This window comes from Phaenicophaeus curvirostris, chromosome 3, assembly GCF_032191515.1.
Source record: "Phaenicophaeus curvirostris isolate KB17595 chromosome 3, BPBGC_Pcur_1.0, whole genome shotgun sequence".
Lineage (NCBI taxonomy): Eukaryota > Metazoa > Chordata > Aves > Cuculiformes > Cuculidae > Phaenicophaeus > Phaenicophaeus curvirostris.
The window spans coordinates 17,409,960-17,477,535 of NC_091394.1; the positions used below are offsets into that span (position 1 = coordinate 17,409,960).

Here is a 67,576-nt window from a genome sequence, read left to right on the forward strand (position 1 = left end):
CATTGCCTTGGCCCAAGGACATCCTGGCAGGCAAGTCTCCTGCCTCCGTCTGTGGGGAACAGCTGAGACCGGGCGTGGAGCTGCAGGATCCCTCTGCTGTCCGCAGAGTTCCCCTCCTGGCACCACTGGGCTCTGCTGGCATGGGGGATGCTCCCAGACAGGGACGGGGCCACGGGCTGTTGAGAGGTGCTCGCGGAAGCAGGGGCTGGACACGTACCTCAAGGCAGCGTCGCAAAGCATGGCTAGCTGCCGCATTGCTGTGTTCAGGTAGTTCTTTCACCAGCAGGTGAAAGAGGGCTCCTCTTTCACCAGCATCTGCAGAGCACAACCACAACGGTTCCTGGCAGCCGCCAGCAGACCCAGCACCAGGCGGTGGAGCAGGAGGAGACCCTCTGCCTCTGCCCCCAGGGAACCCTCCGCCCCCGCCAGTGCCAGGCTCTCTGCTTGCAGGGCTTCACAGCGGCACCCGAGTCCCCTCGTAGCAGCTCAGTGTCCACGCACGCTTGTCCCTGCCCTCCTCACAGTGTGCCGGTGCCCGGAACATTGACCCCATCCCCAGACCTGCTGCCTGTCACTCACCTCTATATTCTCTCCCAGCTCCAATCTGCGGCAGTAGGCGTTCAGGTCCTGGGGCAAGTCCTGGCACTGGGCAGGTTTGCACAGGGTGCAGAGGGACTGTGGAGAATGCATCGTCTGGGCCTCCTCCTGGCAGCCAGGGACAGAGAGGCAAACGGGGAGCGTGAGAAGGTTGGCACACGGCCAGCAGGACTGGGGTGCTGGGGCTGCAGTGCTGCCCAGGAGAGCCAGGGGAGACGCTCTGTCCGGCCAGCAGCCCCGGCAGCAGAGCCGGCGGCCCCGTCGGGAGACACGGGCACAGCTCCCATGCAAAGGGATGCGAGTACCTTCACTGAGAAGGTTAGAGACCCGAGGATGAGCTGCACGGGTTCTTCTTGCCCTCTGTCCTGAGTCACCAACCTGGACGCAGCAGAGGAGTCACCTAGCAAAGGAGGAAAGTAGGGAGGGCTGTAGAGAGGGGCTGCAGGTAAACGTGAGGAGAAGAAGGAGCTCTGCCCTCTGTCCAGACCTGTCCCCGCTCCCCTGGCCCAGTTTTCCCGTGGGTGTCTCATCTGGAGGGTGCCTGGCAGATGGGTTGCAATGCTGGAGCACAGCGTGGAAAGCCACCTCCCGCCCTGGGGGAGGCTGTGCTGGGTTCGGCAGGGCACGAAAGGTAAAGGTAAAGCTGCTCCTGGCTCTTTACGATGCACAGCCAACCAGCTGCTCTGGTACGCTGGGGAAATCCTTCAGCAATGAATGTCAGAAGGCTCAGATTTCTGCCAAAGCTTCCTGGCAGCTCGGCACAGCCTTTTCTGCAAACAACTCCTTGGCTTCCACAGAACTGAACGCTGGGATGGGACGTGCCCAAAGGGAACAGTAGGAGGATAGCAATCCAAGGCCCCCAGGAAATGAGCCCTCTGCAGAAGTCCCTGTCCCATCACCAGCACCACCCAGCTCCTCTTTCCTAAACCTGGTGCCGATAACATGGTCACAAAACCACACTGTGATGTGGAAATGAGGAGCTGAGCATGAGTGAGTGTCAGGTGGCTGCAAGGGCAGCAGAACAGCCCCCTTCGATGTTGCGGGAAGGAGACTGATCACATCTACATTCCACCAAGGCCAGCAGCATCCCAGTGATGCTCCTCTGATAAGGTTTCTCCTTCCCATTTCCAGGGGCATTTGCTGAAATGCCCTCGCGTGCCCCTTCAAGCTTGACTAAAATTGAAGACCCACAGCTCCAGGAAAGAGGAAGATTGTGAAGTGGAAGAAGTCTCTGGTCAGGTGAGGCAGGAGATTTGGGGCTGGTGTCTGCATAGGGTCACTTGTGGACCAGACAAGAGCCCGCTCCCAGCCCCAAACACGCACTGCTCATCACCGTCCATCAGCTGTGGGTCTTCAGTTTTAGTCAAGTTTTGACTAGTCGAAAATAACAGCCTGGGTTGTTCACTATTGGATCCACCGTTTTTCGATGTTATGGATATTTAAACAATATATGATACCAGGCACATACAACACTTAAAATATGCACATGCATTATCTAATAAGGCTTGCATCAATTGTCTAACAAGCATTTCAAGTCCGGTAAAATATTGTTCTCCATTGCTTTGCCTCATCACAAAGAATCTCTTCCTCATGTCTACTCTAAGTCCTCCCCTTTCAAACCTGAACTCACTCCCACTCGCCCTGTCACCACGTGCCATCCCCAGCTTTATTGTAGCCCCTTCAGGTGCCACAAGGCCACTACGAGGTCTCCCGAGAGCCTTCTCTTCTCCAGGCTGAACAACCCAAACTCTCTCAGGCTGTCCTCGTAGCAGAGGTGCCTCAGCCCCAGTCCGTGCTCCAGCTACAGCCACGGCAGGAGGAGCTGCGTGACAGGAGCTGCTCACATCAGCCGCGTTTGCACCTGGCAGGAGACACGGCTGTGCCCCATCCCCACGCCAGTGCTGAGCCCAGCACCAAGGGCCTTCCTCAGCCTTGCCTTCCTGGGTGGTGAGATGTCCTGTCCTGACACCCAGGACATCCTCCTGTGGCCAGAAGGAAGGACGGAGCCCATCACTTGTCCCACAGGGGCTGCACGTGTTTTTCTCGCCTCGCTATTCCCCGCTGTGGGCACAATAAATCTGGACAAGTCTGGTGTCCCACAGGCTCCCAGATCCCATCTGAGGGTGCGGGGGAAGGCTCCTTCAACTCTCACCAAGTGCTGGCACAGCCCTTGCGCTGGCAGACCCCTCAGGGTAGGACACCCACCCCCTGCCCCACGACGCTTCCCCACAGCTGGGACAGACCCCCACCACAACCCCACTAAAACCCCACCCTTTTCAGCAGCAACCACAAGCCATCAGAGATGTCCAACCAACAAGGCTGGGGACATCGAGGACAGTGCCTCTGCTCCCAGCCCCCATCAGCCCTGCCTGCACCCTGCCTCAGCCTCCTCCCTCTCAGGGCAGATGTTCCTGACCGGCACCTCCGGCATCTCCTGCCGGGTACAGCCCAGATCAGGAGGGGCAGTCAGCAAGAAGGCCAAGCACCATGCTCCAGCCAACACCACCAAGAAGCAGGAGGCCTCCCTGCAGGATAACATCCCACTGAAGAAAAAAAAGACAAAGCCGGTGCGCCGGCTGGCCAAACACTAGAGGAGCCTCTGAGAGGTGAATCTGGACAAGGACGGAGCGGCGGTGGGCAGTGCTGGGACACAGAGAGATCCAAAGGCCGGTGCCTGCACTCACCCTCTCCAGCCCCAGCCCTCTCCCAGATCCCTGTTCCTTGTTTAATTCAGTAACAGGACTGTGTGTTCACTTGCCAGCACCTCTCTGCTTGCAGAGCTATTTGCAGTGGGAGAGGGGGATGAGGGTGTTAACGCAGCCCCTGCCCAGCCCATGGTGACTGAGCTGGGCTTGGGACTGACACTGAGAGGTTGGGGAGACGGGGCATCACTCCAGGTGCTGAATACCCCTGGGAGCCCAGTTTTTACCACAGATTGCCTTTTTTTTTTTGTGTGTGTGTGTGAGTGTGTGTGTGTTCTAAGTCCTCCTCTTGCAAAGCTCGTGTCCTGCAAAGACAGCTGTGCCAAGGTCCTGACCTTGCCTCCCAAACGGACCAGAGAGTGGAGAAACTCCAGAAGCTGTGGAGTTGGACAGCCAGGGGCCTCCCAAAAGGTTCTCCTGGAGCTCTGCAGAGAAGCAGCAGCTGTCCCACCAGCGTGCGCAGCCTAAGGGCTCCCTTCCACACGCATGTTCCTTGGCTTTCCCCAAGCTTGCTGCCCCCTGCTAGCAGAGGAGATTCCAGGGAAACAAGGGCTGTCTTTGCTCAGCACTTGGAGCTGCTTCTCTCCACTCAGCTGAGGCACAAAGGCTGCAGCCCTCCTCCATCATGCAAACCTTGTGTGCCTGTCCCACAGGTCCCCCAGACATCGTGTGCAGGGAATTCCTTGGGAAGGACCAAAGGCTGGGGAAAGGAATGGATCTAGGTGGATGGGGGTGGGAAGCAGGGTGGAAAAGAGGAGCACGGAAATCATACGGTCACCAGTTCATGCAAGTTGGGAAGGACGGGGTGGGTAGTCCTTTAGACCTCAAGCTCCAGCAGTGCCAGTGAGGATGTCAGGCCAAGATGCTGGGGGGGTTCATCCAGTGGGGTCTAAAAAGCCTCAAAGGATTGAGGCCTGACATCGCACAGCTTCACATCTTCGCGTTGTCCACTCTAGGAATGATGGTGGCCGTAGCGAAGTGTCTCTCTCCCAGCCACCTTCTCTTTAAATCACTATAAAGAGCTTCCACATAGCAGAAAACGGCAGTTGGCTGCAGTTGTGAGACACGGTGACATCAGGAAAGCAGCTCAATCAGCAGCTGGCGTGAAGAAATCCTTGTGGAAGAAGAGGAGGAGAGCATGGCAGAGGGAGAGGTGTCTCAGCCGGCTTCGTTGTGGGGAATGCAGACCTTGAAAGACATCATATCAGACAATAAAAGCTGATCTCCTATGGCAACTGTTATTTTCAAGTTGGGGGATGTCACTCGGACGGGTTCAGGGGCGGCAGCGGTGGCAGAAAGCCGCGGGGAGCGTTGGACTCTCTGGGGAGGGAGATGGGACGAGCCCATGGGATAGCAGTGCTGAGGGCTGAGCCGTGTGGCTGGAGCGAAGCCGGCTGTCAGGAGCAGTGAGTTTGCACAGGGGATGGTTATTGTTATCGCTCTTTTTCTTCTTTGAATTCCCCCGTGCCCCATCCAGACCACGGCAGCGAGGGCTTCTGGGATCTCCCTTACTGTGGGCACAGGAGCTGGCAGGGGCCGGGTGGTGACCGGCTTAGACCCTGAGGGCTTAGACCCTAAAAACGCAGCCTTGGATCCTAAAATGAGGATTTGGAACCTAAAATCACGTCTTGGGAATTGAGAATGCAGTGAACGTTTCTGCCCTAAAAATGAAGCTCTGCGCCTAAAAGTGAGCTTTGCAAACTAGAAATTAGGCTACATAAATTAGATTTTGACCCGCAGGAAGAGGGTGTTTGACCCAATTACTGACTGTTTGGACCCCCTAAAATTCAACCTCAGACCCATTAAACCCAGCTTCTGACGCATTTCTGAGTAAGAGGCTTGGAATCTGTGGTGTGCTGGAAGCCAGAATGTCTTCCTAGCAGCTCCAATCCCTGTGAACTGCCACCCTCCGGCAGTTCAAGTTTATGGCAGCCAAGTAATGCACAGTCAGACCCAAACCCCTCTGCTTTGTTAAAAAACACCTCCCACAACAGCCTCAACCCTGCGGCTCTAAAATGAAGCTCTGCAGAACAGCTAACCCTTTGTGCCCTTAAGTGATGCTTTGAACCCTCAAACACAGGCTTTTGAACCTCATATTACACTTTGGGCACTGAAATGAGGGTTTCAAAACTAATTATGCTCCTCTGGGGCACAAAACAGAAGACCTGAACCTTAAGGAAAGTGTTTTGGAACCCCATCATTCCCCCCCATGCAACCTAAAAACAAAGCTTTGGCTTCTAAACACAGGATTTCGGGGGCTCAAAAAATGGGGTTGAGGGACTGAAAATGGATCTCTAGAAACAAAAACTTAAGCTGCGGGGCCTAAAACTGGGCTTCAGAGGAGATATCAGAGGCAAGTCCTATGGAAAGTCCTTGGAACAATGCACACACCCACGAGCTGGTACCAGTCACTGGGGCTACACAACACTACTGCACAAATAACCAGAATCTCTAAGGGCTTTAGGAGGTGGGGGAGGATCCTACAGCACATGTACTCACCTGGTGAAGAGGTGACACCAAACCGCAAGGAGAAGACCAGCCGACGTACTCCTAGCACAGGGACAACCTCCCCCCACACTCCTACTGCTCGAGGAGGCCTCAAAATGGCCTCTGGCAGGGCTGCCTTTATGCTCAAAGCAGAATGGGATCATGGTCATATATGGTCATGTTGGCAGCTGGAGGGTCCCCAGGCAGCACCAGGGTGGGGTCTGTAAGCTGAGCCCCAGCTCCCCTGCACCCTGCCTCAGCCTCCTCCCTCTCAGGGCAGATGTTCCTGCTACAGGAAGCTTTCCAGAAAGTTCTCCTGGAAGTATGCTGGATACTTTAAAGACAGACCCCTGGAAACTGCCTTCTCAGATGTTTTGAAGCGTCCTGCAGAGCGTTTGCCGGCTGTCAGGAGCAGTGGGTTTGCACAGGGGATGGTTATTGTTATCGCTCTTTTTCTTCTTTGAATTCCCCTGTGCCCCCATCCAGACCACGGCAGCGAGTGCTTCTGGGATCTCCCTTAGTGTGGGCACAGGAGCTGGCAGGGGCTGGGTGGTGACACTGGGCACCAAGCTTCGGAACAAGGTGTGGCTGCCCTGAAGCTTCTTTTGGGGAGAAAAGCCTGTTCTGTGGGAGCGGGGCAGGTGGTTCTGCTGGCCCCGCCCCCCGCTGACTGTTGGGCGCAGCGTCATTCGAAAGGAGGAACCTCCAGCCCCAGCCGCCCCGCGCAGCCCGTGCAGAGCTCCTCGTCCCCGGCCGGCCTCGGCGGGCTCGCTCCTTGCCCAAAGACACGGGATCGCAGGTTCGTAGCAAAGCAGGGAAGGCAGACACTGCATCCCCAGCCTGGGAGTAACGGAGGGCTGAACGGGCAGCTGGCTCTGCGTGAGGGTGTGCCTGGGGTGGGTCTGCGCGGTCCCCCACCGCGTTGTGTTGGGGTGCCAGGAGCAGGGAGGAGCAGGAATAACGTGGAAGAGAGGGAAGCTGAAGACGTTTTGTCCAGGTCTTTCATCTTGACATTTTGTCCTGCTTAGCAACGTGTGGGAGAAACGCCCACTCTGTTTGGGACGGCAGGGCTGGATGTTGGTTACGTAAGGGGTGGTTTTAGTCGTTGTTTTATTGATTACTTTCTGAATCCAAGACTTGCTGGGCCCACGAGGGTTGGGTGATACTGGGATGTAGGGGTTTGAGTGAATTTTCGCAAGGTTCCGGGCTGGTAGATCATCCAGGGGAGGTGTCACGGCTCTGGTGCGCAGCAGCCCAGGGATGGATCTCACTCAGCGGCACTGGGAGCACCCAGTCCCAGCCTTGCTCACAGGCCAGAGAGCAGCTGCTCCTCAGAGAGCCTCATCCCTTCCCTGTTGTCATTGCAGGATCTGCTCCATCCCCTCCCTCCGCTTCAGACGCACCCCGTGAATGCCAGAGCTGCCGATGAGGCATGGCTGAGGGGTGGCTGAGCCACGAGGAGACAGGGAAGGACAGAGGGCAGGAGGGCAGCAGGAGAGACTCGGACGATGTGGACGACAGCCTGCCCAACCTGACGTGGCTGCTGGACTTCTCCATCATCAGCGCTAGCATGGGCAACTCCTCCTGCTGCCCCAGCAGCCCGGACCCCCACAGCTGTCAGGACATCCCCAGCTTTGCCGCACCGTGCTCACCCCTGGGCACTGACCAACTGTGCATGGAAATGCCCCAAACTCCACGCATGCCCATCTCCTCCTCCAGCTGGATGATGGAGCACCACGTTGTGTCCACGCACCCTCAGCTGACGGCGGGTATTGACTACCAGACCAACCCCTACATCAAACCACCCTATTCTTATGCCACCCTCATCTGCATGGCGATGGAAGCCAGCAAGGAGCCCCACGTCACCCTCTCCGACATCTACAAGTGGATTACCGACAACTTCTGCTACTTCCGTCAAGCTGATCCCGTGTGGCAGGTAGGACATTTGAGAACTCTTGCCCTGCCCCATCTCCCCTTATGGCTGGGAAGGACCTTTCACAGCTTCCATCGTGTAAGAGAGAGCTCAGGGTCATTCATGGAGTGGAAAGGTCCCCATTGCGCTGTTGGTCCCTGCATCTCCTCTTGACTCTGGAGTGAAGGTGTCTCTGTCTCCCACTTCAGCTTCCTGTAGCTTGCTGCCCTGCTCCATCTCAGAGGACACTCTCCAGCACGGGTGGCTTTCTAGAATGTGGTGGGGCAGGAGGCACCTGGGTTGCTCCTCCCTCTGCTCTAGTTATTCCCAGCCCAAATCCAGAGCGTGCCAGCTATCCTGCACCACTGCTCCCCCAGGCAGGGCTGAGCTAAACCTTTCTTAGCCCCCCGCCCAGGAACTGTCCACCACCTCGCTGGGCAAGTGGGTGTCTGGAGGCTATTGAAGCCCACCAGAGAGAAAGGTAGGGAAGCCCTTGGTCCCTCTCCAGGGCCACAGGTGTTCCCCAGACTCCCCGTGCTGGGAAACTTACGGCAGGGACTCTATGGGAGAAGCTGAGTACCAGAATCTTGACTTTCTCTTGCAAACTCATGGCTGGATATTCACCACACTTTTAATTCAAAGTGTTCATTGACAGAAGGAAGAGATGCAGGAGGTACACAAGGTTCTTGCAGGGAGGAAGGATTAATATATTAACCCACCAGGAAATATGGCTGGAAAAGCAGAAAATCCTCTTTTTCTTTCTTTCTCTTCCCCATAGTCTTCCCCCCACCTCCTTTAAGCAGTGGCTGATGAGGATGCAGTGATTTTACCCGGAGCTCCTCTGGGCCAGAAGGCACCTCTGGGGACACACAGGGCTGGGGTGGGACAGCCCCCGTGGCTCTCCAGTTTTGCCCGTCCGGTTTGTGTCAGCCTGGCAGCAGGCAGACATGTGCCTGTATTTTAGCAAACCGCTTTCCCCGCAACACTAACAGGAGGTGTGGGTCAAGCTGGGGATGCGAGGAGGGCCCTGATGGTGCTGTCCACCATGGTGATGCCACATGTTGCCGCTGGTCATGGGGCCACATGGATGTAAAGACCCTCCTCTTCCTCCTGGCTGCAAAGATGCTTCTCCACCAGCCTCCCCACGCAGATAGTTGCGGCACCAGCCGATGATTGTTCCACCTTGTTTTTTTTCTCTTTTTTCCCAGAACTCCATCCGGCACAACCTCTCCTCAAACAAGCACTTCATCAAGGTGCCTCGAGAGAAGGACAAGCCAGGGAGAGGTGGCTTTTGGAAGCTTGACCCGCAATACGTTGAGCAGCTCAAGAGCGGTGCCTTCAAAAAGCAGAGGATGCGCCCAGTGCAGATCCACCCAGCCTCCACTGCGAAAGCCCAGCAAGAAGCACAGCGTGGTGCCTCCCTGGCCGCTTCAGCTTGTGCCTCCAATAAAGTCCTCTCTGTCAACCTGGAGTCACAGCTGCTGCTGAAAGAGTTTGAAGAAGGTCTTGGCAACCAGAACTGGAATCCAGTGGATGGCAAAAGAGGGCTCAAGCGCAAGCAGCCCTTGCCCAAGCAAACAGCCAAAGCGTGTCGGCTTTCCAATTCCGCCTTGCTGAGCCAGGAGGAGCAGACCCAGCTGGGATCCCTGAAAGGGGACTCTGACCCCAGCCTGAACAGAGAGGTCTCCACTTCTGGGGATCTGGAGCTCTTATCTCCAGTCAGCCTCAAAACGCTCAACCTGGAGTTGATGGCACAAGGGCACCACTTTGAATGTCCCCAGGGGCCGGAGCAGGTCCTCACTGAGTCCTCCCAGAACAGCCTGAGCCTGGACGAAAGCTTCGTGGCCACTTCTTTCCTGCAGCATCTCTGTGATGAAGGGACAAGCGATCTCCTCTCAAATTCTGCCAATGCGGAGCAGTTGTTTGAAGTCAACGATGCCTCTGTAATAGCGGATGTCAGCAACTGGATCAATCTGGATTCCCTCTTGTAAGAGGCCAGTCACCGATCAAAGCCCACGTGTGCTTTAGCAGGATGCTCCCCGCACGCTACTGGGACTTCCAAGAACTGGATTCTTCACCTCTCCTTCGCTGTAGGTTATTAGAGATAGAGTAGGCATCAGGTAGGAGTGAGCAGAAGCTGTAGTGTCAGTGGTTTGCCTTAGACTTGTTGAGAAGTCAAAGATTGTAGAGAATTTCTGTTTAGTAACAACAGCATTTAGGACCTTTAATGTTAGCCGCAATATTTATTGAGAGAGGTTGTAGCTTATGAATTAATAAAGAAGCCTTTAAAAAATCCCATTATCCTTGTTGCAATTTGTACTCAAATTTGGGGAGGGGGTGGGAGTGTGGAGGTGGGAGAATCATAGAATCATAGAACCACAGAATCGTAGAATACTTTGGGTTAAAGGGACCTTAGAGATCATCTAGTTCCAACTCCCCTGCCATGGGCAGGGACACCTCCCACAAGATCAGGCTGCCCAGGGCCCTGTCCAACCTGGCCTTGAGCACCTCCAGGGATGATGCAGCCACAACTTCCCTGGAAAAGTTCTGCATTTCTTCCCGAGTAAAGCACGAGGCAAGCTGAGAATTGAATATCTTCAGGTCACGCAAGGGGCAGAGCAGGGCCTTGGGCTGTTGCTTTGTCCAGGTGCCACCGCCTGAAGTCCCCTGGGATGCCACCACATTGGTGGGGATAGTGTCCAGTGGGCACAGGGCTACAGGCTCTGGAGTGTGGTGTGGATGTATTTGTCTGTACTGATAAGGCCTCTCTTTATTTGCTGTTCTCATTGTATTTCCCTCTGTTGGGGCCTCCATACGGTGCCAAAGGGCTGCAGAGATTTGTGTGTGATTTCACCTTTTAATGGGATGTTATTTACAATTAAAAAGAATAAATAAGAACAAGCCTTTTGCCTCCTTGTTCTCCTCCAGCCCCTCCTTACCCTGTCAGACCCTCTCTCCTGGAGGTGGGGGTCACCCCACCAGCCCAGCCCTGCCTGTACACCCGGCCCGGATACACAGATGCCCTCACGCCGCTCCGCAGCAGCACAGTGATTCCTCATGGGAAAACTGATGCACAAACAGCCAGCTGCGTGACAACGGCTACACGCTCTCTGTGGCACAAGGGTGGCTCTGTCCCGAGGCCTGGGAGCTGCTCCCAGCCCCTGGAGCATCCTTCCCTGTCCCTGCGCGGAGCTGCTGGGCGTGACATGGTGTAAGCACTCGACACTGTCCTTCTGCTCATGCCATGTTCCTACCTGCGTATTCACAGAATCACTAGGTATGGAAAGACCTCCAGGCTCATCTGGTCCAATCATTCCTATCAACCACTAAACCGTGCCCCTCAGCACCTCATCCACCTGCCATTTACATGACTCAATCCCCTCACTGGGCAGCCTCTGCCAGTGCCCAATGACCCTTTCTGTGAAAAATTAGTTGTAGAGAGCAACAAGGTCTCCCCTCAGCCTCCTCTTCTCTATCCCTCCACATGCCCTGTGAAACACAAGTGGCTTTGGAGACCTGGTGGGCACAGGAGTGTGAGCAGAGCTGCACAGAAGCTGCAGAAACAACCAAATCCTTGCAAAATCAACTAAGCTGAGAAGCAGTCAGGCTCTGCCAGGGCTGTGAAGAAGATCACCTCATGCTCAGCTGCTGGGGCAGGCGCGGTGGGGGCAGTGGGTCAAGAGGCAGCAGGTTTGGGAAGCTCCGAGGTGTTTTAACACAGGGTGCGCAGCACAAAGTGCGATCAGCATAAAAGCCCAAACTCTCCAATACTCTGTGAAATCAAGTTTTACTCATTACAACAATAAATGTAATAAATGATTCGTAGGGATTAACAGCGTTAACAGTAACAGCTTTCCAGGCAACTGTCACGGTCCACTCGTGGACGCGTGATGGTTCGTTTCATTTATGGTTTCAGAGCGCAAATAATTCAAAGAGTCAAGGGAGTCAAACTTCAATCTAACCTGGCACTTTATTACTTATGCCCGTAAAGCGACGTACGATAGAAAGAGACAGAGAACAAGGAAAGAGATGGGGAGAAGAGGGAAGGAAAAGGGGTTCATGGCTACCACCACGGGTCCCCAGATGTCCGGCGTCTCTGGGAGACAAGGTCCAGAAGGCGTTCTGCTGTTTTGGTCTTTGATGGAGGTGATCCCAGAGTGGGGGGGTCTTCTTCTGTCTCGGTCTTCTGTTCCCCCCTAATTCAGCTGCTCCAGAGCTGTCTTTTATGCCAGTCAATACATGCCTTGCGCATTCAACTCTGGCTTTGCAGCCTAAAAATGTAGATTTATACTCTTAAAATTGGCTTTCATGTCCTATAGGCTTTGGATCCTAATAAAAAGACTTCGGGCTATATCAATGCGAGTTTTGGCTCTCCACATTTGAGTCTGTAAACTAAAGACTTTGCACCCTAAAAATAAAGCTTCATACCCTAAAATGAGGATTACAACTCTAAAATATAAGCTTAGTACTCCAACAAAGAAGGGTTGACACACTACAGATGAGGCCTTGTATTCTAAAAATTAGGATCTGGATTTGAAACTGATTCTTTGAGCCTTAAAAATGTTGGACCCAAAATAAGTTTGGATGATACAATAAGGCTTTCAACAATAAAAAAATGAGGCTTTAAGGCCTTAAATGAGGTTTAGATGACGAGTCTGAACAATTACATTGCGGCTTTGTACCCTAGAATTCATGCTTTGGACTCTAACTATTACTTTTGAAACTAAAAATGGTACTTTGGACCCTACAGTGATAACTCAAACTCTACAACTGCAAGTCTTAGGAAGAAAGTGGCTTTGGCCCTAAAAATGGGAGTGTAGACCTGCAAGATGAAGCTTTGGGCCTTAAAATAAGATGATGGGTCCTAAAATTAAGACTTGGAGCTGCAAAAGATAGGCTTGGACCCCGTCAATGAGAATTTAGACCCTAAATCTAAAACTTTTGAGTTCTTTAATCTTAGGTTTGGATACCGAAATGAGGATTTAGAATCTGAAATGACCTTTTGTGTCTCAAACTAATATTTGGATGCTAAAAATGAGACTTTGTGATCTAAAACTGAGGTTTTGACCCTGAAAACTAAGCATCAGGCCTAGTTTAATGTATTTGACCTAAAATGAAGGTTTGGACCCTGAAGATGTGGCTTTGGGCTCTACGAATGAGCATTTGGAAATTAATAAAAAGAGCTTTGGGCCCTAAAAATGATGACTTAGGCTCCAAATTGAGGCTTTTGTACCATTAGATTTGTGTTCTGTGCCTTCAAAACGTAGCTTTGGACTACAAAATTTTACAGGCTTTGTGCCAAACCCAGGTAGGTTATGGCTCAAAGCCAAGAACCTGAGCTTTAAAAAAGCTTTTTTTTACCCAAAGAGTGTGCACACCTTGTACCAAGAGAGTGTTCATCCCTCAGCTGGGCATGTCCTTGAGCAGCCCGATGGGATGTGCTCTGAGCGTGAGGTTGGCCTGGGGATCTCTTGATGTTCGCTCTAAACAACACGGACCTGGGCCACGTACCTGTTTTGCTGCCTCAGGTGATGCTCCTGCTGCTCCTGGCACCCCAAGCCCTGATCGCTGCAGTCAGGACCACTCAGTCATGGAGGTGATGGGTGTGGTCTCCAGTGACTGGTGTTTAGACCTGAACTCCAAAAGGGAGGGCTGGAAGCTGTATCCTGCTAATATGGCCTTCTGAGGTTCTTTCAGCACAGACCAGAATGCCTCAGGCCTTGATTTCAGTAATTCTGCTGTCCTAAGTCCTGGTGGCTGTGGAGTGAAGACCTCAGGTTTATCGTACATCCTGGTCACAGAACTTGTTGACAGTAATTTCTGTCTGACAGGAACTTTCTTTTCTCCTTGTCCTCCTCCTCTGCAGCTCTGAGGTTCCCCTGCCTGCATTTGGCTCTGCTTTGCTGCTTGGCTGCCTTGTGTGGGTTTACCCTTGGGCTGGCTAGTCACAACCAGCTTTTTTCCAGCGGAGGTTTTTCCAGCGGAGTCCTGTGGGATGGCTGGCTGCCTCCTGGGAAAGGACACAACAGGGGAAATTTGCCTGAGAATGCAACAAGCCACGTGCCTGTGTGTGCAGCCACTGGCACCTCAACTGACGGCTGCGCTCAGCTCGGGAGAGTAAAATCCCTGCGTCAGGACGCTCGGCTGACAAGCAGCTGTCCCTGAGCAGAACCATGCAGGGGACTCTCCTGAAGGGCCAGAGAGGAACCAACCCTCTGAAATGTGGGGCTTCCAGCAGCCCCACCCCAGCCCTCTGAGCGCTGCCGTCACCACTGTTGGGCAGTGATGAATGGTATGTGTTTGGGGCTGGAAACGGATTCTTCCCTGGTCCAAAAGTGAACCTGTACAGACACCAGCCTCAGATTGCCTGCCTCACCTGACCAGAGACTTCTTCTGCATCACCGTATTCTTCATTTTCCGGAATCCTGGGATTTCAATATGACTCAAGCTAGCAGCAGCAACTGAGGGCAGTTCAGCAAATGCCCCTGGAAAGTGGAAAGAGAAACCTTATCAGAAGAGCATCACTGGGATGCTGCTGGCCCTAGTGGAATGTAGACCTGATCAGTCTTCAGAGGCAGCCGTGGCCACCTTTGAGTACTTGAGGGGCTCCAGCTCCTTGTGTCCTGGAAAACCACACAAGATGGATGGAGGCACTCATCCAGTGTCACTTCCGCAGGCCTTTCCCAAGGGTGCCCATTGCAACCATTGCATCACCCAAACAGGTCATATTTTTGGACCTTCTCTGCAGACAGGGTGTTGTTTTAAGAGAAGCCTCTCAGATCCGGGGAAGGGATGCAACGACCACGCAGACAGCCAGGGTTTGAACTGCTGTCTTACCGGGCAGGTAATCCTTGGTGTCTATCAGGTTGTGGGCAGCTACAAGGTTTCTTGCCAGGCGAAACACTGGCCTCTGGACAGACACGGCCTCATCTCCAACCTGGATCCATTTGGGGATACTGTTGGAGGAACCAAGGGCGGCAACGAGCGCTTCTGGGATCTCCCTTAGTGTGGGCACAGGAGCTGGCAGGGGCCGGGTGGTGACACTGGGCACCAAGCTTCGGAACAAGGTGTGGCTGCCCTGAAGCTTCTTTTGGGGAGAAAAGCCTGTTCTGTGGGAGCGGGGCAGGTGGTTCTGCTGGCCCCGCCCCCCGCTGACTGTTGGGCGCAGCGTCATTCGAAAGGAGGAACCTCCAGCCCCAGCCGCCCCGCGCAGCCCGTGCAGAGCTCCTCGTCCCCGGCCGGCCTCGGCGGGCTCGCTCCTTGCCCAAAGACACGGGATCGCAGGTTCGTAGCAAAGCAGGGAAGGCAGACACTGCATCCCCAGCCTGGGAGTAACGGAGGGCTGAACGGGCAGCTGGCTCTGCGTGAGGGTGTGCCTGGGGTGGGTCTGCGCGGTCCCCCACCGCGATGTGTTGGGGTGCCAGGAGCAGGGAGGAGCAGGAATAGCGTGGAAGAGAGGGAAGCTGAAGGCGTTTTGTCCAGGTCTTTCATCTTGACATTTTGTCCTGCTTAGCAACGTGTGGGAGAAACGCCCACTCTGTTTGGGACGACAGGGCTGGATGTTGGTTACGTAAGGGGTGGTTTTAGTCGTTGTTGTTTTATTGATTACTTTCTGAGTCCAAGACTTGCTGGGCCCACGAGGGTTGGGTGATACTGGGATGTAGGGGTTTGAGTGAATTTTCGCAAGCTTCCGGGCTGGTAGATCATCCAGGGGAGGTGTCACGGCTCTGGTGCGCAGCAGCCCGGGGATGGATCTCACTCAGCGGCACTGGGAGCACCCAGTCCCAGCCTTGCTCACAGGCCAGAGAGCAGCTGCTCCTCAGAGAGCCTCATCCCTTCCCTGTTGTCATTGCAGGATCTGCTCCGTCCCCTCCCTCCGCTTCAGACGCACCCCGTGAATGCCAGAGCTGCCGATGAGGCATGGCTGAGGGGTGGCAGAGCCACGAGGAGACAGGGAAGGACAGAGGGCAGGAGGGCAGCAGGAGAGACTCGGACGATGTGGACGACAGCCTGCCCAACCTGACGTGGCTGCTGGACTTCTCCATCATCAGCGCTAGCATGGGCAACTCCTCCTGCTGGCCCAGCAGCCCGGACCCCCACAGCTGTCAGGGCATCCCCAGCTTTGCCGCACCGTGCTCACCCCTGGGCACTGACTCAGTGCGCATGGAAACGCCCCACACTCCCCGCATGCCCATCTCCTCCTCCAGCTGGATGACGGAGCACCACGTTGTGTCCACGCACCCTCAGCTGACGGAGGGCATTGACAACCAGACCAACCCCTACATCAAGCCACCCTACTCCTACACCACCCTCATCTGCATGGCGATGGAAGCCAGCAAGGAGCCCCACGTCACCCTCTCCGACATCTACAAGTGGATTACCGACAACTTCTGCTACTTCCGTCAAGCTGATCCCGTGTGGCAGGTAGGACATTTGAGAACTCTTGCCCTGCCCCATCTCCCCTTATGGCTGGGAAGGGCCTTTCACAGCTTCCATCGTGTAAGAGAGAGCTCAGGGTCATTTTTGGAGTGGAAAGGTCCCCATTGCGCTGTTGGTCCCTGCATCTCCTCTTGACTCTGGAGTGAAGGTGTCTCTGTCTCCCACTTCAGCTTCCTGTAGCTTGCTGCCCTGCTCCATCTCAGAGGACACTCTCCAGCACGGGTGGCTTTCTAGAATGTGGTGGGGCAGGAGGCACCTGGATTGCTCCTCCCTCTGCTCTAGTTATTCCCAGCCCAAATCCAGAGCGTGCCAGCTATCCTGCACCACTGCTCCCCCAGGCAGGGCTGAGCTAAACCTTTCTTAGCCCCCCGCCCAGGAACTGTCCACCACCTCCCTGGGCAAGTGGGTGTCTGGAGGCTATTGAAGCCCACCAGAGAGAAAGGTAGGGAAGCCCTTGGTCCCTCTCCAGGGCCACAGGTGTTCCCCAGACTCCCCGTGCTGGGAAACTTACGGCAGGGACTCTATGGGAGAAGCTGAGTACCAGAATCTTGACTTTCTCTTGCAAACTCATGGCTGGATATTCACCACACTTTTAATTCAAAGTGTTCATTGACAGAAGGAAGAGATGCAGGAGGTACACAAGGTTCTTGCAGGGAGGAAGGATTAATATATTAACCCACCAGGAAATATGGCTGGAAAAGCAGAAAATCCTCTTTTTCTTTCTTTCTCTTCCCCATAGTCTTCCCCCCACCTCCTTTAAGCAGTGGCTGATGAGGATGCAGTGATTTTACCCGGAGCTCCTCTGGGCCAGAAGGCACCTCTGGGGACACACAGGGCTGGGGTGGGACAGCCCCCGTGCCTCTCCAGTTTTGCCCGTCCGGTTTGTGTCAGCCTGGCAGCAGGCAGACATGTGCCTGTATTTTAGCAAACCGCTTTCCCCGCAACACTAACAGGAGGTGTGGGTCAAGCTGGGGATGCGAGGAGGGCCCTGATGGTGCTGTCCACCATGGTGATGCCACATGTTGCCGCTGGTCATGGGGCCACATGGATGTAAAGACCCTCCTCTTCCTCCTGGCTGCAAAGATGCTTCTCCACCAGCCTCCCCACGCAGATAGTTGCGGCACCAGCCGATGATTGTTCCACCTTGTTTTTTTTTCTCTTTTTTCACAGAACTCCATCCGGCACAACCTCTCCTCAAACAAGCGCTTCATCAAGGTGCCTCGAGAGAAGGACAAGCCAGGGAGAGGTGGCTTTTGGAAGCTTGACCCGCAATACGTTGAGCAGCTCAAGAGCGGTGCCTTCAAAAAGCAGAGGATGCGCCCAGTGCAGATCCACCCAGCCTCCACGGCGAAAGCCCAGCAAGAAGCACAGCGTGGTGCCTCCCTGGCTGCTTCAGCTCGTGCCTCCAATAAAGTCCTCTCTGTCAACCTGGAGTCACAGCTGCTGCTGAAAGAGTTTGAAGAAGGTCTTGGCAACCAGAACTGGAATCCAGTGGATGGCAAAAGAGGGCTCAAGCGCAAGCAGCCCTTGCCCAAGCAAACAGCCAAAGCGTGTCGGCTTTCCAATTCCGCCTTGCTGAGCCAGGAGGAGCAGACCCAGCTGGGATCCCTGAAAGGGGACTCTGACCCCAGCCTGAACAGAGAGGTCTCCACTTCTGGGGATCTGGAGCTCTTATCTCCAGTCAGCCTCAAAACGCTCAACCTGGAGTTGATGGCACAAGGGCACCACTTTGAATGTCCCCAGGGGCCGGAGCAGGTCCTCACTGAGTCCTCCCAGAACAGCCTGAGCCTGGACGAAAGCTTCGTGGCCACTTCTTTCCTGCAGCATCTCTGTGATGAAGGGACAAGCGATCTCCTCTCAAATTCTGCCAATGCGGAGCAGTTGTTTGAAGTCAACGATGCCTCTGTAATAGCGGATGTCAGCAACTGGATCAATCTGGATTCCCTCTTGTAAGAGGCCAGTCACCGATCAAAGCCCACGTGTGCTTTAGCAGGATGCTCCCCGCACGCTACTGGGACTTCCAAGAACTGGATTCTTCACCTCTCCTTCGCTGTAGGTTATTAGAGATAGAGTAGGCATCAGGTAGGAGTGAGCAGAAGCTGTAGTGTCAGTGGTTTGCCTTAGACTTGTTGAGAAGTCAAAGATTGTAGAGAATTTCTGTTTAGTAACAACAGCATTTAGGACCTTTAATGTTAGCCGCAATATTTATTGAGAGAGGTTGTAGCTTATGAATTAATAAAGAAGCCTTTAAAAAATCCCATTATCCTTGTTGCAATTTGTACTCAAATTTGGGGAGGGGGTGGGAGTGTGGAGGTGGGAGAATCATAGAATCATAGAACCACAGAATCGTAGAATACTTTGGGTTAAAGGGACCTTAGAGATCATCTAGTTCCAACTCCCCTGCCATGGGCAGGGACACCTCCCACAAGATCAGGCTGCCCAGGGCCCTGTCCAACCTGGCCTTGAGCACCTGCAGGGATGATGCAGCCACAACTTCCCTGGAAAAGTTCTGCATTCCTTCCCCAGTAATGCACGAGGCAAGCTGAGAATTGAATATCTTCAGGTCACGCAAGGGGCAGAGCAGGGCCTTGGGCTGTTGCTTTGTCCAGGTGCCACCGCCTGAAGTCCCCTGGGATGCCACCACATTGGTGGGGATAGTGTCCGGTGGGCACAGGGCTACAGGCTCTGGAGTGTGGTGTGGATGTATTTGTCTGTACTGATAAGGCCTCTCTTTATTTGCTGTTCTCATTATATTTCCCTCTGTTGGGGCCTCCATACGGTGCCAAAGGGCTGCAGAGATTTGTGTGTGATTTCACCTTTTAATGGGATGTTATTTACAATTAAAAAGAATAAATAAGAACAAGCCTTTTGCCTCCTTGTTCTCCTCCAGCCCCTCCTGACCCTGTCAGACCCTCTCTCCTGGAGGTGGGGGGACATCTCACCAGCCCAGCCCTGCCTGTACACCCGGCCCGGATACACAGATGCCCTCACGCCGCTCCGCAGCAGCACAGTGATTCCTCATGGGAAAACTGATGCACAAACAGCCAGCTGCGTGACAACGGCTACACGCTCTCTGTGGCACAAGGGTGGCTCTGTCCCGAGGCCTGGGAGCTGCTCCCAGCCCCTGGAGCATCCTTCCCTGTCCCTGCGCGGAGCTGCTGGGCGTGACATGGTGTAAGCACTCGACACTGTCCTTCTGCTCATGCCATGTTCCTACCTGCGTATTCACAGAATCACTAGGTATGGAAAGACCTCCAGGCTCATCTGGTCCAATCATTCCTATCAACCACTAAACCGTGCCCCTCAGCACCTCATCCACCTGCCATTTACATGACTCAATCCCCTCACTGGGCAGCCTCTGCCAGTGCCCAATGACCCTTTCTGTGAAAAATTAGTTGTAGAGAGCAACAAGGTCTCCCCTCAGCCTCCTCTTCTCTATCCCTCCACATGCCCTGTGAAACACAAGTGGCTTTGGAGACCTGGTGGGCACAGGAGTGTGAGCAGAGCTGCACAGAAGCTGCAGAAACAACCAAATCCTTGCAAAATCAACTAAGCTGAGAAGCAGTCAGGCTCTGCCAGGGCTGTGAAGAAGATCACCTCATGCTCAGCTGCTGGGGCAGGCGCGGTGGGGGCAGTGGGTCAAGAGGCAGCAGGTTTGGGAAGCTCCGAGGTGTTTTAACACAGGGTGCGCAGCACAAAGTGCGATCAGCATAAAAGCCCAAACTCTCCAATACTCTGTGAAATCAAGTTTTACTCATTACAACAATAAATGTAATAAATGATTCGTAGGGATTAACAGCGTTAACAGTAACAGCTTTCCAGGCAACTGTCACGGTCCACTCGTGGACGCGTGATGGTTCGTTTCATTTATGGTTTCAGAGCGCAAATAATTCAAAGAGTCAAGGGAGTCAAACTTCAATCTAACCTGGCACTTTATTACTTATGCCCGTAAAGCGACGTACGATAGAAAGAGACAGAGAACAAGGAAAGAGATGGGGAGAAGAGGGAAGGAAAAGGGGTTCATGGCTACCACCACGGGTCCCCAGATGTCCGGCGTCTCTGGGAGACAAGGTCCAGAAGGCGTTCTGCTGTTTTGGTCTTTGATGGAGGTGATCCCAGAGTGGGGGGGTCTTCTTCTGTCTCGGTCTTCTGTTCCCCCCTAATTCAGCTGCTCCAGAGCTGTCTTTTATGCCAGTCAATACATGCCTTGCGCATTCAACTCTGGCTTTGCAGCCTAAAAATGTAGATTTATACTCTTAAAATTGGCTTTCATGTCCTATAGGCTTTGGATCCTAATAAAAAGACTTCGGGCTATATCAATGCGAGTTTTGGCTCTCCACATTTGAGTCTGTAAACTAAAGACTTTGCACCCTAAAAATAAAGCTTCATACCCTAAAATGAGGATTACAACTCTAAAATATAAGCTTAGTACTCCAACAAAGAAGGGTTGACACACTACAGATGAGGCCTTGTATTCTAAAAATTAGGATCTGGATTTGAAACTGATTCTTTGAGCCTTAAAAATGTTGGACCCAAAATAAGTTTGGATGATACAATAAGGCTTTCAACAATAAAAAAATGAGGCTTTAAGGCCTTAAATGAGGTTTAGATGACGAGTCTGAACAATTACATTGCGGCTTTGTACCCTAGAATTCATGCTTTGGACTCTAACTATTACTTTTGAAACTAAAAATGGTACTTTGGACCCTACAGTGATAACTCAAACTCTACAACTGCAAGTCTTAGGAAGAAAGTGGCTTTGGCCCTAAAAATGGGAGTGTAGACCTGCAAGATGAAGCTTTGGGCCTTAAAATAAGATGATGGGTCCTAAAATTAAGACTTGGAGCTGCAAAAGATAGGCTTGGACCCCGTCAATGAGAATTTAGACCCTAAATCTAAAACTTTTGAGTTCTTTAATCTTAGGTTTGGATACCGAAATGAGGATTTAGAATCTGAAATGACCTTTTGTGTCTCAAACTAATATTTGGATGCTAAAAATGAGACTTTGTGATCTAAAACTGAGGTTTTGACCCTGAAAACTAAGCATCAGGCCTAGTTTAATGTATTTGACCTAAAATGAAGGTTTGGACCCTGAAGATGTGGCTTTGGGCTCTACGAATGAGCATTTGGAAATTAATAAAAAGAGCTTTGGGCCCTAAAAATGATGACTTAGGCTCCAAATTGAGGCTTTTGTACCATTAGATTTGTGTTCTGTGCCTTCAAAACGTAGCTTTGGACTACAAAATTTTACAGGCTTTGTGCCAAACCCAGGTAGGTTATGGCTCAAAGCCAAGAACCTGAGCTTTAAAAAAGCTTTTTTTTACCCAAAGAGTGTGCACACCTTGTACCAAGAGAGTGTTCATCCCTCAGCTGGGCATGTCCTTGAGCAGCCCGATGGGATGTGCTCTGAGCGTGAGGTTGGCCTGGGGATCTCTTGATGTTCGCTCTAAACAACACGGACCTGGGCCACGTACCTGTTTTGCTGCCTCAGGTGATGCTCCTGCTGCTCCTGGCACCCCAAGCCCTGATCGCTGCAGTCAGGACCACTCAGTCATGGAGGTGATGGGTGTGGTCTCCAGTGACTGGTGTTTAGACCTGAACTCCAAAAGGGAGGGCTGGAAGCTGTATCCTGCTAATATGGCCTTCTGAGGTTCTTTCAGCACAGACCAGAATGCCTCAGGCCTTGATTTCAGTAATTCTGCTGTCCTAAGTCCTGGTGGCTGTGGAGTGAAGACCTCAGGTTTATCGTACATCCTGGTCACAGAACTTGTTGACAGTAATTTCTGTCTGACAGGAACTTTCTTTTCTCCTTGTCCTCCTCCTCTGCAGCTCTGAGGTTCCCCTGCCTGCATTTGGCTCTGCTTTGCTGCTTGGCTGCCTTGTGTGGGTTTACCCTTGGGCTGGCTAGTCACAACCAGCTTTTTTCCAGCGGAGGTTTTTCCAGCGGAGTCCTGTGGGATGGCTGGCTGCCTCCTGGGAAAGGACACAACAGGGGAAATTTGCCTGAGAATGCAACAAGCCACGTGCCTGTGTGTGCAGCCACTGGCACCTCAACTGACGGCTGCGCTCAGCTCAGGAGAGTAAAATCCCTGCGTCAGGACGCTCGGCTGACAAGCAGCTGTCCCTGAGCAGAACCATGCAGGGGACTCTCCTGAAGGGCCAGAGAGGAACCAACCCTCTGAAATGTGGGGCTTCCAGCAGCCCCACCCCAGCCCTCTGAGCGCTGCCGTCACCACTGTTGGGCAGTGATGAATGGTATGTGTTTGGGGCTGGAAACGGATTCTTCCCTGGTCCAAAAGTGAACCTGTACAGACACCAGCCTCAGATTGCCTGCCTCACCTGACCAGAGACTTCTTCTGCATCACCGTATTCTTCATTTTCCGGAATCCTGGGATTTCAATATGACTCAAGCTAGCAGCAGCAACTGAGGGCAGTTCAGCAAATGCCCCTGGAAAGTGGAAAGAGAAACCTTATCAGAAGAGCATCACTGGGATGCTGCTGGCCCTAGTGGAATGTAGACCTGATCAGTCTTCAGAGGCAGCCGTGGCCACCTTTGAGTACTTGAGGGGCTCCAGCTCCTTGTGTCCTGGAAAACCACACAAGATGGATGGAGGCACTCATCCAGTGTCACTTCCGCAGGCCTTTCCCAAGGGTGCCCATTGCAACCATTGCATCACCCAAACAGGTCATATTTTTGGACCTTCTCTGCAGACAGGGTGTTGTTTTAAGAGAAGCCTCTCAGATCCGGGGAAGGGATGCAACGACCACGCAGACAGCCAGGGTTTGAACTGCTGTCTTACCGGGCAGGTAATCCTTGGTGTCTATCAGGTTGTGGGCAGCTACAAGGTTTCTTGCCAGGCGAAACACTGGCCTCTGGACAGACACGGCCTCATCTCCAACCTGGATCCATTTGGGGATACTGTTGGAGGAACCAAGGGCGGCAACGAGCGCTTCTGGGATCTCCCTTAGTGTGGGCACAGGAGCTGGCAGGGGCCGGGTGGTGACACTGGGCACCAAGCTTCGGAACAAGGTGTGGCTGCCCTGAAGCTTCTTTTGGGGAGAAAAGCCTGTTCTGTGGGAGCGGGGCAGGTGGTTCTGCTGGCCCCGCCCCCCGCTGACTGTTGGGCGCAGCGTCATTCGAAAGGAGGAACCTCCAGCCCCAGCCGCCCCGCGCAGCCCGTGCAGAGCTCCTCGTCCCCGGCCGGCCTCGGCGGGCTCGCTCCTTGCCCAAAGACACGGGATCGCAGGTTCGTAGCAAAGCAGGGAAGGCAGACACTGCATCCCCAGCCTGGGAGTAACGGAGGGCTGAACGGGCAGCTGGCTCTGCGTGAGGGTGTGCCTGGGGTGGGTCTGCGCGGTCCCCCACCGCGATGTGTTGGGGTGCCAGGAGCAGGGAGGAGCAGGAATAGCGTGGAAGAGAGGGAAGCTGAAGGCGTTTTGTCCAGGTCTTTCATCTTGACATTTTGTCCTGCTTAGCAACGTGTGGGAGAAACGCCCACTCTGTTTGGGACGACAGGGCTGGATGTTGGTTACGTAAGGGGTGGTTTTAGTCGTTGTTGTTTTATTGATTACTTTCTGAGTCCAAGACTTGCTGGGCCCACGAGGGTTGGGTGATACTGGGATGTAGGGGTTTGAGTGAATTTTCGCAAGCTTCCGGGCTGGTAGATCATCCAGGGGAGGTGTCACGGCTCTGGTGCGCAGCAGCCCGGGGATGGATCTCACTCAGCGGCACTGGGAGCACCCAGTCCCAGCCTTGCTCACAGGCCAGAGAGCAGCTGCTCCTCAGAGAGCCTCATCCCTTCCCTGTTGTCATTGCAGGATCTGCTCCGTCCCCTCCCTCCGCTTCAGACGCACCCCGTGAATGCCAGAGCTGCCGATGAGGCATGGCTGAGAGGTGGCAGAGCCACGAGGAGACAGGGAAGGACAGAGGGCAGGAGGGCAGCAGGAGAGACTCGGACGATGTGGACGACAGCCTGCCCAACCTGACGTGGCTGCTGGACTTCTCCATCATCAGCGCTAGCATGGGCAACTCCTCCTGCTGCCCCAGCAGCCCGGACCCCCACAGCTGTCAGGGCATCCCCAGCTTTGCCGCACCGTGCTCACCCCTGGGCACTGACTCAGTGCGCATGGAAACGCCCCACACTCCCCGCATGCCCATCTCCTCCTCCAGCTGGATGACGGAGCACCACGTTGTGTCCACGCACCCTCAGCTGACGGAGGGCATTGACAACCAGACCAACCCCTACATCAAGCCACCCTACTCCTACACCACCCTCATCTGCATGGCGATGGAAGCCAGCAAGGAGCCCCACGTCACCCTCTCCGACATCTACAAGTGGATTACCGACAACTTCTGCTACTTCCGTCAAGCTGATCCCGTGTGGCAGGTAGGACATTTGAGAACTCTTGCCCTGCCCCATCTCCCCTTATGGCTGGGAAGGGCCTTTCACAGCTTCCATCGTGTAAGAGAGAGCTCAGGGTCATTTTTGGAGTGGAAAGGTCCCCATTGCGCTGTTGGTCCCTGCATCTCCTCTTGACTCTGGAGTGAAGGTGTCTCTGTCTCCCACTTCAGCTTCCTGTAGCTTGCTGCCCTGCTCCATCTCAGAGGACACTCTCCAGCACGGGTGGCTTTCTAGAATGTGGTGGGGCAGGAGGCACCTGGATTGCTCCTCCCTCTGCTCTAGTTATTCCCAGCCCAAATCCAGAGCGTGCCAGCTATCCTGCACCACTGCTCCCCCAGGCAGGGCTGAGCTAAACCTTTCTTAGCCCCCCGCCCAGGAACTGTCCACCACCTCCCTGGGCAAGTGGGTGTCTGGAGGCTATTGAAGCCCACCAGAGAGAAAGGTAGGGAAGCCCTTGGTCCCTCTCCAGGGCCACAGGTGTTCCCCAGACTCCCCGTGCTGGGAAACTTACGGCAGGGACTCTATGGGAGAAGCTGAGTACCAGAATCTTGACTTTCTCTTGCAAACTCATGGCTGGATATTCACCACACTTTTAATTCAAAGTGTTCATTGACAGAAGGAAGAGATGCAGGAGGTACACAAGGTTCTTGCAGGGAGGAAGGATTAATATATTAACCCACCAGGAAATATGGCTGGAAAAGCAGAAAATCCTCTTTTTCTTTCTTTCTCTTCCCCATAGTCTTCCCCCCACCTCCTTTAAGCAGTGGCTGATGAGGATGCAGTGATTTTACCCGGAGCTCCTCTGGGCCAGAAGGCACCTCTGGGGACACACAGGGCTGGGGTGGGACAGCCCCCGTGCCTCTCCAGTTTTGCCCGTCCGGTTTGTGTCAGCCTGGCAGCAGGCAGACATGTGCCTGTATTTTAGCAAACCGCTTTCCCCGCAACACTAACAGGAGGTGTGGGTCAAGCTGGGGATGCGAGGAGGGCCCTGATGGTGCTGTCCACCATGGTGATGCCACATGTTGCCGCTGGTCATGGGGCCACATGGATGTAAAGACCCTCCTCTTCCTCCTGGCTGCAAAGATGCTTCTCCACCAGCCTCCCCACGCAGATAGTTGCGGCACCAGCCGATGATTGTTCCACCTTGTTTTTTTTTCTCTTTTTTCACAGAACTCCATCCGGCACAACCTCTCCTCAAACAAGCGCTTCATCAAGGTGCCTCGAGAGAAGGACAAGCCAGGGAGAGGTGGCTTTTGGAAGCTTGACCCGCAATACGTTGAGCAGCTCAAGAGCGGTGCCTTCAAAAAGCAGAGGATGCGCCCAGTGCAGATCCACCCAGCCTCCACGGCGAAAGCCCAGCAAGAAGCACAGCGTGGTGCCTCCCTGGCTGCTTCAGCTCGTGCCTCCAATAAAGTCCTCTCTGTCAACCTGGAGTCACAGCTGCTGCTGAAAGAGTTTGAAGAAGGTCTTGGCAACCAGAACTGGAATCCAGTGGATGGCAAAAGAGGGCTCAAGCGCAAGCAGCCCTTGCCCAAGCAAACAGCCAAAGCGTGTCGGCTTTCCAATTCCGCCTTGCTGAGCCAGGAGGAGCAGACCCAGCTGGGATCCCTGAAAGGGGACTCTGACCCCAGCCTGAACAGAGAGGTCTCCACTTCTGGGGATCTGGAGCTCTTATCTCCAGTCAGCCTCAAAACGCTCAACCTGGAGTTGATGGCACAAGGGCACCACTTTGAATGTCCCCAGGGGCCGGAGCAGGTCCTCACTGAGTCCTCCCAGAACAGCCTGAGCCTGGACGAAAGCTTCGTGGCCACTTCTTTCCTGCAGCATCTCTGTGATGAAGGGACAAGCGATCTCCTCTCAAATTCTGCCAATGCGGAGCAGTTGTTTGAAGTCAACGATGCCTCTGTAATAGCGGATGTCAGCAACTGGATCAATCTGGATTCCCTCTTGTAAGAGGCCAGTCACCGATCAAAGCCCACGTGTGCTTTAGCAGGATGCTCCCCGCACGCTACTGGGACTTCCAAGAACTGGATTCTTCACCTCTCCTTCGCTGTAGGTTATTAGAGATAGAGTAGGCATCAGGTAGGAGTGAGCAGAAGCTGTAGTGTCAGTGGTTTGCCTTAGACTTGTTGAGAAGTCAAAGATTGTAGAGAATTTCTGTTTAGTAACAACAGCATTTAGGACCTTTAATGTTAGCCGCAATATTTATTGAGAGAGGTTGTAGCTTATGAATTAATAAAGAAGCCTTTAAAAAATCCCATTATCCTTGTTGCAATTTGTACTCAAATTTGGGGAGGGGGTGGGAGTGTGGAGGTGGGAGAATCATAGAATCATAGAACCACAGAATCGTAGAATACTTTGGGTTAAAGGGACCTTAGAGATCATCTAGTTCCAACTCCCCTGCCATGGGCAGGGACACCTCCCACAAGATCAGGCTGCCCAGGGCCCTGTCCAACCTGGCCTTGAGCACCTGCAGGGATGATGCAGCCACAACTTCCCTGGAAAAGTTCTGCATTCCTTCCCCAGTAATGCACGAGGCAAGCTGAGAATTGAATATCTTCAGGTCACGCAAGGGGCAGAGCAGGGCCTTGGGCTGTTGCTTTGTCCAGGTGCCACCGCCTGAAGTCCCCTGGGATGCCACCACATTGGTGGGGATAGTGTCCGGTGGGCACAGGGCTACAGGCTCTGGAGTGTGGTGTGGATGTATTTGTCTGTACTGATAAGGCCTCTCTTTATTTGCTGTTCTCATTATATTTCCCTCTGTTGGGGCCTCCATACGGTGCCAAAGGGCTGCAGAGATTTGTGTGTGATTTCACCTTTTAATGGGATGTTATTTACAATTAAAAAGAATAAATAAGAACAAGCCTTTTGCCTCCTTGTTCTCCTCCAGCCCCTCCTGACCCTGTCAGACCCTCTCTCCTGGAGGTGGGGGGACATCTCACCAGCCCAGCCCTGCCTGTACACCCGGCCCGGATACACAGATGCCCTCACGCCGCTCCGCAGCAGCACAGTGATTCCTCATGGGAAAACTGATGCACAAACAGCCAGCTGCGTGACAACGGCTACACGCTCTCTGTGGCACAAGGGTGGCTCTGTCCCGAGGCCTGGGAGCTGCTCCCAGCCCCTGGAGCATCCTTCCCTGTCCCTGCGCGGAGCTCCTGGGCGTGACATGGTGTAAGCACTCGACACTGTCCTTCTGCTCATGCCATGTTCCTACCCCTGTATTCACAGAATCACTAGGTATGGAAAGACCTCCAGGCTCATCTAGTCCAATCATTCCTATCAACCACTAAACCGTGCCCCTCAGCACCTCATCCACCTGCCATTTACATGACTCAATCCCCTCACTGGGCAGCCTCTGCCAGTGCCCAATGACCCTTTCTGTGAAAAATTAGTTGTAGAGAGCAACAAGGTCTCCCCTCAGCCTCCTCTTCTCTATCCCTCCACATGCCCTGTGAAACACAAGTGGCTTTGGAGACCTGGTGGGCACAGGAGTGTGAGCAGAGCTGCACAGAAGCTGCAGAAACAACCAAATCCTTGCAAAATCAACTAAGCTGAGAAGCAGTCAGGCTCTGCCAGGGCTGTGAAGAAGATCACCTCATGCTCAGCTGCTGGGGCAGGCGCGGTGGGGGCAGTGGGTCAAGAGGCAGCAGGTTTGGGAAGCTCCGAGGTGTTTTAACACAGGGTGCGCAGCACAAAGTGCGATCAGCATAAAAGCCCAAACTCTCCAATACTCTGTGAAATCAAGTTTTACTCATTACAACAATAAATGTAATAAATGATTCGTAGGGATTAACAGCGTTAACAGTAACAGCTTTCCAGGCAACTGTCACGGTCCACTCGTGGACGCGTGATGGTTCGTTTCATTTATGGTTTCAGAGCGCAAATAATTCAAAGAGTCAAGGGAGTCAAACTTCAATCTAACCTGGCACTTTATTACTTATGCCCGTAAAGCGACGTACGATAGAAAGAGACAGAGAACAAGGAAAGAGATGGGGAGAAGAGGGAAGGAAAAGGGGTTCATGGCTACCACCACGGGTCCCCAGATGTCCGGCGTCTCTGGGAGACAAGGTCCAGAAGGCGTTCTGCTGTTTTGGTCTTTGATGGAGGTGATCCCAGAGTGGGGGGGTCTTCTTCTGTCTCGGTCTTCTGTTCCCCCCTAATTCAGCTGCTCCAGAGCTGTCTTTTATGCCAGTCAATACATGCCTTGCGCATTCAACTCTGGCTTTGCAGCCTAAAAATGTAGATTTATACTCTTAAAATTGGCTTTCATGTCCTATAGGCTTTGGATCCTAATAAAAAGACTTCGGGCTATATCAATGCGAGTTTTGGCTCTCCACATTTGAGTCTGTAAACTAAAGACTTTGCACCCTAAAAATAAAGCTTCATACCCTAAAATGAGGATTACAACTCTAAAATATAAGCTTAGTACTCCAACAAAGAAGGGTTGACACACTACAGATGAGGCCTTGTATTCTAAAAATTAGGATCTGGATTTGAAACTGATTCTTTGAGCCTTAAAAATGTTGGACCCAAAATATGTTTGGATGATACAATAAGGCTTTCAACAATAAAAAAATGAGGTTTAGATGACGAGTCTGAACAATTACATTGCGGCTTTGTACCCTAGAACTCATGCTTTGGACTCTAACTATTACTTTTGAAACTGAAAATGGTACTTTGGACCCTACAGTGATAACTCAAACTCTACAACTGCAAGTCTTAGGAAGAAAGTGGCTTTGGCCCTAAAAATGAGAGTGTAGACCTGCAAGATGAAGCTTTGGGCCTTAAAATAAGATGATGGGTCCTAAAATTAAGACTTGGAGCTGCAAAAGATAGGCTTGGACCCCGTCAATGAGAATTTAGACCCTAAATCTAAAACTTTTGAGTTCTTTAATCTTAGGTTTGGATACCGAAATGAGGATTTAGAATCTGAAATGACCTTTTGTGTCTCAAACTAATATTTGGATGCTAAAAATGAGACTTTGTGATCTAAAACTGAGGTTTTGACCCTGAAAACTAAGCATCAGGCCTAGTTTAATGTATTTGACCTAAAATGAAGGTTTGGACCCTGAAGATGTGGCTTTGGGCTCTACGAATGAGCATTTGGAAATTAATAAAAAGAGCTTTGGGCCCTAAAAATGATGACTTAGGCTCCAAATTGAGGCTTTTGTACCATTAGATTTGTGTTCTGTGCCTTCAAAACGTAGCTTTGGACTACAAAATTTTACAGGCTTTGTGCCAAACCCAGGTAGGTTATGGCTCAAAGCCAAGAACCTGAGCTTTAAAAAAGCTTTTTTTTACCCAAAGAGTGTGCACACCTTGTACCAAGAGAGTGTTCATCCCTCAGTTGGGCATTTCCTTGAGCAGCCCGATGGGATGTGCTCTGAGCGTGAGGTTGGCCTGGGGATCTCTTGATGTTCGCTCTAAACAACACGGACCTGGGCCACGGACCTGTTTTGCTGCCTCAGGTGATGCTCCTGCTGCTCCTGGCACCCCAAGCCCTGATCGCTGCAGTCAGGACCACTCAGTCATGGAGGTGATGGGTGTGGTCTCCAGTGACTGGTGTTTAGACCTGAACTCCAAAAGGGAGGGCTGGAAGCTGTATCCTGCTAATATGGCCTTCTGAGGTTCTTTCAGCACAGACCAGAATGCCTCAGGCCTTGATTTCAGTAATTCTGCTGTCCTAAGTCCTGGTGGCTGTGGAGTGAAGACCTCAGGTTTATCGTACATCCTGGTCACAGAACTTGTTGACAGTAATTTCTGTCTGACAGGAACTTTCTTTTCTCCTTGTCCTCCTCCTCTGCAGCTCTGAGGTTCCCCTGCCTGCATTTGGCTCTGCTTTGCTGCTTGGCTGCCTTGTGTGGGTTTACCCTTGGGCTGGCTAGTCACAACCAGCTTTTTTCCAGCGGAGGTTTTTCCAGCGGAGTCCTGTGGGATGGCTGGCTGCCTCCTGGGAAAGGACACAACAGGGGAAATTTGCCTGAGAATGCAACAAGCCACGTGCCTGTGTGTGCAGCCACTGGCACCTCAACTGATGGCTGCGCTCAGCTCAGGAGAGTAAAATCCCTGCGTCAGGACGCTCGGCTGACAAGCAGCTGTCCCTGAGCAGAACCATGCAGGGGACTCTCCTGAAGGGCCAGAGAGGAACCAACCCTCTGAAATGTGGGGCTTCCAGCAGCCCCACCCCAGCCCTCTGAGCGCTGCCGTCACCACTGTTGGGCAGTGATGAATGGTATGTGTTTGGGGCTGGAAACGGATTCTTCCCTGGTCCAAAAGTGAACCTGTACAGACACCAGCCTCAGATTGCCTGCCTCACCTGACCAGAGACTTCTTCTGCATCACCGTATTCTTCATTTTCCGGAATCCTGGGATTTCAATATGACTCAAGCTAGCAGCAGCAACTGAGGGCAGTTCAGCAAATGCCCTGGAAAGTGGAAAGAGAAACCTTATCAGAAGAGCATCACTGGGATGCTGCTGGCCCTAGTGGAATGTAGACCTGATCAGTCTTCAGAGGCAGCCGTGGCCACCTTTGAGTACTTGAGGGGCTCCAGCTCCTTGTGTCCTGGAAAACCACACAAGATGGATGGAGGCACTCATCCAGTGTCACTTCCGCAGGCCTTTCCCAAGGGTGCCCATTGCAACCATTGCATCACCCAAACAGGTCATATTTTTGGACCTTCTCTGCAGACAGGGTGTTGTTTTAAGAGAAGCCTCTCAGATCCGGGGAAGGGATGCAACGACCACGCAGACAGCCAGGGTTTGAACTGCTGTCTTACCGGGCAGGTAATCCTTGGTGTCTATCAGGTTGTGGGCAGCTACAAGGTTTCTTGCCAGGCGAAACACTGGCCTCTGGACAGACACGGCCTCATCTCCAACCTGGATCCATTTGGGGATACTGTTGGAGGAACCAAGGGCAGCAACGAGCGCTTCTGGGATCTCCCTTAGTGTGGGCACAGGAGCTGGCAGGGGCCGGGTGGTGACACTGGGCACCAAGCTTCGGAACAAGGTGTGGCTGCCCTGAAGCTTCTTTTGGGGAGAAAAGCCTGTTCTGTGGGAGCGGGGCAGGTGGTTCTGCTGGCCCCGCCCCCCGCTGACTGTTGGGCGCAGCGTCATTCGAAAGGAGTAACCTCCAGCCCCAGCCGCCCCGCGCAGCCCGTGCAGAGCTCCTCGTCCCCGGCCGGCCTCGGCGGGCTCGCTCCTTGCCCAAAGACACGGGATCGCAGGTTCGTAGCAAAGCAGGGAAGGCAGACACTGCATCCCCAGCCTGGGAGTAACGGAGGGCTGAACGGGCAGCTGGCTCTGCGTGAGGGTGTGCCTGGGGTGGGTCTGCGCGGTCCCCCACCGCGTTGTGTTGGGGTGCCAGGAGCAGGGAGGAGCAGGAATAACGTGGAAGAGAGGGAAGCTGAAGGCGTTTTGTCCAGGTCTTTCATCTTGACATTTTGTCCTGCTTAGCAACGTGTGGGAGAAACGCCCACTCTGTTTGGGACGGCAGGGCTGGATGTTGGTTACGTAAGGGGTGGTTTTAGTCGTTGTTGTTTTATTGATTACTTTCTGAGTCCAAGACTTGCTGGGCCCACGAGGGTTGGGTGATACTGGGATGTAGGGGTTTGAGTGAATTTTCGCAAGCTTCCGGGCTGGTAGATCATCCAGGGGAGGTGTCACGGCTCTGGTGCGCAGCAGCCCGGGGATGGATCTCACTCAGCGGCACTGGGAGCACCCAGTCCCAGCCTTGCTCACAGGCCAGAGAGCAGCTGCTCCTCAGAGAGCCTCATCCCTTCCCTGTTGTCATTGCAGGATCTGCTCCGTCCCCTCCCTCCGCTTCAGACGCACCCCGTGAATGCCAGAGCTGCCGATGAGGCATGGCTGAGGGGTGGCAGAGCCACGAGGAGACAGGGAAGGACAGAGGGCAGGAGGGCAGCAGGAGAGACTCGGACGATGTGGACGACAGCCTGCCCAACCTGACGTGGCTGCTGGACTTCTCCATCATCAGCGCTAGCATGGGCAACTCCTCCTGCTGGCCCAGCAGCCCGGACCCCCACAGCTGTCAGGGCATCCCCAGCTTTGCCGCACCGTGCTCACCCCTGGGCACTGACTCAGTGCGCATGGAAACGCCCCACACTCCCCGCATGCCCATCTCCTCCTCCAGCTGGATGACGGAGCACCACGTTGTGTCCACGCACCCTCAGCTGACGGAGGGCATTGACAACCAGACCAACCCCTACATCAAGCCACCCTACTCCTACACCACCCTCATCTGCATGGCGATGGAAGCCAGCAAGGAGCCCCACGTCACCCTCTCCGACATCTACAAGTGGATTACCGACAACTTCTGCTACTTCCGTCAAGCTGATCCCGTGTGGCAGGTAGGACATTTGAGAACTCTTGCCCTGCCCCATCTCCCCTTATGGCTGGGAAGGGCCTTTCACAGCTTCCATCGTGTAAGAGAGAGCTCAGGGTCATTTTTGGAGTGGAAAGGTCCCCATTGCGCTGTTGGTCCCTGCATCTCCTCTTGACTCTGGAGTGAAGGTGTCTCTGTCTCCCACTTCAGCTTCCTGTAGCTTGCTGCCCTGCTCCATCTCAGAGGACACTCTCCAGCACGGGTGGCTTTCTAGAATGTGGTGGGGCAGGAGGCACCTGGGTTGCTCCTCCCTCTGCTCTAGTTATTCCCAGCCCAAATCCAGAGCGTGCCAGCTATCCTGCACCACTGCTCCCCCAGGCAGGGCTGAGCTAAACCTTTCTTAGCCCCCCGCCCAGGAACTGTCCACCACCTCCCTGGGCAAGTGGGTGTCTGGAGGCTATTGAAGCCCACCAGAGAGAAAGGTAGGGAAGCCCTTGGTCCCTCTCCAGGGCCACAGGTGTTCCCCAGACTCCCCGTGCTGGGAAACTTACGGCAGGGACTCTATGGGAGAAGCTGAGTACCAGAATCTTGACTTTCTCTTGCAAACTCATGGCTGGATATTCACCACACTTTTAATTCAAAGTGTTCATTGACAGAAGGAAGAGATGCAGGAGGTACACAAGGTTCTTGCAGGGAGGAAGGATTAATATATTAACCCACCAGGAAATATGGCTGGAAAAGCAGAAAATCCTCTTTTTCTTTCTTTCTCTTCCCCATAGTCTTCCCCCCACCTCCTTTAAGCAGTGGCTGATGAGGATGCAGTGATTTTACCCGGAGCTCCTCTGGGCCAGAAGGCACCTCTGGGGACACACAGGGCTGGGGTGGGACAGCCCCCGTGCCTCTCCAGTTTTGCCCGTCCGGTTTGTGTCAGCCTGGCAGCAGGCAGACATGTGCCTGTATTTTAGCAAACCCCTTTCCCCGCAACACTAACAGGAGGTGTGGGTCAAGCTGGGGATGCGAGGAGGGCCCTGATGGTGCTGTCCACCATGGTGATGCCACATGTTGCCGCTGGTCATGGGGCCACATGGATGTAAAGACCCTCCTCTTCCTCCTGGCTGCAAAGATGCTTCTCCACCAGCCTCCCCACGCAGATAGTTGCGGCACCAGCCGATGATTGTTCCACCTTGTTTTTTTTCTCTTTTTTCCCAGAACTCCATCCGGCACAACCTCTCCTCAAACAAGCACTTCATCAAGGTGCCTCGAGAGAAGGACAAGCCAGGGAGAGGTGGCTTTTGGAAGCTTGACCCGCAATACGTTGAGCAGCTCAAGAGCGGTGCCTTCAAAAAGCAGAGGATGCGCCCAGTGCAGATCCACCCAGCCTCCACTGCGAAAGCCCAGCAAGAAGCACAGCGTGGTGCCTCCCTGGCCGCTTCAGCTTGTGCCTCCAATAAAGTCCTCTCTGTCAACCTGGAGTCACAGCTGCTGCTGAAAGAGTTTGAAGAAGGTCTTGGCAACCAGAACTGGAATCCAGTGGATGGCAAAAGAGGGCTCAAGCGCAAGCAGCCCTTGCCCAAGCAAACAGCCAAAGCGTGTCGGCTTTCCAATTCCGCCTTGCTGAGCCAGGAGGAGCAGACCCAGCTGGGATCCCTGAAAGGGGACTCTGACCCCAGCCTGAACAGAGAGGTCTCCACTTCTGGGGATCTGGAGCTCTTATCTCCAGTCAGCCTCAAAACGCTCAACCTGGAGTTGATGGCACAAGGGCACCACTTTGAATGTCCCCAGGGGCCGGAGCAGGTCCTCACTGAGTCCTCCCAGAACAGCCTGAGCCTGGACGAAAGCTTCGTGGCCACTTCTTTCCTGCAGCATCTCTGTGATGAAGGGACAAGCGATCTCCTCTCAAATTCTGCCAATGCGGAGCAGTTGTTTGAAGTCAACGATGCCTCTGTAATAGCGGATGTCAGCAACTGGATCAATCTGGATTCCCTCTTGTAAGAGGCCAGTCACCGATCAAAGCCCACGTGTGCTTTAGCAGGATGCTCCCCGCACGCTACTGGGACTTCCAAGAACTGGATTCTTCACCTCTCCTTCGCTGTAGGTTATTAGAGATAGAGTAGGCATCAGGTAGGAGTGAGCAGAAGCTGTAGTGTCAGTGGTTTGCCTTAGACTTGTTGAGAAGTCAAAGATTGTAGAGAATTTCTGTTTAGTAACAACAGCATTTAGGACCTTTAATGTTAGCCGCAATATTTATTGAGAGAGGTTGTAGCTTATGAATTAATAAAGAAGCCTTTAAAAAATCCCATTATCCTTGTTGCAATTTGTACTCAAATTTGGGGAGGGGGTGGGAGTGTGGAGGTGGGAGAATCATAGAATCATAGAACCACAGAATCGTAGAATACTTTGGGTTAAAGGGACCTTAGAGATCATCTAGTTCCAACTCCCCTGCCATGGGCAGGGACACCTCCCACAAGATCAGGCTGCCCAGGGCCCTGTCCAACCTGGCCTTGAGCACCTCCAGGGATGATGCAGCCACAACTTCCCTGGAAAAGTTCTGCATTTCTTCCCGAGTAAAGCACGAGGCAAGCTGAGAATTGAATATCTTCAGGTCACGCAAGGGGCAGAGCAGGGCCTTGGGCTGTTGCTTTGTCCAGGTGCCACCGCCTGAAGTCCCCTGGGATGCCACCACATTGGTGGGGATAGTGTCCAGTGGGCACAGGGCTACAGGCTCTGGAGTGTGGTGTGGATGTATTTGTCTGTACTGATAAGGCCTCTCTTTATTTGCTGTTCTCATTATATTTCCCTCTGTTGGGGCCTCCATACGGTGCCAAAGGGCTGCAGAGATTTGTGTGTGATTTCACCTTTTAATGGGATGTTATTTACAATTAAAAAGAATAAATAAGAACAAGCCTTTTGCCTCCTTGTTCTCCTCCAGCCCCTCCTGACCCTGTCAGACCCTCTCTCCTGGAGGTGGGGGTCACCCCACCAGCCCAGCCCTGCCTGTACACCCGGCCCGGATACACAGATGCCCTCACCCCGCTCCGCAGCAGCACAGTGATTCCTCACGGGAAAACTGATGCACAAACAGCCAGCTGCGTGACAACGGCTACACGCTCTCTGTGGCACAAGGGTGGCTCTGTCCCGAGGCCTGGGAGCTGCTCCCAGCCCCTGGAGCATCCTTCCCTGTCCCTGCGCGGAGCTCCTGGGCGTGACATGGTGTAAGCACTCGACACTGTCCTTCTGCTCATGCCATGTTCCTACCTGCGTATTCACAGAATCACTAGGTATGGAAAGACCTCCAGGCTCATCTAGTCCAATCATTCCTATCAACCACTAAACCGTGCCCCTCAGCACCTCATCCACCTGCCATTTACATGACTCAATCCCCTCACTGGGCAGCCTCTGCCAGTGCCCAATGACCCTTTCTGTGAAAAATGAGTTGTAGAGAGCAACAAGGTCTCCCCTCAGCCTCCTCTTCTCTATCCCTCCACATGCCCTGTGAAACACAAGTGGCTTTGGAGACCTGGTGGGCACAGGAGTGTGAGCAGAGCTGCACAGAAGCTGCAGAAACAACCAAATCCTTGCAAAATCAACTAAGCTGAGAAGCAGTCAGGCTCTGCCAGGGCTGTGAAGAAGATCACCTCATGCTCAGCTGCTGGGGCAGGCGCGGTGGGGGCAGTGGGTCAAGAGGCAGCAGGTTTGGGAAGCTCCGAGGTGTTTTAACACAGGGTGCGCAGCACAAAGTGCGATCAGCATAAAAGCCCAAACTCTCCAATACTCTGTGAAATCAAGTTTTACTCATTACAACAATAAATGTAATAAATGATTCGTAGGGATTAACAGCGTTAACAGTAACAGCTTTCCAGGCAACTGTCACGGTCCACTCGTGGACACGTGATGGTTCGTTTCATTTATGGTTTCAGAGCGCAAATAATTCAAAGAGTCAAGGGAGTCAAACTTCAATCTAACCTGGCACTTTATTACTTATGCCCGTAAAGCGACGTACGATAGAAAGAGACAGAGAACAAGGAAAGAGATGGGGAGAAGAGGGAAGGAAAAGGGGTTCATGGCTACCACCACGGGTCCCCAGATGTCCGGCGTCTCTGGGAGACAAGGTCCAGAAGGCGTTCTGCTGTTTTGGTCTTTGATGGAGGTGATCCCAGAGTGGGGGGGTCTTCTTCTGTCTCGGTCTTCTGTTCCCCCCTAATTCAGCTGCTCCAGAGCTGTCTTTTATGCCAGTCAATACATGCCTTGCGCATTCAACTCTGGCTTTGCAGCCTAAAAATGTAGATTTATACTCTTAAAATTGGCTTTCATGTCCTATAGGCTTTGGATCCTAATAAAAAGACTTCGGGCTATATCAATGCGAGTTTTGGCTCTCCACATTTGAGTCTGTAAACTAAAGACTTTGCACCCTAAAAATAAAGCTTCATACCCTAAAATGAGGATTACAACTCTAAAATATAAGCTTAGTACCCCAACAAAGAAGGGTTGACACACTACAGATGAGGCCTTGTATTCTAAAAATTAGGATCTGCATTTGAAACTGATTCTTTGAGCCTTAAAAATGTTGGACCCAAAATATGTTTGGATGATACAATAAGGCTTTCAACAATAAAAAAATGAGGTTTAGATGACGAGTCTGAACAATTACATTGCGGCTTTGTACCCTAGAATTCATGCTTTGGACTCTAACTATTACTTTTGAAACTGAAAATGGTACTTTGGACCCTACAGTGATAACTCAAACTCTACAACTGCAAGTCTTAGGAAGAAAGTGGCTTTGGCCCTAAAAATGAGAGTGTAGACCTGCAAGATGAAGCTTTGGGCCTTAAAATAAGATGATGGGTCCTAAAATTAAGACTTGGAGCTGCAAAAGATAGGCTTGGACCCCGTCAATGAGAATTTAGACCCTAAATCTAAAACTTTTGAGTTCTTTAATCTTAGGTTTGGATACCGAAATGAGGATTTAGAATCTGAAATGACCTTTTGTGTCTCAAACTAATATTTGGATGCTAAAAATGAGACTTTGTGATCTAAAACTGAGGTTTTGACCCTGAAAACTAAGCATCAGGCCTAGTTTAATGTATTTGACCTAAAATGAAGGTTTGGACCCTGAAGATGTGGCTTTGGGCTCTACGAATGAGCATTTGGAAATTAATAAAAAGAGCTTTGGGCCCTAAAAATGATGACTTAGGCTCCAAATTGAGGCTTTTGTACCATTAGATTTGTGTTCTGTGCCTTCAAAACGTAGCTTTGGACTACAAAATTTTACAGGCTTTGTGCCAAACCCAGGTAGGTTATGGCTCAAAGCCAAGAACCTGAGCTTTAAAAAAGCTTTTTTTTACCCAAAGAGTGTGCACACCTTGTACCAAGAGAGTGTTCATCCCTCAGTTGGGCATGTCCTTGAGCAGCCCGATGGGATGTGCTCTGAGCGTGAGGTTGGCCTGGGGATCTCTTGATGTTCGCTCTAAACAACACGGACCTGGGCCACGTACCTGTTTTGCTGCCTCAGGTGATGCTCCTGCTGCTCCTGGCACCCCAAGCCCTGATCGCTGCAGTCAGGACCACTCAGTCATGGAGGTGATGGGTGTGGTCTCCAGTGACTGGTGTTTAGACCTGAACTCCAAAAGGGAGGGCTGGAAGCTGTATCCTGCTAATATGGCCTTCTGAGGTTCTTTCAGCACAGACCAGAATGCCTCAGGCCTTGATTTCAGTAATTCTGCTGTCCTAAGTCCTGGTGGCTGTGGAGTGAAGACCTCAGGTTTATCGTACATCCTGGTCACAGAACTTGTTGACAGTAATTTCTGTCTGACAGGAACTTTCTTTTCTCCTTGTCCTCCTCCTCTGCAGCTCTGAGGTTCCCCTGCCTGCATTTGGCTCTGCTTTGCTGCTTGGCTGCCTTGTGTGGGTTTACCCTTGGGCTGGCTAGTCACAACCAGCTTTTTTCCAGCGGAGGTTTTTCCAGCGGAGTCCTGTGGGATGGCTGGCTGCCTCCTGGGAAAGGACACAACAGGGGAAATTTGCCTGAGAATGCAACAAGCCACGTGCCTGTGTGTGCAGCCACTGGCACCTCAACTGACGGCTGCGCTCAGCTCAGGAGAGTAAAATCCCTGCGTCAGGACGCTCGGCTGACAAGCAGCTGTCCCTGAGCAGAACCATGCAGGGGACTCTCCTGAAGGGCCAGAGAGGAACCAACCCTCTGAAATGTGGGGCTTCCAGCAGCCCCACCCCAGCCCTCTGAGCGCTGCCGTCACCACTGTTGGGCAGTGATGAATGGTATGTGTTTGGGGCTGGAAACGGATTCTTCCCTGGTCCAAAAGTGAACCTGTACAGACACCAGCCTCAGATTGCCTGCCTCACCTGACCAGAGACTTCTTCTGCATCACCGTATTCTTCATTTTCCGGAATCCTGGGATTTCAATATGATTCAAGCTAGCAGCAGCAACTGAGGGCAGTTCAGCAAATGCCCCTGGAAAGTGGAAAGAGAAACCTTATCAGAAGAGCATCACTGGGATGCTGCTGGCCCTAGTGGAATGTAGACCTGATCAGTCTTCAGAGGCAGCCGTGGCCACCTTTGAGTACTTGAGGGGCTCCAGCTCCTTGTGTCCTGGAAAACCACACAAGATGGATGGAGGCACTCATCCAGTGTCACTTCCGCAGGCCTTTCCCAAGGGTGCCCATTGCAACCATTGCATCACCCAAACAGGTCATATTTTTGGACCTTCTCTGCAGACAGGGTGTTGTTTTAAGAGAAGCCTCTCAGATCCGGGGAAGGGATGCAACGACCACGCAGACAGCCAGGGTTTGAACTGCTGTCTTACCGGGCAGGTAATCCTTGTTGTCTATCAGGTTGTGGGCAGCTACAAGGTTTCTTGCCAGGCGAAACACTGGCCTCTGGACAGACACGGCCTCATCTCCAACCTGGATCCATTTGGGGATACTGTTGGAGGAACCAAGGGCAGCAACGAGCGCTTCTGGGATCTCCCTTAGTGTGGGCACAGGAGCTGGCAGGGGCCGGGTGGTGACACTGGGCACCAAGCTTCGGAACAAGGTGTGGCTGCCCTGAAGCTTCTTTTGGGGAGAAAAGCCTGTTCTGTGGGAGCGGGGCAGGTGGTTCTGCTGGCCCCGCCCCCCGCTGACTGTTGGGCGCAGCGTCATTCGAAAGGAGTAACCTCCAGCCCCAGCCGCCCCGCGCAGCCCGTGCAGAGCTCCTCGTCCCCGGCCGGCCTCGGCGGGCTCGCTCCTTGCCCAAAGACACGGGATCGCAGGTTCGTAGCAAAGCAGGGAAGGCAGACACTGCATCCCCAGCCTGGGAGTAACGGAGGGCTGAACGGGCAGCTGGCTCTGCGTGAGGGTGTGCCTGGGGTGGGTCTGCGCGGTCCCCCACCGCGTTGTGTTGGGGTGCCAGGAGCAGGGAGGAGCAGGAATAACGTGGAAGAGAGGGAAGCTGAAGGCGTTTTGTCCAGGTCTTTCATCTTGACATTTTGTCCTGCTTAGCAACGTGTGGGAGAAACGCCCACTCTGTTTGGGACGGCAGGGCTGGATGTTGGTTACGTAAGGGGTGGTTTTAGTCGTTGTTGTTTTATTGATTACTTTCTGAGTCCAAGACTTGCTGGGCCCACGAGGGTTGGGTGATACTGGGATGTAGGGGTTTGAGTGAATTTTCGCAAGCTTCCGGGCTGGTAGATCATCCAGGGGAGGTGTCACGGCTCTGGTGCGCAGCAGCCCGGGGATGGATCTCACTCAGCGGCACTGGGAGCACCCAGTCCCAGCCTTGCTCACAGGCCAGAGAGCAGCTGCTCCTCAGAGAGCCTCATCCCTTCCCTGTTGTCATTGCAGGATCTGCTCCGTCCCCTCCCTCCGCTTCAGACGCACCCCGTGAATGCCAGAGCTGCCGATGAGGCATGGCTGAGGGGTGGCAGAGCCACGAGGAGACAGGGAAGGACAGAGGGCAGGAGGGCAGCAGGAGAGACTCGGACGATGTGGACGACAGCCTGCCCAACCTGACGTGGCTGCTGGACTTCTCCATCATCAGCGCTAGCATGGGCAACTCCTCCTGCTGCCCCAGCAGCCCGGACCCCCACAGCTGTCAGGGCATCCCCAGCTTTGCCGAACCGTGCTCACCCCTGGGCACTGACTCAGTGCGCATGGAAACGCCCCACACTCCCCGCATGCCCATCTCCTCCTCCAGCTGGATGACGGAGCACCACGTTGTGTCCACGCACCCTCAGCTGACGGAGGGCATTGACAACCAGACCAACCCCTACATCAAGCCACCCTACTCCTACACCACCCTCATCTGCATGGCGATGGAAGCCAGCAAGGAGCCCCACGTCACCCTCTCCGACATCTACAAGTGGATTACCGACAACTTCTGCTACTTCCGTCAAGCTGATCCCGTGTGGCAGGTAGGACATTTGAGAACTCTTGCCCTGCCCCATCTCCCCTTATGGCTGGGAAGGGCCTTTCACAGCTTCCATCGTGTAAGAGAGAGCTCAGGGTCATTTTTGGAGTGGAAAGGTCCCCATTGCGCTGTTGGTCCCTGCATCTCCTCTTGACTCTGGAGTGAAGGTGTCTCTGTCTCCCACTTCAGCTTCCTGTAGCTTGCTGCCCTGCTCCATCTCAGAGGACACTCTCCAGCACGGGTGGCTTTCTAGAATGTGGTGGGGCAGGAGGCACCTGGATTGCTCCTCCCTCTGCTCTAGTTATTCCCAGCCCAAATCCAGAGCGTGCCAGCTATCCTGCACCACTGCTCCCCCAGGCAGGGCTGAGCTAAACCTTTCTTAGCCCCCCGCCCAGGAACTGTCCACCACCTCCCTGGGCAAGTGGGTGTCTGGAGGCTATTGAAGCCCACCAGAGAGAAAGGTAGGGAAGCCCTTGGTCCCTCTCCAGGGCCACAGGTGTTCCCCAGACTCCCCGTGCTGGGAAACTTACGGCAGGGACTCTATGGGAGAAGCTGAGTACCAGAATCTTGACTTTCTCTTGCAAACTCATGGCTGGATATTCACCACACTTTTAATTCAAAGTGTTCATTGACAGAAGGAAGAGATGCAGGAGGTACACAAGGTTCTTGCAGGGAGGAAGGATTAATATATTAACCCACCAGGAAATATGGCTGGAAAAGCAGAAAATCCTCTTTTTCTTTCTTTCTCTTCCCCATAGTCTTCCCCCCACCTCCTTTAAGCAGTGGCTGATGAGGATGCAGTGATTTTACCCGGAGCTCCTCTGGGCCAGAAGGCACCTCTGGGGACACACAGGGCTGGGGTGGGACAGCCCCCGTGCCTCTCCAGTTTTGCCCGTCCGGTTTGTGTCAGCCTGGCAGCAGGCAGACATGTGCCTGTATTTTAGCAAACCGCTTTCCCCGCAACACTAACAGGAGGTGTGGGTCAAGCTGGGGATGCGAGGAGGGCCCTGATGGTGCTGTCCACCATGGTGATGCCACATGTTGCCGCTGGTCATGGGGCCACATGGATGTAAAGACCCTCCTCTTCCTCCTGGCTGCAAAGATGCTTCTCCACCAGCCTCCCCACGCAGATAGTTGCGGCACCAGCCGATGATTGTTCCACCTTGTTTTTTTTCTCTTTTTTCCCAGAACTCCATCCGGCACAACCTCTCCTCAAACAAGCGCTTCATCAAGGTGCCTCGAGAGAAGGACAAGCCAGGGAGAGGTGGCTTTTGGAAGCTTGACCCGCAATACGTTGAGCAGCTCAAGAGCGGTGCCTTCAAAAAGCAGAGGATGCGCCCAGTGCAGATCCACCCAGCCTCCACTGCGAAAGCCCAGCAAGAAGCACAGCGTGGTGCCTCCCTGGCTGCTTCAGCTTGTGCCTCCAATAAAGTCCTCTCTGTCAACCTGGAGTCACAGCTGCTGCTGAAAGAGTTTGAAGAAGGTCTTGGCAACCAGAACTGGAATCCAGTGGATGGCAAAAGAGGGCTCAAGCGCAAGCAGCCCTTGCCCAAGCAAACAGCCAAAGCGTGTCGGCTTTCCAATTCCGCCTTGCTGAGCCAGGAGGAGCAGACCCAGCTGGGATCCCTGAAAGGGGACTCTGACCCCAGCCTGAACAGAGAGGTCTCCACTTTTGGGGATCTGGAGCTCTTATCTCCAGTCAGCCTCAAAACGCTCAACCTGGAGTTGATGGCACAAGGGCACCACTTTGAATGTCCCCAGGGGCCGGAGCAGGTCCTCACTGAGTCCTCCCAGAACAGCCTGAGCCTGGACGAAAGCTTCGTGGCCACTTCTTTCCTGCAGCATCTCTGTGATGAAGGGACAAGCGATCTCTCAAATTCTGCCAATGCGGAGCAGTTGTTTGAAGTCAGCGATGCCTCTGTAATAGCGGATGTCAGCAACTGGATCAATCTGGATTCCCTCTTGTAAGAGGCCAGTCACCGATCAAAGCCCACGTGTGCTTTAGCAGGATGCTCCCCCCACGCTACTGGGACTTCCAAGAACTGGATTCTTCACCTCTCCTTCGCTGTAGGTTATTAGAGATAGAGTAGGCATCAGGTAGGAGTGAGCAGAAGCTGTAGTGTCAGTGGTTTGCCTTAGACTTGTTGAGAAGTCAAAGATTGTAGAGAATTTCTGTTTAGTAACAACAGCATTTAGGACCTTTAATGTTAGCCGCAATATTTATTGAGAGAGGTTGTAGCTTATGAATTAATAAAGAAGCCTTTAAAAAATCCCATTATCCTTGTTGCAATTTGTACTCAAATTTGGGGAGGGGGTGGGAGTGTGGAGGTGGGAGAATCATAGAATCATAGAACCACAGAATCGTAGAATACTTTGGGTTAAAGGGACCTTAGAGATCATCTAGTTCCAACTCCCCTGCCATGGGCAGGGACACCTCCCACAAGATCAGGCTGCCCAGGGCCCTGTCCAACCTGGCCTTGAGCACCTCCAGGGATGATGCAGCCACAACTTCCCTGGAAAAGTTCTGCATTTCTTCCCGAGTAAAGCACGAGGCAAGCTGAGAATTGAATATCTTCAGGTCACGCAAGGGGCAGAGCAGGGCCTTGGGCTGTTGCTTTGTCCAGGTGCCACCGCCTGAAGTCCCCTGGGATGCCACCACATTGGTGGGGATAGTGTCCGGTGGGCACAGGGCTACAGGCTCTGGAGTGTGGTGTGGATGTATTTGTCTGTACTGATAAGGCCTCTCTTTATTTGCTGTTCTCATTATATTTCCCTCTGTTGGGGCCTCCATACGGTGCCAAAGGGCTGCAGAGATTTGTGTGTGATTTCACCTTTTAATGGGATGTTATTTACAATTAAAAAGAATAAATAAGAACAAGCCTTTTGCCTCCTTGTTCTCCTCCAGCCCCTCCTTACCCTGTCAGACCCTCTCTCCTGGAGGTGGGGGTCACCCCACCAGCCCAGCCCTGCCTGTACACCCGGCCCGGATACACAGATGCCCTCACCCCGCTCCGCAGCAGCACAGTGATTCCTCATGGGAAAACTGATGCACAAACAGCCAGCTGCGTGACAACGGCTACACGCTCTCTGTGGCACAAGGGTGGCTCTGTCCCGAGGCCTGGGAGCTGCTCCCAGCCCCTGGAGCATCCTTCCCTGTCCCTGCGCGGAGCTCCTGGGCGTGACATGGTGTAAGCACTCGACACTGTCCTTCTGCTCATGCCATGTTCCTACCCCTGTATTCACAGAATCACTAGGTATGGAAAGACCTCCAGGCTCATCTAGTCCAATCATTCCTATCAACCACTAAACCGTGCCCCTCAGCACCTCATCCACCTGCCATTTACATGACTCAATCCCCTCACTGGGCAGCCTCTGCCAGTGCCCAATGACCCTTTCTGTGAAAAATTAGTTGTAGAGAGCAACAAGGTCTCCCCTCAGCCTCCTCTTCTCTATCCCTCCACATGCCCTGTGAAACACAAGTGGCTTTGGAGACCTGGTGGGCACAGGAGTGTGAGCAGAGCTGCACAGAAGCTGCAGAAACAACCAAATCCTTGCAAAATCAACTAAGCTGAGAAGCAGTCAGGCTCTGCCAGGGCTGTGAAGAAGATCACCTCATGCTCAGCTGCTGGGGCAGGCGCGGTGGGGGCAGTGGGTCAAGAGGCAGCAGGTTTGGGAAGCTCCGAGGTGTTTTAACACAGGGTGCGCAGCACAAAGTGCGATCAGCATAAAAGCCCAAACTCTCCAATACTCTGTGAAATCAAGTTTTACTCATTACAACAATAAATGTAATAAATGATTCGTAGGGATTAACAGCGTTAACAGTAACAGCTTTCCAGGCAACTGTCACGGTCCACTCGTGGACGCGTGATGGTTCGTTTCATTTATGGTTTCAGAGCGCAAATAATTCAAAGAGTCAAGGGAGTCAAACTTCAATCTAACCTGGCACTTTATTACTTATGCCCGTAAAGCGACGTACGATAGAAAGAGACAGAGAACAAGGAAAGAGATGGGGAGAAGAGGGAAGGAAAAGGGGTTCATGGCTACCACCACGGGTCCCCAGATGTCCGGCGTCTCTGGGAGACAAGGTCCAGAAGGCGTTCTGCTGTTTTGGTCTTTGATGGAGGTGATCCCAGAGTGGGGGGGTCTTCTTCTGTCTCGGTCTTCTGTTCCCCCCTAATTCAGCTGCTCCAGAGCTGTCTTTTATGCCAGTCAATACATGCCTTGCGCATTCAACTCTGGCTTTGCAGCCTAAAAATGTAGATTTATACTCTTAAAATTGGCTTTCATGTCCTATAGGCTTTGGATCCTAATAAAAAGACTTCGGGCTATATCAATGCGAGTTTTGGCTCTCCACATTTGAGTCTGTAAACTAAAGACTTTGCACCCTAAAAATAAAGCTTCATACCCTAAAATGAGGATTACAACTCTAAAATATAAGCTTAGTACCCCAACAAAGAAGGGTTGACACACTACAGATGAGGCCTTGTATTCTAAAAATTAGGATCTGGATTTGAAACTGATTCTTTGAGCCTTAAAAATGTTGGACCCAAAATATGTTTGGATGATACAATAAGGCTTTCAACAATAAAAAAATGAGGTTTAGATGACGAGTCTGAACAATTACATTGCGGCTTTGTACCCTAGAATTCATGCTTTGGACTCTAACTATTACTTTTGAAACTGAAAATGGTACTTTGGACCCTACAGTGATAACTCAAACTCTACAACTGCAAGTCTTAGGAAGAAAGTGGCTTTGGCCCTAAAAATGAGAGTGTAGACCTGCAAGATGAAGCTTTGGGCCTTAAAATAAGATGATGGGTCCTAAAATTAAGACTTGGAGCTGCAAAAGATAGGCTTGGACCCCGTCAATGAGAATTTAGACCCTAAATCTAAAACTTTTGAGTTCTTTAATCTTAGGTTTGGATACCAAAATGAGGATTTAGAATCTGAAATGACCTTTTGTGTCTCAAACTAATATTTGGATGCTAAAAATGAGACTTTGTGATCTAAAACTGAGGTTTTGACCCTGAAAACTAAGCATCAGGCCTAGTTTAATGTATTTGACCTAAAATGAAGGTTTGGACCCTGAAGATGTGGCTTTGGGCTCTACGAATGAGCATTTGGAAATTAATAAAAAGAGCTTTGGGCCCTAAAAATGATGACTTAGGCTCCAAATTGAGGCTTTTGTACCATTAGATTTGTGTTCTGTGCCTTCAAAACGTAGCTTTGGACTACAAAATTTTACAGGCTTTGTGCCAAACCCAGGTAGGTTATGGCTCAAAGCCAAGAACCTGAGCTTTAAAAAAGCTTTTTTTTACCCAAAGAGTGTGCACACCTTGTACCAAGAGAGTGTTCATCCCTCAGTTGGGCATGTCCTTGAGCAGCCCGATGGGATGTGCTCTGAGCGTGAGGTTGGCCTGGGGATCTCTTGATGTTCGCTCTAAACAACACGGACCTGGGCCACGTACCTGTTTTGCTGCCTCAGGTGATGCTCCTGCTGCTCCTGGCACCCCAAGCCCTGATCGCTGCAGTCAGGACCACTCAGTCATGGAGGTGATGGGTGTGGTCTCCAGTGACTGGTGTTTAGACCTGAACTCCAAAAGGGAGGGCTGGAAGCTGTATCCTGCTAATATGGCCTTCTGAGGTTCTTTCAGCACAGACCAGAATGCCTCAGGCCTTGATTTCAGTAATTCTGCTGTCCTAAGTCCTGGTGGCTGTGGAGTGAAGACCTCAGGTTTATCGTACATCCTGGTCACAGAACTTGTTGACAGTAATTTCTGTCTGACAGGAACTTTCTTTTCTCCTTGTCCTCCTCCTCTGCAGCTCTGAGGTTCCCCTGCCTGCATTTGGCTCTGCTTTGCTGCTTGGCTGCCTTGTGTGGGTTTACCCTTGGGCTGGCTAGTCACAACCAGCTTTTTTCCAGCGGAGGTTTTTCCAGCGGAGTCCTGTGGGATGGCTGGCTGCCTCCTGGGAAAGGACACAACAGGGGAAATTTGCCTGAGAATGCAACAAGCCACGTGCCTGTGTGTGCAGCCACTGGCACCTCAACTGATGGCTGCGCTCAGCTCAGGAGAGTAAAATCCCTGCGTCAGGACGCTCGGCTGACAAGCAGCTGTCCCTGAGCAGAACCATGCAGGGGACTCTCCTGAAGGGCCAGAGAGGAACCAACCCTCTGAAATGTGGGGCTTCCAGCAGCCCCACCCCAGCCCTCTGAGCGCTGCCGTCACCACTGTTGGGCAGTGATGAATGGTATGTGTTTGGGGCTGGAAACGGATTCTTCCCTGGTCCAAAAGTGAACCTGTACAGACACCAGCCTCAGATTGCCTGCCTCACCTGACCAGAGACTTCTTCTGCATCACCGTATTCTTCATTTTCCGGAATCCTGGGATTTCAATATGATTCAAGCTAGCAGCAGCAACTGAGGGCAGTTCAGCAAATGCCCCTGGAAAGTGGAAAGAGAAACCTTATCAGAAGAGCATCACTGGGATGCTGCTGGCCCTAGTGGAATGTAGACCTGATCAGTCTTCAGAGGCAGCCGTGGCCACCTTTGAGTACTTGAGGGGCTCCAGCTCCTTGTGTCCTGGAAAACCACACAAGATGGATGGAGGCACTCATCCAGTGTCACTTCCGCAGGCCTTTCCCAAGGGTGCCCATTGCAACCATTGCATCACCCAAACAGGTCATATTTTTGGACCTTCTCTGCAGACAGGGTGTTGTTTTAAGAGAAGCCTCTCAGATCCGGGGAAGGGATGCAACGACCACGCAGACAGCCAGGGTTTGAACTGCTGTCTTACCGGGCAGGTAATCCTTGGTGTCTATCAGGTTGTGGGCAGCTACAAGGTTTCTTGCCAGGCGAAACACTGGCCTCTGGACAGACACGGCCTCATCTCCAACCTGGATCCATTTGGGGATACTGTTGGAGGAACCAAGGGCAGCAACGAGCGCTTCTGGGATCTCCCTTAGTGTGGGCACAGGAGCTGGCAGGGGCCGGGTGGTGACACTGGGCACCAAGCTTCGGAACAAGGTGTGGCTGCCCTGAAGCTTCTTTTGGGGAGAAAAGCCTGTTCTGTGGGAGCGGGGCAGGTGGTTCTGCTGGCCCCGCCCCCCGCTGACTGTTGGGCGCAGCGTCATTCGAAAGGAGTAACCTCCAGCCCCAGCCGCCCCGCGCAGCCCGTGCAGAGCTCCTCGTCCCCGGCCGGCCTCGGCGGGCTCGCTCCTTGCCCAAAGACACGGGATCGCAGGTTCGTAGCAAAGCAGGGAAGGCAGACACTGCATCCCCAGCCTGGGAGTAACGGAGGGCTGAACGGGCAGCTGGCTCTGCGTGAGGGTGTGCCTGGGGTGGGTCTGCGCGGTCCCCCACCGCGTTGTGTTGGGGTGCCAGGAGCAGGGAGGAGCAGGAATAACGTGGAAGAGAGGGAAGCTGAAGGCGTTTTGTCCAGGTCTTTCATCTTGACATTTTGTCCTGCTTAGCAACGTGTGGGAGAAACGCCCACTCTGTTTGGGACGGCAGGGCTGGATGTTGGTTACGTAAGGGGTGGTTTTAGTCGTTGTTGTTTTATTGATTACTTTCTGAGTCCAAGACTTGCTGGGCCCACGAGGGTTGGGTGATACTGGGATGTAGGGGTTTGAGTGAATTTTCGCAAGCTTCCGGGCTGGTAGATCATCCAGGGGAGGTGTCACGGCTCTGGTGCGCAGCAGCCCGGGGATGGATCTCACTCAGCGGCACTGGGAGCACCCAGTCCCAGCCTTGCTCACAGGCCAGAGAGCAGCTGCTCCTCAGAGAGCCTCATCCCTTCCCTGTTGTCATTGCAGGATCTGCTCCGTCCCCTCCCTCCGCTTCAGACGCACCCCGTGAATGCCAGAGCTGCCGATGAGGCATGGCTGAGGGGTGGCAGAGCCACGAGGAGACAGGGAAGGACAGAGGGCAGGAGGGCAGCAGGAGAGACTCGGACGATGTGGACGACAGCCTGCCCAACCTGACGTGGCTGCTGGACTTCTCCATCATCAGCGCTAGCATGGGCAACTCCTCCTGCTGCCCCAGCAGCCCGGACCCCCACAGCTGTCAGGGCATCCCCAGCTTTGCCGCACCGTGCTCACCCCTGGGCACTGACTCAGTGCGCATGGAAACGCCCCACACTCCCCGCATGCCCATCTCCTCCTCCAGCTGGATGACGGAGCACCACGTTGTGTCCACGCACCCTCAGCTGACGGAGGGCATTGACAACCAGACCAACCCCTACATCAAGCCACCCTACTCCTACACCACCCTCATCTGCATGGCGATGGAAGCCAGCAAGGAGCCCCACGTCACCCTCTCCGACATCTACAAGTGGATTACCGACAACTTCTGCTACTTCCGTCAAGCTGATCCCGTGTGGCAGGTAGGACATTTGAGAACTCTTGCCCTGCCCCATCTCCCCTTATGGCTGGGAAGGGCCTTTCACAGCTTCCATCGTGTAAGAGAGAGCTCAGGGTCATTTTTGGAGTGGAAAGGTCCCCATTGCGCTGTTGGTCCCTGCATCTCCTCTTGACTCTGGAGTGAAGGTGTCTCTGTCTCCCACTTCAGCTTCCTGTAGCTTGCTGCCCTGCTCCATCTCAGAGGACACTCTCCAGCACGGGTGGCTTTCTAGAATGTGGTGGGGCAGGAGGCACCTGGATTGCTCCTCCCTCTGCTCTAGTTATTCCCAGCCCAAATCCAGAGCGTGCCAGCTATCCTGCACCACTGCTCCCCCAGGCAGGGCTGAGCTAAACCTTTCTTAGCCCCCCGCCCAGGAACTGTCCACCACCTCCCTGGGCAAGTGGGTGTCTGGAGGCTATTGAAGCCCACCAGAGAGAAAGGTAGGGAAGCCCTTGGTCCCTCTCCAGGGCCACAGGTGTTCCCCAGACTCCCCGTGCTGGGAAACTTACGGGAGGGACTCTATGGGAGAAGCTGAGTACCAGAATCTTGACTTTCTCTTGCAAACTCATGGCTGGATATTCACCACACTTTTAATTCAAAGTGTTCATTGACAGAAGGAAGAGATGCAGGAGGTACACAAGGTTCTTGCAGGGAGGAAGGATTAATATATTAACCCACCAGGAAATATGGCTGGAAAAGCAGAAAATCCTCTTTTTCTTTCTTTCTTTCTCTTCCCCATAGTCTTCCCCCCACCTCCTTTAAGCAGTGGCTGATGAGGATGCAGTGATTTTACCCGGAGCTCCTCTGGGCCAGAAGGCACCTCTGGGGACACACAGGGCTGGGGTGGGACAGCCCCCGTGCCTCTCCAGTTTTGCCCGTCCGGTTTGTGTCAGCCTGGCAGCAGGCAGACATGTGCCGGTATTTTAGCAAACCGCTTTCCCCGCAACACTAACAGGAGGTGTGGGTCAAGCTGGGGATGCGAGGAGGGCCCTGATGGTGCTGTCCACCATGGTGATGCCACATGTTGCCGCTGGTCATGGGGCCACATGGATGTAAAGACCCTCCTCTTCCTCCTGGCTGCAAAGATGCTTCTCCACCAGCCTCCCCACGCAGATAGTTGCGGCACCAGCCGATGATTGTTCCACCTTGGTTTTTTTTCTCTTTTTTCCCAGAACTCCATCCGGCACAACCTCTCCTCAAACAAGCGCTTCATCAAGGTGCCTCGAGAGAAGGACAAGCCAGGGAGAGGTGGCTTTTGGAAGCTTGACCCGCAATACGTTGAGCAGCTCAAGAGCGGTGCCTTCAAAAAGCAGAGGATGCGCCCAGTGCAGATCCACCCAGCCTCCACTGCGAAAGCCCAGCAAGAAGCACAGCGTGGTGCCTCCCTGGCTGCTTCAGCTTGTGCCTCCAATAAAGTCCTCTCTGTCAACCTGGAGTCACAGCTGCTGCTGAAAGAGTTTGAAGAAGGTCTTGGCAACCAGAACTGGAATCCAGTGGATGGCAAAAGAGGGCTCAAGCGCAAGCAGCCCTTGCCCAAGCAAACAGCCAAAGCGTGTCGGCTTTCCAATTCCGCCTTGCTGAGCCAGGAGGAGCAGACCCAGCTGGGATCCCTGAAAGGGGACTCTGACCCCAGCCTGAACAGAGAGGTCTCCACTTTTGGGGATCTGGAGCTCTTATCTCCAGTCAGCCTCAAAACGCTCAACCTGGAGTTGATGGCACAAGGGCACCACTTTGAATGTCCCCAGGGGCCGGAGCAGGTCCTCACTGAGTCCTCCCAGAACAGCCTGAGCCTGGACGAAAGCTTCGTGGCCACTTCTTTCCTGCAGCATCTCTGTGATGAAGGGACAAGCGATCTCTCAAATTCTGCCAATGCGGAGCAGTTGTTTGAAGTCAACGATGCCTCTGTAATAGCGGATGTCAGCAACTGGATCAATCTGGATTCCCTCTTGTAAGAGGCCAGTCACCGATCAAAGCCCACGTGTGCTTTAGCAGGATGCTCCCCCCACGCTACTGGGACTTCCAAGAACTGGATTCTTCACCTCTCCTTCGCTGTAGGTTATTAGAGATAGAGTAGGCATCAGGTAGGAGTGAGCAGAAGCTGTAGTGTCAGTGGTTTGCCTTAGACTTGTTGAGAAGTCAAAGATTGTAGAGAATTTCTGTTTAGTAACAACAGCATTTAGGACCTTTAACGTTAGCCGCAATATTTATTGAGAGAGGTTGTAGCTTATGAATTAATAAAGAAGCCTTTAAAAAATCCCATTATCCTTGTTGCAATTTGTACTCAAATTTGGGGAGGGGGTGGGAGTGTGGAGGTGGGAGAATCATAGAATCATAGAACCACAGAATCGTAGAATACTTTGGGTTAAAGGGACCTTAGAGATCATCTAGTTCCAACTCCCCTGCCATGGGCAGGGACACCTCCCACAAGATCAGGCTGCCCAGGGCCCTGTCCAACCTGGCCTTGAGCACCTCCAGGGATGATGCAGCCACAACTTCCCTGGAAAAGTTCTGCATTCCTTCCCCAGTAATGCACGAGGCAAGCTGAGAATTGAATATCTTCAGGTCACGCAAGGGGCAGAGCAGGGCCTTGGGCTGTTGCTTTGTCCAGGTGCCACCGCCTGAAGTCCCCTGGGATGCCACCACATTGGTGGGGATAGTGTCCGGTGGGCACAGGGCTACAGGCTCTGGAGTGTGGTGTGGATGTATTTGTCTGTACTGATAAGGCCTCTCTTTATTTGCTGTTCTCATTATATTTCCCTCTGTTGGGGCCTCCATACGGTGCCAAAGGGCTGCAGAGATTTGTGTGTGATTTCACCTTTTAATGGGATGTTATTTACAATTAAAAAGAATAAATAAGAACAAGCCTTTTGCCTCCTTGTTCTCCTCCAGCCCCTCCTTACCCTGTCAGACCCTCTCTCCTGGAGGTGGGGGTCACCCCACCAGCCCAGCCCTGCCTGTACACCCGGCCCGGATACACAGATGCCCTCACGCCGCTCCGCAGCAGCACAGTGATTCCTCATGGGAAAACTGATGCACAAACAGCCAGCTGCGTGACAACGGCTACACGCTCTCTGTGGCACAAGGGTGGCTCTGTCCCGAGGCCTGGGAGCTGCTCCCAGCCCCTGGAGCATCCTTCCCTGTCCCTGCACGGAGCTCCTGGGCGTGACATGGTGTAAGCACTCGACACTGTCCTTCTGCTCATGCCATGTTCCTACCTGCGTATTCACAGAATCACTAGGTATGGAAAGACCTCCAGGCTCATCTAGTCCAATCATTCCTATCAACCACTAAACCGTGCCCCTCAGCACCTCATCCACCTGCCATTTACATGACTCAATCCCCTCACTGGGCAGCCTCTGCCAGTGCCCAATGACCCTTTCTGTGAAAAATGAGTTGTAGAGAGCAACAAGGTCTCCCCTCAGCCTCCTCTTCTCTATCCCTCCACATGCCCTGTGAAACACAAGTGGCTTTGGAGACCTGGTGGGCACAGGAGTGTGAGCAGAGCTGCACAGAAGCTGCAGAAACAACCAAATCCTTGCAAAATCAACTAAGCTGAGAAGCAGTCAGGCTCTGCCAGGGCTGTGAAGAAGATCACCTCATGCTCAGCTGCTGGGGCAGGCGCGGTGGGGGCAGTGGGTCAAGAGGCAGCAGGTTTGGGAAGCTCCGAGGTGTTTTAACACAGGGTGCGCAGCACAAAGTGCGATCAGCATAAAAGCCCAAACTCTCCAATACTCTGTGAAATCAAGTTTTACTCATTACAACAATAAATGTAATAAATGATTCGTAGGGATTAACAGCGTTAACAGTAACAGCTTTCCAGGCAACTGTCACGGTCCACTCGTGGACGCGTGATGGTTCGTTTCATTTATGGTTTCAGAGCGCAAATAATTCAAAGAGTCAAGGGAGTCAAACTTCAATCTAACCTGGCACTTTATTACTTATGCCCGTAAAGCGACGTACGATAGAAAGAGACAGAGAACAAGGAAAGAGATGGGGAGAAGAGGGAAGGAAAAGGGGTTCATGGCTACCACCACGGGTCCCCAGATGTCCGGCGTCTCTGGGAGACAAGGTCCAGAAGGCGTTCTGCTGTTTTGGTCTTTGATGGAGGTGATCCCAGAGTGGGGGGGTCTTCTTCTGTCTCGGTCTTCTGTTCCCCCCTAATTCAGCTGCTCCAGAGCTGTCTTTTATGCCAGTCAATACATGCCTTGCGCATTCAACTCTGGCTTTGCAGCCTAAAAATGTAGATTTATACTCTTAAAATTGGCTTTCATGTCCTATAGGCTTTGGATCCTAATAAAAAGACTTCGGGCTATATCAATGCGAGTTTTGGCTCTCCACATTTGAGTCTGTAAACTAAAGACTTTGCACCCTAAAAATAAAGCTTCATACCCTAAAATGAGGATTACAACTCTAAAATATAAGCTTAGTACCCCAACAAAGAAGGGTTGAAACACTACAGATGAGGCCTTGTATTCTAAAAATTAGGATCTGGATTTGAAACTGATTCTTTGAGCCTTAAAAATGTTGGACCCAAAATATGTTTGGATGATACAATAAGGCTTTCAACAATAAAAAAATGAGGCTTTAAGGCCTTAATTGAGGTTTAGATGACGAGTCTGAACAATTACATTGCGGCTTTGTACCCTAGAATTCATGCTTTGGACTCTAACTATTACTTTTGAAACTGAAAATGGTACTTTGGACCCTACAGTGATAACTCAAACTCTACAACTGCAAGTCTTAGGAAGAAAGTGGCTTTGGCCCTAAAAATGAGAGTGTAGACCTGCAAGATGAAGCTTTGGGCCTTAAAATAAGATGATGGGTCCTAAAATTAAGACTTGGAGCTGCAAAAGATAGGCTTGGACCCCGTCAATGAGAATTTAGACCCTAAATCTAAAACTTTTGAGTTCTTTAATCTTAGGTTTGGATACCGAAATGAGGATTTAGAATCTGAAATGACCTTTTGTGTCTCAAACTAATATTTGGATGCTAAAAATGAGACTTTGTGATCTAAAACTGAGGTTTTGACCCTGAAAACTAAGCATCAGGCCTAGTTTAATGTATTTGACCTAAAATGAAGGTTTGGACCCTGAAGATGTGGCTTTGGGCTCTACGAATGAGCATTTGGAAATTAATAAAAAGAGCTTTGGGCCCTAAAAATGATGACTTAGGCTCCAAATTGAGGCTTTTGTACCATTAGATTTGTGTTCTGTGCCTTCAAAACGTAGCTTTGGACTACAAAATTTTACAGGCTTTGTGCCAAACCCAGGTAGGTTATGGCTCAAAGCCAAGAACCTGAGCTTTAAAAAAGCTTTTTTTTACCCAAAGAGTGTGCACACCTTGTACCAAGAGAGTGTTCATCCCTCAGTTGGGCATGTCCTTGAGCAGCCCGATGGGATGTGCTCTGAGCGTGAGGTTGGCCTGGGGATCTCTTGATGTTCGCTCTAAACAACACGGACCTGGGCCACGTACCTGTTTTGCTGCCTCAGGTGATGCTCCTGCTGCTCCTGGCACCCCAAGCCCTGATCGCTGCAGTCAGGACCACTCAGTCATGGAGGTGATGGGTGTGGTCTCCAGTGACTGGTGTTTAGACCTGAACTCCAAAAGGGAGGGCTGGAAGCTGTATCCTGCTAATATGGCCTTCTGAGGTTCTTTCAGCACAGACCAGAATGCCTCAGGCCTTGATTTCAGTAATTCTGCTGTCCTAAGTCCTGGTGGCTGTGGAGTGAAGACCTCAGGTTTATCGTACATCCTGGTCACAGAACTTGTTGACAGTAATTTCTGTCTGACAGGAACTTTCTTTTCTCCTTGTCCTCCTCCTCTGCAGCTCTGAGGTTCCCCTGCCTGCATTTGGCTCTGCTTTGCTGCTTGGCTGCCTTGTGTGGGTTTACCCTTGGGCTGGCTAGTCACAACCAGCTTTTTTCCAGCGGAGGTTTTTCCAGCGGAGTCCTGTGGGATGGCTGGCTGCCTCCTGGGAAAGGACACAACAGGGGAAATTTGCCTGAGAATGCAACAAGCCACGTGCCTGTGTGTGCAGCCACTGGCACTTCAACTGATGGCTGCGCTCAGCTCAGGAGAGTAAAATCCCTGCGTCAGGACGCTCGGCTGACAAGCAGCTGTCCCTGAGCAGAACCATGCAGGGGACTCTCCTGAAGGGCCAGAGAGGAACCAACCCTCTGAAATGTGGGGCTTCCAGCAGCCCCACCCCAGCCCTCTGAGCGCTGCCGTCACCACTGTTGGGCAGTGATGAATGGTATGTGTTTGGGGCTGGAAACGGATTCTTCCCTGGTCCAAAAGTGAACCTGTACAGACACCAGCCTCAGATTGCCTGCCTCACCTGACCAGAGACTTCTTCTGCATCACCGTATTCTTCATTTTCCGGAATCCTGGGATTTCAATATGATTCAAGCTAGCAGCAGCAACTGAGGGCAGTTCAGCAAATGCCCCTGGAAAGTGGAAAGAGAAACCTTATCAGAAGAGCATCACTGGGATGCTGCTGGCCCTAGTGGAATGTAGACCTGATCAGTCTTCAGAGGCAGCCGTGGCCACCTTTGAGTACTTGAGGGGCTCCAGCTCCTTGTGTCCTGGAAAACCACACAAGATGGATGGAGGCACTCATCCAGTGTCACTTCCGCAGGCCTTTCCCAAGGGTGCCCATTGCAACCATTGCATCACCCAAACAGGTCATATTTTTGGACCTTCTCTGCAGACAGGGTGTTGTTTTAAGAGAAGCCTCTCAGATCCGGGGAAGGGATGCAACGACCACGCAGACAGCCAGGGTTTGAACTGCTGTCTTACCGGGCAGGTAATCCTTGGTGTCTATCAGGTTGTGGGCAACTACAAGGTTTCTTGCCAGGCGAAACACTGGCCTCTGAACAGACACGGCCTCATCTCCAACCTGCATCCATTTGGGGATACTGTTGGAGGAACCAAGGGCAGCAACGAGCGCTTCTGGGATCTCCCTTAGTGTGGGCACAGGAGCTGGCAGGGGCTGGGTGGTGACACTGGGCACCAAGCTTCGGAACAAGGTGTGGCTGCCCTGAAGCTTCTTTTGGGGAGAAAAGCCTGTTCTGTGGGAGCGGGGCAGGTGGTTCTGCTGGCCCCGCCCCCCGCTGACTGTTGGGCGCAGCATCATTCGAAAGGAGTAACCTCCAGCCCCAGCCGCCCCGCGCAGCCCGTGCAGAGCTCCTCGTCCCCGGCCGCCCTCGGCGGGCTCGCTCCTTGCCCAAAGACACGGGATCGCAGGTTCGTAGCAAAGCAGGGAAGGCAGACACTGCATCCCCAGCCTGGGAGTAACGGAGGGCTGAACGGGCAGCTGGCTCTGCGTGAGGGTGTGCCTGGGGTGGGTCTGCGCGGTCCCCCACCGCGTTGTGTTGGGGTGCCAGGAGCAGGGAGGAGCAGGAATAACGTGGAAGAGAGGGAAGCTGAAGACGTTTTGTCCAGGTCTTTCATCTTGACATTTTGTCCTGCTTAGCAACGTGTGGGAGAAACGCCCACTCTGTTTGGGACGGCAGGGCTGGATGTTGGTTACGTAAGGGGTGGTTTTAGTCGTTGTTTTATTGATTTCTTTCTGAATCCAAGACTTGCTGGGCCCACGAGGGTTGGGTGATACTGGGATGTAGGGGTTTGAGTGAATTTTCGCAAGCTTCCGGGCTGGTAGATCATCCAGGAGAGGTGTCACGGCTCTGGTGCGCAGCAGCCCAGGGATGGATCTCACTCAGCGGCACTGGGAGCACCCAGTCCCAGCCTTGCTCACAGGCCAGAGAGCAGCTGCTCCTCAGAGAGCCTCATCCCTTCCCTGTTGTCATTGCAGGATCTGCTCCATCCCCTCCCTCCGCTTCAGACGCACCCCGTGAATGCCAGAGCTGCCGATGAGGCATGGCTGAGGGGTGGCTGAGCCACGAGGAGACAGGGAAGGACAGAGGGCAGGAGGGCAGCAGGAGAGACTCGGACGATGTGGACGACAGCCTGCCCAACCTGACGTGGCTGCTGGACTTCTCCATCATCAGCGCTAGCATGGGCAACTCCTCCTGCTGCCCCAGCAGCCCGGACCCCCACAGCTGTCAGGACATCCCCAGCTTTGCTGCACCGTGCTCACCCCTGGACACTGACCAACTGTGCATGGAAATGCCCCAAACTCCACGCATGCCCATCTCCTCCTCCAGCTGGATGACGGAGCACCACGTTGTGTCCACGCACCCTCAGCTGACGGCGGGTATTGACTACCAGACCAACCCCTACATCAAACCACCCTATTCTTATGCCACCCTCATCTGCATGGCGATGGAAGCCAGCAAGGAGCCCCACGTCACCCTCTCCGACATCTACAAGTGGATTACCGACAACTTCTGCTACTTCCGTCAAGCTGATCCCGTGTGGCAGGTAGGACATTTGAGAACTCTTGCCCTGCCCCATCTCCCCTTATGGCTGGGAAGGGCCTTTCACAGCTTCCATCGTGTAAGAGAGAGCTCAGGGTCATTTTTGGAGTGGAAAGGTCCCCATTGCGCTGTTGGTCCCTGCATCTCCTCTTGACTCTGGATTGAAGGTGTCTCTGTCTCCCACTTCAGCTTCCTGTAGCTTGCTGCCCTGCTCCATCTCAGAGGACACTCTCCAGCACGGGTGGCTTTCTAGAATGTGGTGGGGCAGGAGGCACCTGGGTTGCTCCTCCCTCTGCTCTAGTTATTCCCAGCCCAAATCCAGAGCGTGCCAGCTATCCTGCACCACTGCTCCCCCAGGCAGGGCTGAGCTAAACCTTTCTTAGCCCCCCGCCCAGGAACTGTCCACCACCTCCCTGAGCAAGTGGGTGTCTGGAGGCTATTGAAGCCCACCAGAGAGAAAGGTAGGGAAGCCCTTGGTCCCTCTCCAGGGCCACAGGTGTTCCCCAGACTCCCCGTGCTGGGAAACTTACGGCAGGGACTCTATGGGAGAAGCTGAGTACCAGAATCTTGACTTTCTCTTGCAAACTCATGGCTGGATATTCACCACACTTTTAATTCAAAGTGTTCATTGACAGAAGGAAGAGATGCAGGAGGTACACAAGGTTCTTGCAGGGAGGAAGGATTAATATATTAACCCACCAGGAAATATGGCTGGAAAAGCAGAAAATCCTCTCTTTCTTTCTTTCTCTTCCCCATAGTCTTCCCCCCACCTCCTTTAAGCAGTGGCTGATGAGGATGCAGTGATTTTACCCGGAGCTCCTCTGGGCCAGAAGGCACCTCTGGGGACACACAGGGCTGGGGTGGGACAGCCCCCGTGCCTCTCCAGTTTTGCCCGTCCGGTTTGTGTCAGCCTGGCAGCAGGCAGACATGTGCCTGTATTTTAGCAAACCGCTTTCCCCGCAACACTAACAGGAGGTGTGGGTCAAGCTGGGGATGCGAGGAGGGCCCTGATGGTGCCCTCCACCATGGTGGTGCCACATGTTGCCACTGGTAATGGGGCCACATGGATGTAAAGACCCTCCTCTTCCTCCTTGCTGCAAAGATGCTTCTCCACCAGCCTCCCCACGCAGATAGTTGCGGCACCAGCCGATGATTGTTCCACCTTGTTTTTTTTCTCTTTTTTCACAGAACTCCATCCGGCACAACCTCTCCTCAAACAAGCGCTTCATCAAGGTGCCTCGAGAGAAGGACAAGCCAGGGAGAGGTGGCTTTTGGAAGCTTGACCCGCAATACGTTGAGCAGCTCAAGAGCGGTGCCTTCAAAAAGCAGAGGATGCGCCCAGTGCAGATCCACCCAGCCTCCACTGCGAAAGCCCAGCAAGAAGCACAGCGTGGTGCCTCCCTGGCTGCTTCAGCTTGTGCCTCCAATAAAGTCCTCTCTGTCAACCTGGAGTCACAGCTGCTGCTGAAAGAGTTTGAAGAAGGTAATGGCAACCAGAACTGGAATCCAGTGGATGGCAAAAGAGGGCTCAAGCGCAAGCAGCCCTTGCCCAAGCAAACAGCCAAAGCGTGTCGGCTTTCCAATTCCGCCTTGCTGAGCCAGGAGGAGCAGACCCAGCTGGGATCCCTGAAAGGGGACTCTGACCCCAGCCTGAACAGAGAGGTCTCCACTTTTGGGGATCTGGAGCTCTTATCTCCAGTCAGCCTCAAAACGCTCAACCTGGAGTTGATGGCACAAGGGCACCACTTTGAATGTCCCCAGGGGCCGGAGCAGGTCCTCACTGAGTCCTCCCAGAACAGCCTGAGCCTGGACGAAAGCTTCGTGGCCACTTCTTTCCTGCAGCATCTCTGTGATGAAGGGACAAGCGATCTCTCAAATTCTGCCAATGCGGAGCAGTTGTTTGAAGTCAACGATGCCTCTGTAATAGCGGATGTCAGCAACTGGATCAATCTGGATTCCCTCTTGTAAGAGGCCAGTCACCGATCAAAGCCCACGTGTGCTTTAGCAGGATGCTCCCCCCACGCTACTGGGACTTCCAAGAACTGGATTCTTCACCTCTCCTTCGCTGTAGGTTATTAGAGATAGAGTAGGCATCAGGTAGGAGTGAGCAGAAGCTGTAGTGTCAGTGGTTTGCCTTAGACTTGTTGAGAAGTCAAAGATTGTAGAGAATTTCTGTTTAGTAACAACAGCATTTAGGACCTTTAACGTTAGCCGCAATATTTATTGAGAGAGGTTGTAGCTTATGAATTAATAAAGAAGCCTTTAAAAAATCCCATTATCCTTGTTGCAATTTGTACTCAAATTTGGGGAGGGGGTGGGAGTGTGGAGGTGGGAGAATCATAGAATCATAGAACCACAGAATCGTAGAATACTTTGGGTTAAAGGGACCTTAGAGATCATCTAGTTCCAACTCCCCTGCCATGGGCAGGGACACCTCCCACAAGATCAGGCTGCCCAGGGCCCTGTCCAACCTGGCCTTGAGCACCTGCAGGGATGATGCAGCCACAACTTCCCTGGAAAAGTTCTGCATTCCTTCCCCAGTAATGCACGAGGCAAGCTGAGAATTGAATATCTTCAGGTCACGCAAGGGGCAGAGCAGGGCCTTGGGCTGTTGCTTTGTCCAGGTGCCACCGCCTGAAGTCCCCTGGGATGCCACCACATTGGTGGGGATAGTGTCCGGTGGGCACAGGGCTACAGGCTCTGGAGTGTGGTGTGGATGTATTTGTCTGTACTGATAAGGCCTCTCTTTATTTGCTGTTCTCATTATATTTCCCTCTGTTGGGGCCTCCATACGGTGCCAAAGGGCTGCAGAGATTTGTGTGTGATTTCACCTTTTAATGGGATGTTATTTACAATTAAAAAGAATAAATAAGAACAAGCCTTTTGCCTCCTTGTTCTCCTCCAGCCCCTCCTTACCCTGTCAGACCCTCTCTCCTGGAGGTGGGGGTCACCCCACCAGCCCAGCCCTGCCTGTACACCCGGCCCGGATACACAGATGCCCTCACGCCGCTCCGCAGCAGCACAGTGATTCCTCATGGGAAAACTGATGCACAAACAGCCAGCTGCGTGACAACGGCTACACGCTCTCTGTGGCACAAGGGTGGCTCTGTCCCGAGGCCTGGGAGCTGCTCCCAGCCCCTGGAGCATCCTTCCCTGTCCCTGCACGGAGCTCCTGGGCGTGACATGGTGTAAGCACTCGACACTGTCCTTCTGCTCATGCCATGTTCCTACCTGCGTATTCACAGAATCACTAGGTATGGAAAGACCTCCAGGCTCATCTAGTCCAATCATTCCTATCAACCACTAAACCGTGCCCCTCAGCACCTCATCCACCTGCCATTTACATGACTCAATCCCCTCACTGGGCAGCCTCTGCCAGTGCCCAATGACCCTTTCTGTGAAAAATGAGTTGTAGAGAGCAACAAGGTCTCCCCTCAGCCTCCTCTTCTCTATCCCTCCACATGCCCTGTGAAACACAAGTGGCTTTGGAGACCTGGTGGGCACAGGAGTGTGAGCAGAGCTGCACAGAAGCTGCAGAAACAACCAAATCCTTGCAAAATCAACTAAGCTGAGAAGCAGTCAGGCTCTGCCAGGGCTGTGAAGAAGATCACCTCATGCTCAGCTGCTGGGGCAGGCGCGGTGGGGGCAGTGGGTCAAGAGGCAGCAGGTTTGGGAAGCTCCGAGGTGTTTTAACACAGGGTGCGCAGCACAAAGTGCGATCAGCATAAAAGCCCAAACTCTCCAATACTCTGTGAAATCAAGTTTTACTCATTACAACAATAAATGTAATAAATGATTCGTAGGGATTAACAGCGTTAACAGTAACAGCTTTCCAGGCAACTGTCACGGTCCACTCGTGGACGCGTGATGGTTCGTTTCATTTATGGTTTCAGAGCGCAAATAATTCAAAGAGTCAAGGGAGTCAAACTTCAATCTAACCTGGCACTTTATTACTTATGCCCGTAAAGCGACGTACGATAGAAAGAGACAGAGAACAAGGAAAGAGATGGGGAGAAGAGGGAAGGAAAAGGGGTTCATGGCTACCACCACGGGTCCCCAGATGTCCGGCGTCTCTGGGAGACAAGGTCCAGAAGGCGTTCTGCTGTTTTGGTCTTTGATGGAGGTGATCCCAGAGTGGGGGGGTCTTCTTCTGTCTCGGTCTTCTGTTCCCCCCTAATTCAGCTGCTCCAGAGCTGTCTTTTATGCCAGTCAATACATGCCTTGCGCATTCAACTCTGGCTTTGCAGCCTAAAAATGTAGATTTATACTCTTAAAATTGGCTTTCATGTCCTATAGGCTTTGGATCCTAATAAAAAGACTTCGGGCTATATCAATGCGAGTTTTGGCTCTCCACATTTGAGTCTGTAAACTAAAGACTTTGCACCCTAAAAATAAAGCTTCATACCCTAAAATGAGGATTACAACTCTAAAATATAAGCTTAGTACCCCAACAAAGAAGGGTTGACACACTACAGATGAGGCCTTGTATTCTAAAAATTAGGATCTGCATTTGAAACTGATTCTTTGAGCCTTAAAAATGTTGGACCCAAAATATGTTTGGATGATACAATAAGGCTTTCAACAATAAAAAAATGAGGTTTAGATGACGAGTCTGAACAATTACATTGCGGCTTTGTACCCTAGAATTCATGCTTTGGACTCTAACTATTACTTTTGAAACTGAAAATGGTACTTTGGACCCTACAGTGATAACTCAAACTCTACAACTGCAAGTCTTAGGAAGAAAGTGGCTTTGGCCCTAAAAATGAGAGTGTAGACCTGCAAGATGAAGCTTTGGGCCTTAAAATAAGATGATGGGTCCTAAAATTAAGACTTGGAGCTGCAAAAGATAGGCTTGGACCCCGTCAATGAGAATTTAGACCCTAAATCTAAAACTTTTGAGTTCTTTAATCTTAGGTTTGGATACCGAAATGAGGATTTAGAATCTGAAATGACCTTTTGTGTCTCAAACTAATATTTGGATGCTAAAAATGAGACTTTGTGATCTAAAACTGAGGTTTTGACCCTGAAAACTAAGCATCAGGCCTAGTTTAATGTATTTGACCTAAAATGAAGGTTTGGACCCTGAAGATGTGGCTTTGGGCTCTACGAATGAGCATTTGGAAATTAATAAAAAGAGCTTTGGGCCCTAAAAATGATGACTTAGGCTCCAAATTGAGGCTTTTGTACCATTAGATTTGTGTTCTGTGCCTTCAAAACGTAGCTTTGGACTACAAAATTTTACAGGCTTTGTGCCAAACCCAGGTAGGTTATGGCTCAAAGCCAAGAACCTGAGCTTTAAAAAAGCTTTTTTTTACCCAAAGAGTGTGCACACCTTGTACCAAGAGAGTGTTCATCCCTCAGTTGGGCATGTCCTTGAGCAGCCCGATGGGATGTGCTCTGAGCGTGAGGTTGGCCTGGGGATCTCTTGATGTTCGCTCTAAACAACACGGACCTGGGCCACGTACCTGTTTTGCTGCCTCAGGTGATGCTCCTGCTGCTCCTGGCACCCCAAGCCCTGATCGCTGCAGTCAGGACCACTCAGTCATGGAGGTGATGGGTGTGGTCTCCAGTGACTGGTGTTTAGACCTGAACTCCAAAAGGGAGGGCTGGAAGCTGTATCCTGCTAATATGGCCTTCTGAGGTTCTTTCAGCACAGACCAGAATGCCTCAGGCCTTGATTTCAGTAATTCTGCTGTCCTAAGTCCTGGTGGCTGTGGAGTGAAGACCTCAGGTTTATCGTACATCCTGGTCACAGAACTTGTTGACAGTAATTTCTGTCTGACAGGAACTTTCTTTTCTCCTTGTCCTCCTCCTCTGCAGCTCTGAGGTTCCCCTGCCTGCATTTGGCTCTGCTTTGCTGCTTGGCTGCCTTGTGTGGGTTTACCCTTGGGCTGGCTAGTCACAACCAGCTTTTTTCCAGCGGAGGTTTTTCCAGCGGAGTCCTGTGGGATGGCTGGCTGCCTCCTGGGAAAGGACACAACAGGGGAAATTTGCCTGAGAATGCAACAAGCCACGTGCCTGTGTGTGCAGCCACTGGCACCTCAACTGATGGCTGCGCTCAGCTCAGGAGAGTAAAATCCCTGCGTCAGGACGCTCGGCTGACAAGCAGCTGTCCCTGAGCAGAACCATGCAGGGGACTCTCCTGAAGGGCCAGAGAGGAACCAACCCTCTGAAATGTGGGGCTTCCAGCAGCCCCACCCCAGCCCTCTGAGCGCTGCCGTCACCACTGTTGGGCAGTGATGAATGGTATGTGTTTGGGGCTGGAAACGGATTCTTCCCTGGTCCAAAAGTGAACCTGTACAGACACCAGCCTCAGATTGCCTGCCTCACCTGACCAGAGACTTCTTCTGCATCACCGTATTCTTCATTTTCCGGAATCCTGGGATTTCAATATGATTCAAGCTAGCAGCAGCAACTGAGGGCAGTTCAGCAAATGCCCCTGGAAAGTGGAAAGAGAAACCTTATCAGAAGAGCATCACTGGGATGCTGCTGGCCCTAGTGGAATGTAGACCTGATCAGTCTTCAGAGGCAGCCGTGGCCACCTTTGAGTACTTGAGGGGCTCCAGCTCCTTGTGTCCTGGAAAACCACACAAGATGGATGGAGGCACTCATCCAGTGTCACTTCCGCAGGCCTTTCCCAAGGGTGCCCATTGCAACCATTGCATCACCCAAACAGGTCATATTTTTGGACCTTCTCTGCAGACAGGGTGTTGTTTTAAGAGAAGCCTCTCAGATCCGGGGAAGGGATGCAACGACCACGCAGACAGCCAGGGTTTGAACTGCTGTCTTACCGGGCAGGTAATCCTTGGTGTCTATCAGGTTGTGGGCAACTACAAGGTTTCTTGCCAGGCGAAACACTGGCCTCTGAACAGACACGGCCTCATCTCCAACCTGGATCCATTTGGGGATACTGTTGGAGGAACCAAGGGCAGCAACGAGCGCTTCTGGGATCTCCCTTAGTGTGGGCACAGGAGCTGGCAGGGGCCGGGTGGTGACACTGGGCACCAAGCTTCGGAACAAGGTGTGGCTGCCCTGAAGCTTCTTTTGGGGAGAAAAGCCTGTTCTGTGGGAGCGGGGCAGGTGGTTCTGCTGGCCCCGCCCCCCGCTGACTGTTGGGCGCAGCGTCATTCGAAAGGAGTAACCTCCAGCCCCAGCCGCCCCGCGCAGCCCGTGCAGAGCTCCTCGTCCCCGGCCGGCCTCGGCGGGCTCGCTCCTTGCCCAAAGACACGGGATCGCAGGTTCGTAGCAAAGCAGGGAAGGCAGACACTGCATCCCCAGCCTGGGAGTAACGGAGGGCTGAACGGGCAGCTGGCTCTGCGTGAGGGTGTGCCTGGGGTGGGTCTGCGCGGTCCCCCACCGCGTTGTGTTGGGGTGCCAGGAGCAGGGAGGAGCAGGAATAACGTGGAAGAGAGGGAAGCTGAAGGCGTTTTGTCCAGGTCTTTCATCTTGACATTTTGTCCTGCTTAGCAACGTGTGGGAGAAACGCCCACTCTGTTTGGGACGGCAGGGCTGGATGTTGGTTACGTAAGGGGTGGTTTTAGTCGTTGTTGTTTTATTGATTACTTTCTGAGTCCAAGACTTGCTGGGCCCACGAGGGTTGGGTGATACTGGGATGTAGGGGTTTGAGTGAATTTTCGCAAGCTTCCGGGCTGGTAGATCATCCAGGGGAGGTGTCACGGCTCTGGTGCGCAGCAGCCCGGGGATGGATCTCACTCAGCGGCACTGGGAGCACCCAGTCCCAGCCTTGCTCACAGGCCAGAGAGCAGCTGCTCCTCAGAGAGCCTCATCCCTTCCCTGTTGTCATTGCAGGATCTGCTCCGTCCCCTCCCTCCGCTTCAGACGCACCCCGTGAATGCCAGAGCTGCCGATGAGGCATGGCTGAGGGGTGGCAGAGCCACGAGGAGACAGGGAAGGACAGAGGGCAGGAGGGCAGCAGGAGAGACTCGGACGATGTGGACGACAGCCTGCCCAACCTGACGTGGCTGCTGGACTTCTCCATCATCAGCGCTAGCATGGGCAACTCCTCCTGCTGGCCCAGCAGCCCGGACCCCCACAGCTGTCAGGGCATCCCCAGCTTTGCCGCACCGTGCTCACCCCTGGGCACTGACTCAGTGCGCATGGAAACGCCCCACACTCCCCGCATGCCCATCTCCTCCTCCAGCTGGATGACGGAGCACCACGTTGTGTCCACGCACCCTCAGCTGACGGAGGGCATTGACAACCAGACCAACCCCTACATCAAGCCACCCTACTCCTACACCACCCTCATCTGCATGGCGATGGAAGCCAGCAAGGAGCCCCACGTCACCCTCTCCGACATCTACAAGTGGATTACCGACAACTTCTGCTACTTCCGTCAAGCTGATCCCGTGTGGCAGGTAGGACATTTGAGAACTCTTGCCCTGCCCCATCTCCCCTTATGGCTGGGAAGGGCCTTTCACAGCTTCCATCGTGTAAGAGAGAGCTCAGGGTCATTTTTGGAGTGGAAAGGTCCCCATTGCGCTGTTGGTCCCTGCATCTCCTCTTGACTCTGGAGTGAAGGTGTCTCTGTCTCCCACTTCAGCTTCCTGTAGCTTGCTGCCCTGCTCCATCTCAGAGGACACTCTCCAGCACGGGTGGCTTTCTAGAATGTGGTGGGGCAGGAGGCACCTGGATTGCTCCTCCCTCTGCTCTAGTTATTCCCAGCCCAAATCCAGAGCGTGCCAGCTATCCTGCACCACTGCTCCCCCAGGCAGGGCTGAGCTAAACCTTTCTTAGCCCCCCGCCCAGGAACTGTCCACCACCTCCCTGGGCAAGTGGGTGTCTGGAGGCTATTGAAGCCCACCAGAGAGAAAGGTAGGGAAGCCCTTGGTCCCTCTCCAGGGCCACAGGTGTTCCCCAGACTCCCCGTGCTGGGAAACTTACGGCAGGGACTCTATGGGAGAAGCTGAGTACCAGAATCTTGACTTTCTCTTGCAAACTCATGGCTGGATATTCACCACACTTTTAATTCAAAGTGTTCATTGACAGAAGGAAGAGATGCAGGAGGTACACAAGGTTCTTGCAGGGAGGAAGGATTAATATATTAACCCACCAGGAAATATGGCTGGAAAAGCAGAAAATCCTCTCTTTCTTTCTTTCTCTTCCCCATAGTCTTCCCCCCACCTCCTTTAAGCAGTGGCTGATGAGGATGCAGTGATTTTACCCGGAGCTCCTCTGGGCCAGAAGGCACCTCTGGGGACACACAGGGCTGGGGTGGGACAGCCCCCGTGCCTCTCCAGTTTTGCCCGTCCGGTTTGTGTCAGCCTGGCAGCAGGCAGACATGTGCCTGTATTTTAGCAAACCGCTTTCCCCGCAACACTAACAGGAGGTGTGGGTCAAGCTGGGGATGCGAGGAGGGCCCTGATGGTGCTGTCCACCATGGTGATGCCACATGTTGCCGCTGGTCATGGGGCCACATGGATGTAAAGACCCTCCTCTTCCTCCTGGCTGCAAAGATGCTTCTCCACCAGCCTCCCCACGCAGATAGTTGCGGCA

The 67,576-nt window shown here is 52.8% G+C and overlaps 8 protein-coding genes across 8 annotated transcripts in view; all 8 read left to right on the forward strand.

Moving 5' to 3' along the window:
• Positions 1–7,218: 7,218 nt before the first annotated feature.
• On the forward strand, positions 7,219–9,689 carry LOC138718559 (forkhead box protein J1-like). Its single transcript, XM_069853065.1, has 2 exons — positions 7,219–7,722; positions 8,907–9,689. The coding sequence occupies exons 1-2, from the start codon at positions 7,219–7,221 to the stop codon at positions 9,687–9,689; spliced, it is 1,287 nt and encodes a 428-aa protein (XP_069709166.1).
• A 5,929-nt stretch (positions 9,690–15,618) lies between these two features.
• On the forward strand, positions 15,619–18,090 carry LOC138718560 (forkhead box protein J1-like). The gene is made up of 2 exons (XM_069853066.1): positions 15,619–16,122; positions 17,308–18,090. Exons 1-2 carry the CDS (start codon positions 15,619–15,621, stop codon positions 18,088–18,090), a joined length of 1,287 nt encoding a protein of 428 aa, XP_069709167.1.
• A 5,930-nt stretch (positions 18,091–24,020) lies between these two features.
• LOC138718561 (forkhead box protein J1-like) lies at positions 24,021–26,492 on the forward strand. Its single transcript, XM_069853067.1, has 2 exons — positions 24,021–24,524; positions 25,710–26,492. The coding sequence occupies exons 1-2, from the start codon at positions 24,021–24,023 to the stop codon at positions 26,490–26,492; spliced, it is 1,287 nt and encodes a 428-aa protein (XP_069709168.1).
• A 5,909-nt stretch (positions 26,493–32,401) lies between these two features.
• Positions 32,402–34,872, forward strand: LOC138718505 (forkhead box protein J1-like). The gene is made up of 2 exons (XM_069853014.1): positions 32,402–32,905; positions 34,090–34,872. Exons 1-2 carry the CDS (start codon positions 32,402–32,404, stop codon positions 34,870–34,872), a joined length of 1,287 nt encoding a protein of 428 aa, XP_069709115.1.
• Positions 34,873–40,781: 5,909 nt separating this feature from the next.
• Positions 40,782–43,249, forward strand: LOC138718506 (forkhead box protein J1-like). The gene is made up of 2 exons (XM_069853015.1): positions 40,782–41,285; positions 42,470–43,249. The coding sequence occupies exons 1-2, from the start codon at positions 40,782–40,784 to the stop codon at positions 43,247–43,249; spliced, it is 1,284 nt and encodes a 427-aa protein (XP_069709116.1).
• Positions 43,250–49,158: 5,909 nt separating this feature from the next.
• LOC138718507 (forkhead box protein J1-like) lies at positions 49,159–51,631 on the forward strand. Its single transcript, XM_069853017.1, has 2 exons — positions 49,159–49,662; positions 50,852–51,631. The coding sequence occupies exons 1-2, from the start codon at positions 49,159–49,161 to the stop codon at positions 51,629–51,631; spliced, it is 1,284 nt and encodes a 427-aa protein (XP_069709118.1).
• Positions 51,632–57,557: 5,926 nt separating this feature from the next.
• LOC138718562 (forkhead box protein J1-like) lies at positions 57,558–60,025 on the forward strand. The gene is made up of 2 exons (XM_069853069.1): positions 57,558–58,061; positions 59,246–60,025. Exons 1-2 carry the CDS (start codon positions 57,558–57,560, stop codon positions 60,023–60,025), a joined length of 1,284 nt encoding a protein of 427 aa, XP_069709170.1.
• Positions 60,026–65,934: 5,909 nt separating this feature from the next.
• LOC138718508 (forkhead box protein J1-like) overlaps positions 65,935–67,576 on the forward strand; it is a 2,469-nt gene continuing 827 nt past the window's right edge. Inside the window, exon 1 of the mRNA XM_069853018.1 lies at positions 65,935–66,438. Within this exon, the coding sequence (XP_069709119.1) occupies positions 65,935–66,438 (504 nt within the window). The remainder of the gene's footprint in view (positions 66,439–67,576) is intronic.

What these genes read in the sequence shown, in the direction of transcription:
- LOC138718559 (XM_069853065.1), top strand. Translation starts at nt 7,219, where the DNA reads ATGGCTGAGGGGTGGCTGAGCCACGAGGAGACAGGGAAGGACAGAGGG. An exon ending in AAGCTGATCCCGTGTGGCAG is followed by an intron (nt 7,723 to 8,906) that starts GTAGGACATTTG and finishes CTTTTTTCCCAG; the next exon opens with AACTCCATCCGGCACAACCT.
- LOC138718562 (XM_069853069.1), top strand. Translation starts at nt 57,558, where the DNA reads ATGGCTGAGGGGTGGCTGAGCCACGAGGAGACAGGGAAGGACAGAGGG. An exon ending in AAGCTGATCCCGTGTGGCAG is followed by an intron (nt 58,062 to 59,245) that starts GTAGGACATTTG and finishes CTTTTTTCACAG; the next exon opens with AACTCCATCCGGCACAACCT.
- LOC138718507 (XM_069853017.1), top strand. Translation starts at nt 49,159, where the DNA reads ATGGCTGAGGGGTGGCAGAGCCACGAGGAGACAGGGAAGGACAGAGGG. An exon ending in AAGCTGATCCCGTGTGGCAG is followed by an intron (nt 49,663 to 50,851) that starts GTAGGACATTTG and finishes CTTTTTTCCCAG; the next exon opens with AACTCCATCCGGCACAACCT.
- LOC138718561 (XM_069853067.1), top strand. Translation starts at nt 24,021, where the DNA reads ATGGCTGAGAGGTGGCAGAGCCACGAGGAGACAGGGAAGGACAGAGGG. An exon ending in AAGCTGATCCCGTGTGGCAG is followed by an intron (nt 24,525 to 25,709) that starts GTAGGACATTTG and finishes CTTTTTTCACAG; the next exon opens with AACTCCATCCGGCACAACCT.
- LOC138718505 (XM_069853014.1), top strand. Translation starts at nt 32,402, where the DNA reads ATGGCTGAGGGGTGGCAGAGCCACGAGGAGACAGGGAAGGACAGAGGG. An exon ending in AAGCTGATCCCGTGTGGCAG is followed by an intron (nt 32,906 to 34,089) that starts GTAGGACATTTG and finishes CTTTTTTCCCAG; the next exon opens with AACTCCATCCGGCACAACCT.
- LOC138718560 (XM_069853066.1), top strand. Translation starts at nt 15,619, where the DNA reads ATGGCTGAGGGGTGGCAGAGCCACGAGGAGACAGGGAAGGACAGAGGG. An exon ending in AAGCTGATCCCGTGTGGCAG is followed by an intron (nt 16,123 to 17,307) that starts GTAGGACATTTG and finishes CTTTTTTCACAG; the next exon opens with AACTCCATCCGGCACAACCT.
- LOC138718506 (XM_069853015.1), top strand. Translation starts at nt 40,782, where the DNA reads ATGGCTGAGGGGTGGCAGAGCCACGAGGAGACAGGGAAGGACAGAGGG. An exon ending in AAGCTGATCCCGTGTGGCAG is followed by an intron (nt 41,286 to 42,469) that starts GTAGGACATTTG and finishes CTTTTTTCCCAG; the next exon opens with AACTCCATCCGGCACAACCT.